A 72,089-nucleotide genomic window follows, 5' to 3' on the forward strand; every position below is an offset into this window, starting at 1 on the left:
TTGTGTGCTGTGAGTACAACCATATGTACATCCATCGAACCTTTGATGCCGCCTTAAAAAGATGCTCAAAGGGACAACAATTTCTGTTAACTATATGATTTTTTTTTCCCCTAAAGAATCACAAAAAGGCCAAATTTAAAGTATTACTGAGGACATATAAAGATTAGAATATGTAACAACTGAGAGTGCCTGGAAAAATAAAAGTATTTAAAAAATATGTATAAAATAAAATATAAATGACACTATGTCTTGAAAAGTTGTTTTATTGAATGAGGAATGATGATCTGTCTTGATCCATTCCACTGATATCATAATGTGATATAATTATGTTTTTGAGGAGTAGTTTTACTCTTAAAATAACAAAATCATAATGGTGGGTGAAATTGTATGTGTTGTATTTTCTATTTATACATTTTACTCTCTGAGTCTTTTTATTCTCTTCTTACATGTTTCATCTCTTCAGGTTCTCCAGTCATCTTTCTGTTCATCCGTACTTTTGTTCTGTTGGTGTAGGACCATAGAGAATGTCCAAAACAGTCCAGAACAGAAACAATCTTGTTCAAATGCAGATGCAGATGAACTTAGTGGTGACAATCATCCGGGTTTAAATCGCATTCAAATTGACTTGATTTTGATGCAATATTTACACTGACCTTACCAATCACAGCACATTCCTTATTGCAGAAGGCGGGCCTTCATTTGATACAGGGGCTATATGAGCCATTTATGCCAGACTGGGGAGAGAGGTGTTATAATAATGTAAAACATGCAAAATAATGTGTTTTTCGAACAACCTAGTATGAGAGCCTGTTCTAGTACATGCCCAAAACAAAACTGAGACTTTATAAAAGTGCATAATAGGACCGCTTTAAAACAGTCATCATGGGGTCTGCAATACTTGCCTATATACTGTAGAATGTGAAAACAGTAGCATGAACAAATTCACATTATTCATAAAACAGTATATGAGAAGCAGCCAGATGATCTACTACTTTTGGCTAGATGTTGAAATGTCCATCCAAAGGACACCTATCCCATGATGCCTTTTGGGCAGTGAAGTGACACTATTGATGCTTTGCCTGGATCACATTCATACTAAACACATGCATATTATAAGAACATACTTTTTAACAGTTGCAAGGTAATTATTATTATTTTTTTTCAAAAGAAGTACCTGCTAAGAGGGTCTGCGATTTCAGATGCAGCCATTGTTTTTGGTGCCACTTGTGGATATGAAATTACACACTGTAGCTTTAAAGGATATTTCACTTGAAAACCATTTACTTACTCTCATGTCATTCCAAACCACTGATGATTTTTTTATCTGGAACATAAAGGAAGATATTTGAAAATCTATTTATTTTTTGTCTCTGAAGTGGAACTGAAACTGTTTGGTTGGCAACATTTTCAGATTATTTTCTTTTATGTTCCACAGAAAGAAGAGCATCAAACATTTTTGGAATGACACGACATTGAATAAAAGATTACATAATTATCAGTTTTGGGTGAACTATGCCTTTAAGAGAGCTCTATGTATTACTCAATCAGGAAAATGCACATACGCTCCTGTCGCCTCCATCATGCACCAAAATATATGGCATGTTTGAGTCTTTATCACATGCATATTTTATGAAAATTCTTGCTGCACTATGAGGCACTGTGTAAACGGTTCCTGATCCACATAAACTCTTCTCCAACACCGTCAAAAATTAAAGCTCCAAGGACTACTGGCATAAAAGTCTGATAGATCCCATCCTGTGTGAAGATCTTCATATTTTGAAGAAAAGGAATACTGAACATTCACAAACCGAGAAGCTCAAGTGAACTGAAAGCCACAGAGACATAGGACGTGCCGTGGAGAGATGAGACTTATGGAAATGTGTTTAGTCACACTTCAGTCAGCTTTAGACAGAGAGATGATGGAAGCTACACAATAGCAAATGCAAATGTGTGTGTGGGTGTGTGTTGTAGACAGAAGTAGAGACAGTTGTAACAAACAGCGCATACATACTGCAAAGACAATGACAAACGCATTTAAAAATTGGAGAGAATCACATTAAATTATCATTCTGTGTGTGTACAGAACACAGGAGTCTCAATGGTTGATAGTGATATTGCAATGTTTTGATCTCTCATGATCTAAATCTGTGACAGATGGGTTTGGTTCAACTATAAAACTCATAAATCAAAATATGAGGCTGAGATTGCAACAGCAGTTTATAATGTATCAGTATGAATAATTGATCTTATTTGAACTGAACTAAAGCTGAATTAGCTGTATTTAAGGTGCCATTGTTATGCAAACCTAAAACTTTGTGTACTTGGAAAAGAGACCTTACATTCTGGATTTTTTTTTTTTTTTTTTTTTTTTTTAAGATATTATTTTATTTATGATTTAATTTTCAAACAATAAACTTTGAAGCCATTTGTGTTAGTTCACATTTTTGTGTAGTTACTGCATACACACTATGAAAGTGTAGTTGACACTACATCATTTCTTGGAGTCAATTTGGTTGTTGTCACCAAATATCCAAACTCAGTGGGTCTCATTCATGAAACATTCGTAAATATACGAGTAAATTTGCGCGTAAAGAGAACTTCCCGAAAACTCTTCTCCTGATTCACAAAAACTTCGTAAACGTCAGATGTGATAGTGAACTGTGTGTGTGTGTTAATGAATTCCAATCAGTCGTAAATGGGACGCGCGTGCACGCTCATTCTAAATTACCATAAATCCCGCCCATTAAATCCGACTGACAACTATATGAGCATCATATTATGACACCAAACGAAGGATTTCAACATGTCTTCTCAAAAGTGACTGAAAAAGAAACATTTCTCAGCTGCAGAAATTGAAGTTTTATTATCAGAAGTTCATTCAAAACGCCACATTTTATTTTCAAGCGTACTAGTGGCTTATCAGGTCCTAAAAAAGGAAGTTTGGCAGCATATTACAGATCCTATTACTGGCTCTCATAATACAAGTTAAAAGAAAAACCCTATGTAATTCATATATATAATATTTTTTCAAAATGTTGTGTAAATATGTACCCGATTAAGGTGAATTAAAATGCAGCCATATTAATTCAATTCAAGTTTATTCAATTCAGGTTTATTTGTATAGCGCTTTTTACAAAATAAATCGTTACAAAGCAACTTCTACAATATTTAGTAGTAGCTAGTAGTTTGTGCACATTTGACAGGATTTTAGAAAAAATAATAATAATAATAATACAAGACGTAGTCAGCTAGACGATGAACTATCAATATTATTAATTAAGTTATTATATGATTAAGTCACACATTTAGGAATAATTGTTAGTTCTGTTTGTTCATTCAGGGTTAGCATCATCTGGGGTCCTCTGAGGGTCAGCATCATCTCTTCTCAGGTTTTCTGGATCCAGACTGGAGCTTGTTTAAATCCTAGTTACCACGGGATGTAAATCCCGTGGCGAAACATAGAAACAAAATACAGACATCATTAGCATAGCTGCTGATCCAACAAAGTAAAATTAGTTTAACCCAAGCTAATGAATAAAAATGCAACTTTGAACAGATGCAACTACACTCACAATTAAAAAGATACATTATTTGAATGCTTGGCGAAAGAGATGTGTTTTTAATCTAGATTTAAACAGAGAGAGTGTGTCTGAACCCCGAACATTATCAGGAAGGCTATTCCAGAGTTTGGGAGCCAAATGTGAGAAAGCTCTACCTCCTTTAGTGGACTTTGCTATCCTAGGAACGACCAAAAGTCCAGCGTTTTGTGACCTTAGGGAGCGTGATGGGTTGTAACGTGGTAGAAGGCTAGTTAGGTACGCTGGTGCTAAACCATTTAGGGCCTTATAGGTAAGTAATGATAATTTGTAACTGATACGGAACTTAATAGGTAGCCAGTGCAGAGACTGTAAAATTGGGGTAATATGATCATATTTTCTTGACCTCATAAGGACTCTAGCTGCTGCATTTTGGACTACCTGTTGCTTGTTTATTGAAGAAGCAGGACAACCACCTAGAAGTGTGTTACAATAGTCCAGTCTAGAGGACATGAATGCATGAACTAGCTTTCCTGCATCAGAAACAGATAACATGTTTCGTAGCTTGGCAATGTTTCTAAGATGGAAGAATGCAGTTTTTGTAACATTGGAAATATGATTTTCAAAAGACAAATTGCTGTCTAATATAACACCCAGATTTTTGACTGTAGAGGAAGTAACAGTACATCCGTCTAGTTGCAGATTGTAATCTACAAGATTCTGTGTAGTGTTTTTTGGTCCAATAATTAGTATCTCTGTCTTATCCGAATTTAATTGGAGAAAATTGTGTGTCATCCAATCTTTTACATTTTTAACACACTCTGTTAGCTTAGATAATTGGGAAGTTTCATCTGGTCTCGTTGAGATATATAGCTGAGTATCATCAGCATAACAGTGGAAGCTAATTCCGTATTTTCTAATAATATTACCAAGGGGCAACATATATATTGAAAATAGAAGGGGACCTAGGACGGATCCTTGTGGCACTCCATATTTTACTGATGATAAATGAGATGACTCCCCATTTTTATTAATGAACAAAACGTTCAGACGTTAAACGTACTATTTACGCGTGGCTGGGAGCAGGTGTAGATTTCTTTTGTACCAACTAACATTTGGAAAATACACTCAAAAAATGTACTTTCACCTTTGCTAATTTTACTTAATCCGTTCATGTTATGATTACTTTAAAAAATGTATTTAACACTGTGAACTTGATTTAATCTAGTTCATTCAACAAAAAAGTGTGTATTGTCAGCTTTACTTAAAAATTATTTGTTCAGCCAACATAACATTTTTGCATAAAGGTAACATATTAGTGAAACCAACACAGACTTGCATCTCATTGGCTGAGGATTTCTGCAGTGTATTATGGGTAATTGTTATTCTGTCACCCTCTTGGAGAAGTGTAGCACCATTAGATAGGTAGATGAGTAATACAATTTATAGCAATTAAGTTGTTCTAATAAGTTTTAGAACAAAACAAACAAAGAAACAAACAGTTTGAAATGTTGCTTTGCAATTTAAATATGTTTGTGATATGCTTGATAAGCTGTACTTATAGAAAGGTTTGAATTGAAAGTAATTTTAATCAGCTGCTCATGATCCTAATGCAAGGGGGTGGCATTCCTAAAATGGCATTATTCAAATTTTATATCATCATTATTTAACATCTTCAGGTACAATTAACTCATTTGTTGTTTGTTGACTCTATTAAGGGTTGTTAAGTTTACTTAAACTTATTTTGTAAAATGAACTTAATTATTAAATACATTGGGTCTCATTCATGAAACACGAGCAGAACTAATTTTTGTGTAAATCGCGTGTAAAGTGGTTTTGGCGTAAATTTTCGGATTTATTAAAACGTTCGTATTTTCCAAATGTTAGTTGGTACGAAAGAAATCTACACCTGCTCCCAGCCACGCGTAAATAGTGCATTTAACGTCTGAACGTTTTGCTCATTAATACGGCTGCATTTTAATTCACCTTAATCGGGTACATATTTACACAGCATTTTGAAAAAAATATTATATATATTAATTACATACGGTTTTTCTTTTAACTTTTATTATGAGAGCCAGTAATAGGATCTGTAATATGCTGTCAAACTTCCTTTTTTAGGACCTGATACGCCACTAGTACGCTTGAAAATAAAATGTGGCGTTTTGAATGAACTTCTGATAATAAAACTTCAATTTCTGCAGCTGAGAAATAATTCTTTTTCAGTCGCTTTTGAGAAGACATGTTGAAATCCTTCGTTTGCCGTCATAATATGATGCTCATATATAGTTGTCAGTCGGATTTAATAGGCGGGATTTATGGTAATTGAGAGTGAGCGTGCACGCGCGTCCCATTTACGACTGATTGGAATTCATTAACACACACACACAGTTCACTATCACATCTGACGTTTATGAAGTTTTTGTGAATCAGGAGAAGAGTTTTCGGGAAGTTCTCTTTACGCGCAAATCACTCAGATATTTACTCGTATATTTACGAATGTTTCATGAATTAGACCCATTGTCCAAAACATTGCAAATTAGTTGGGCTGACACTATTAAATTAAGCTTTGCCCAACCATAGTAAATAAGTTGAATCAACCTTAATAAATTAAGTTGACCCAATGTAAGTACATTAAATTGGAGTAACAGAACTGCATAATGCTGAAATAAAGCAAATAAATCATGTGGAAATCCTTTCCATGATTTTTTTATGTTCGTTCAAAGAGTTATTTTTTTGAGCGTTTTAATGAATCCGAAAATTTACGCCAAAACCACTTTACACGCGATTTACACAACAATTTGTTCTGCTCGTGTTTCATGAATGAGACCCAGTGTGTATTAAGAATAAACACTCAGAACATGAGTGAAAACTACATGTATCTGCAGTCTGTGTATATGTGGCCAATGAGAATTTTGTAGTGCTGTTACTTTAACAATCTCAGCAGTTCCATACATTTACACACAAACACACAAATCTTCCATTTTCAGATATTTTTAACACTATAACTGCACATAAGCCATATATCATACTTGGTCTTTTTCTGAGATCAGAGGTCATATAAACAAAAAACTAAAAATTAAAAATAAATGTGGAGATGGTTATTATGCTAACCACAAGTCTTTGTATATGTTATATGTGCATTATGTATCAGCATAGCATTATATGTGTCTGTGTTTCTATAGGGAATATAATCCACCTGGCCTCTCCAACACACCTAAACTCTCATGTTTATAGTCACTCAAAATAAACACATTTAATAGAGCTGTCAGTCAAAATGAACTTTTAAAGTTTTAAGCCCTATTTAAACATAAAGCGATAACAAACACATTTTGTGTAAAAGTCAAGAACATATCAAGAACATCACCAAAACCCAACGAATGATGATACATAATCATTCACACATCTCTGTTGGACTCCATTTTACCCCCAAAAAATGCAAGTATTTAGGACTGATGTACAATCATAACTGAGTCAAGGCAGGTGAAAATGAACAGGCTTGCTTGGGTTTACACTTCTAAATAATCCCTACCAATATTTCTAGTGATTACACAAAGTATTGAATATAATGTAAATAGTGTATGTTTATCTATAATTATTTACCTCAATCGCAAAATTAAAGTATTTTCATTTTCTATCTGAATGAACATTTATTAGAATCTTGCACATGACTGTGCGCCAGTGGACTTCTTTATGTTTGATGGATTCACTTTGACGTTAACCTCTGAAGACAGCATGCAGCCTCAGAGGATGTTGCTCTCCACGTCTGTAATGCAGTGGTTTTCAAACAGAGTGTAAATAAGCGAATAGTACAAAGGGTGAAAACTGTGGTGCATAACATGAAAAATAACAAAAAAAAAATGTCATATTTGGATGGATGGATCATCTTTGTTGATCCTGGAACAACATTCTAATCAACCAATCAGAATAGAGATATAACTTTTCAGGAAATATCTGCTTTATGCTTACAATCCGTGTTAGATGCTTCAACACCCTTGTTAATCAGTTATCATTTCCCACTGATTTTAGGAATAAATTATTGCTAGAGTTAGGTTTAGTTGTAGGAATTAAGTTAATTCTATATTTTTGGACATTAATGTTGATCCAGGATCATCAGAAGACGTTGATCCAGGAACATGTCTTACTTGATAAAATCACGGCAACCAGATAGATAGATAGATAGATAGATTTTTAGGGTATTTTTAGATACCCTACACCCTTCTGTGATTGTATCAGATGAGAGCTCAATCAGTTTTTTTTTTTTTTTTTTTACCACAGTAAAGCAGAGCGTAGGACTGTAAACAGCTTTAGTGAGTGTTTTCTCACAGACAGCGTAATGTGACACTGGCCCTCTACCTGAAGGGTTTGGGGTGAAAGTGTGTGTTTGGGGTTTTGAGTGATGGTGCATTTGTGCAAGAGTGTGTGTGTGTGTGTGCTACTGAACACAAAAGTTAGGTGTAACGTTACACCGCTCTTCCGATTATTGTGACAGGTTCCCACACACTCCCACCAGTTTGATGAGTCTCTCACACACAAGTATCCCCCACCAACGTACACACACAGACACACTACAAATATGTTGCTTAAACTGAGGTTTGACTGTGTATGTGTGAAGTGTCCTAGTTCAACATCATTCTTACATTACAGGAGTGTTCTGGGTCAGACAGCAGATATGTTGCCCTATCTTACAGCTACAGGCTGTTTAACTCCACACACACATTCAGCATTGTCCTGTTGTTATCATATACCTGCATGTGTGTGTGAGTGAGCGAAAGAGGGGAAGTCAGAGAAGAGAAAAAAATGTTTTCATCAACTTGAGTGCTGCTAGAATAAACCATGCCATGAGGCACACAAACACACACACACACAGACACCACGCACACACATCACTATTTCACCTATAAAAGCCTGTAGCCCATCCATACGAAAAACACAATGGAGACTTGTTCTCTTTGTTATGAGAGGAGATTGCTATCTCCAATTCAAACACAACCACTGATGAATGTATATTAGGATGAGATCAGCCACCTGTATGAAACAGACAAGTGTGCTGTAGGGCTGCTGCCAAACAGAGACGGACAAAGAAAGAGAGAGAGAGAGAGAGAGTCAGCATACTATTATACTAGTATATTTTATCTGCCATATTACACTGAATGAATGTAGATAGATAGCTTAACACGAGGGGGACTATTTTGCGATACAAGTAAAATTAATAGAGTGGCTGTAGATTAAAAGAGTGAGAGTTTTCTGTAAAGCTCTCCATGCAGAGAACTGACAGCCTGGCAGCACAATAGAGTTTAAAACAATTGCTGACCCTTTTTTGTTGTTGTTATTATTTGTTTTTCCCCCACTTTATTGTTTTCTTGTTTCCTTTTTTTATTTTCAAGCACAGAGCCAATGTCACATATCAGCTGCTATGAAACCCCCTTAAACTGAAAATGTTTTAACGCTGCTTTACAACAGTCTCTCTAGTTGAGTTTGCATAATTTATTCTGCTATTCTTATTCATTGGTAAGTGACATCATAGATCTCTTTTGGTAAAATGTTGTTGATGTACAAATGGGAGTTTAATTACAGAAATGATATGTGAATGAGAGGAATATTCACAAGTTGAGTACGTTTAAATTGGCCCAGTCGATGGGATGAAAGTTGGAAGGATGAAGACCTCCCAGTAGACCAGATTAGTTTAAAAGTGCCTGTCGGCAGTTGGTCTCAAATTAATGCAACATAACAAGGCCTCAGTGATCGATCATTAGCAGTCAGAGATATTGCATGGTGCTCTATTGATTTACAAACGCCACAGCATATGCATGTGTATGGGACAGACTGAGAGACAGACATCATTTATATGTTCATTAATGCTGTTATACAGTCTCCTTACCAGAAATGATTAAGTGACAAACAATAACAGCTCTCTTTCATGTTGCTTGGTTTTTATGTCTGCAGTTTTAAAGTAGGTAGCTCCGCCCACAGAAAAATCTCAGCGGACCAACAGCAAATCAGCATGATTTCTGAAGGATCATGTGACACTGAAGACGGGAATAATTTTAGCCAAAAATTCAGCTTTGGAATGATTTCATTTTTAAATATTTATTGCTACATTGTATTTTTGAGCAAATAAATGCATAAGATACTTTTATAAGCATAAAACAATTACTATGACAAGACTCTCTCTTTCTCTCTATTAAAATGTGTTAATATTTATTTGTTTGGATCATATATCACAAGGGTCAACGTTTCAGTGACATCTTCAAAATATATTCTGTATTCATCTGTCAATGTTGAATGAGCTGTTCTTTAGAAATGTGTTGTTTTTATAGAATCCTCCAGTGAATAAGGCTGGTGTCGTGACATCAGCTTTTTCACTCTCATACTGTAAATGAAGAGCCAGGACTTGAGATTTTCTACACAGAGACAGAGCGAGGGGCAGATGCTTCTACGAACACATAAATTACTGTGCAAAGCATTCAGACATGGATGATCCTAATTCCTGACCACAAAGCGTTCTCTATCTCATACACATAGGGTGAAATAAAAAGCTCATTATGTTCATGTACCTCAAGGTATAGCTGTATTCTCTCATCTCATCTCAAGGCTGTGAATATTAAAGGATTTCCCTATTTTATTTCTCGCTCTCTCTCTTTTACCCCACAGGCTCTGAAGTGGAAATAAATTGCAATTACACACATCCAGTTTCTTCTCTCTTTCCTTATTATTTCATTTTCATGACAGCAGTTTTTATCCTCGTGTTAAGTCTAATGCTCACAAGCGGCATGCACAATATTCATCTGTGTGTGTGTGTGTGTGTGTGTGTAGGTGTGTAGGTGTGTGTGTGTGTGTGTGTGTGTGTGTATGATGAATTGTAGAAGTTCAGAAAGGTGGGGGTGAGATATTGATCTTAACTTGAGAATGACACTCTTCTGATCTCTGTTGGGTTCTGGGCACACACACACACACACACACACTCACATACACACTCCTGGGTTGGATTCCACAGTCCTCATTGTACCCATGACAACAAGAGATGTGTACGACCCACCGCTGAAACATAGCCGAGTCTAAACATGAAAGAGCGCACTGTGAACATGGTGTGATATGTGCGTTTGTGTTGTAAATCATAAAAATTAATTCTGAAGCAATCCACTGACCTTATGAGAAACTTTGAGCCATCTTCTAAATTGTGTATGTGTGTGTGTGTGTGCATGGTTGCATGTCAGAACACCATGCATCAGTAACAGTGTCTCATTAAGGCCAATTTAAAAGCAGCTGCTTCAGTTTTACCGCTCAGGTCTCTTGATATAGCTAAAAACCCGTTTTAGCTATTAAGTGGCATTTCTCCAACTGAATTTATAATGCTGGCGAGATGGAAAAGAAAGGAAAATGTATATGACCCTATAGATTGAACTCAGCACTTTTGAGATGCTATCTAAGCACTGAAATGCAAGCTAAAGCTGGGAGGCATTACGGCTCTTTACTGTAAAGTTATTCATAATTTCCCCCCTTTTTTCTCCATCTGTATCCATTCACTCCTGTCTGCATATATTAGTGTGTGTGTGTGTGTTTGTATCTTAACAATGCTCCCCATTGTGAAACTGGCATCTAGAGCCCACAGCACACATACAAACACTGAACTGATAATCTCTTCCTCTTTTATAGTTATCACAGAATAATCATGATTGAACATTAGAAGGTATCTTGTTTCAGCTGTGGAAAGATGCATCAATACACATAATTTTTCAATTTCAAGTCCACCGACATTAATCTACTTAATCTAATGGATTAACTTCAGACAAAATGGCAGACTGGCCATTTTGATTGGTCAGATCACCTGTCAATTGAGCTCTCAGCAAGGGGCCAATTAAGCACCAGTCACACTATTAATAATTTGTTAATAATTTATTAACATTTGAAATGTTGTAAAATGTAACTACATTTATATAATGTTACATAGCATTCATAATGTAAATAAGTGTAACTTTTTCTTAAATTTATACATTTATACACAAATACATTTTGATGTGGATGTGAATTAATATGACTTTGATGTGAGGTAAAAAAACTTAATTTTGAAATTTAAAAACCTTTCTACATTATCGATTTTTACTTCTAGAATAATTTAATTAGATGTAGTATAATATAACATTTTAATTTAATACTATGCCCTTGAATTCCCACATTCAGATTCGATCGTCCACAGGTGTCCTTTCGTTCCATTAGAGTGTAATCTAGTATCATCCTCTTCAGAATTCTCTCTCTCTCAGTCGGTCTTTTTCTGGCTAATGTCCTGTTATGATTCTTTACCCAACAGCCCTCACATTGTTCTGCTCTCCTCCTCTCACACTCATCTTTCACTGCGTTCCCTCGCTCCGTTCCCCTCTCTGTCTCTGACTGTCTTCGGATGACCTGCCAGGAGAAGACAGACTGACAGAAGTGTGACAGGAGTAGGATAGTGACGTCTATGTCAACAAGAATATGAGAAAATGTAAGTTAATGGTTCAAAGTACCAGCTTCAGACATAACAATGTTCGTTAGAGAGTAAAATAAGACGTAAACTAAAAATGTAGACTAAATGGAAACTTGATGAAAGATCTGAAAGCCAAGCTTATGTTTCAATAATAAAATGACATAAAATAAAATAAGACAAAAAATTTAATTAATCACTTTAAGTGTGTTATTTATTTGGCAATGTCATGTGTCTGCACACTGCTATTCTCCTTTTATTCAAAAAAGTAAATAAATAGCTATGTTTTGGTCAAAGACCTTCGTCAGGAAAACATGTTGGCAAAATATATAAATAGGGCTTTGACCGAAACGTTGCTATTTTATTTTTTTATTTTTTGAATAAAGGGAGAATAACAGTGTGCAGATCTTTTTTCTGTTATTTGATGTACCTTTTGATCTTGCACCTGGCCAATACTTTTTTTTTGGATGTGCGTACTTTGACCCTTTCTTTCCGTCATGACCAATGCAACATTTTGAAGGTGTCTGAACATGACTTAACTCTTAAAGTCAGGAGAAAACATAGTTAGAAACACACTGCTGGGACTGGGAGAGACAGAAGGTTTCAGATTAACTCAATTTAAGATGACCGTGAACAAGCCACGTTTCATTCTTTCTGTAAGAAATACAAATGAATCAGCAGAGAACTTTCTCACACTCACTCTATAAAGGCAGAAGATGCAGTCATTGACAGACAATAGTAACAGGGTTGATAAAAGCACAGCTGATAACAGGTGCTTCTTCCTGCATGGCAGTGCATCATTAATATCTAAGATGCATGACACTATTTAGAAACATTAGACTTCATGAAACAAGCTGAAACATGACTTCTTTGTGTATTTTGCATAAAACTCCAAATCCAACTAACAACAAAAAAGCATGAGTTGTATATATTACAACATGTCTTCTCATTTGTTCTGACCTTCTTTGAATACTGTGACTAAACTGCAATTTCTCGTTGAGCTGCCTGGTGCAACTACATTATAAATTTAGACCTTTCGCCAAGTTCGGGGGAAAGTACCAGATGGTAGTTCAAATACTGCTGGAATCCCATCCGACATAAAAAGAAAATTAAATCGGTAAGGAGAATCTGATCAGTGACACTGCTCAGAAAGGCCCGCATGATCTTAATGAATACCATACATTATTATATACATAATGGTATAAGTATATCACATACATAAGTTGTTCATTTAGATGACCTTTACGTGACCTTCCATGACTCTCACATCAAGAGAGACACTCCCATCTTAGTAAAAACCAGAGATCCCAGTCCCATCTGAATCAGTGCATGAAATCACAGATGTCCTCTTTTCATATGGTTACTCAGACATTATTTGGTAGTCTAATCCCATGTGAATAGTGATTATGTTAAGCTTTATTGTATCGTTGATTAGTGAATCATTAGTCTCATGTTCAGACTTGCTGATGTCACACAGGCATCAAACACAAACACATAATGTGTCACATCATGGTGTCATAGTTTTCAAGATTCACAGCTCTCTGTGGAAAAACACGTCAAACATATCTCACAGACTGTTTTCTGAAACTGTATTTAGATGAATCGATACAGTTTTGTTAATTAATTATGTGCTTTAAATTAGGAGCGGACCAAAAAGTATCGAAGCTATATATAAAAAAAATACTCTTTCATATGATAAGTAGTCTATAGTACTGTGTGACGAGTTCATACATCCACAAATAGACTGTGAGAGTACAACAGGTCACTATTTTAACATAGAGTCCACATGATCAAAGTCTTTAATACTGTTTAATCACAGAGGCAAGGAGCTAATTCATCAATTTATATTTATATATGCAAAGATCCACCGCCGTTATTCCAACAATGCAAATGAGTGGAGAATCAGCGTGTTAATTCAGATCTTTTACACTCAAACCCCAGTGCGGCCTTGAATCCCGACCTCAGCTTTAGTCACACATGAGGGAATTCTAGAAATAATAATGATTTTAATAAATGCATAATTCTGGCTGTATATGTGCGCACCGGGGGACAGACAGGGACAGGCAGAGCGTGTCCTATGCGCTATTCAAGCAGTAGGATGGTCTCACTGGGTTTTTAGAATCCATTTTTTTAATGATTATTGTTGTGTGTGTGTGTGTGTGTTCATGCATTAGCTAAAGTTCCGTCACATCAAGCTGAAATGGTGTGATTACTATGACAATGCTTTTGATGGACAGCTCAAAGCTTCTTCAGTGACAGGTGGAAGTGACAGAGGGTGGGGTATCTATTGTGACACGCCTCCTGAGAGCTGTCAATCACACTGATTGGTAGGCCTCAGTAAGCTGAAGCTCTCTAGATGTTTGGCCGTTTGACAGTCCATGACTGTGGAAGTGGAGCCACTGTAGGAATGAGGACAACAACCAGTGTTGCTTATTTACTAATAAGCCCAGACGGAATCTGTGGAGCTTCTCCCATTTTCAATGCTGGCTTTGGGGGAAATCTGATCTAAAATGATCTATTCTGCAACATTTTTTACAGACATAAATCACATAGAGCCATTCAAGTATTAGCATTTTTAATGTTTTAAATATATATTAGTAACATGTTCTAAATGTTTTTGAAATAATGCTCCCAATGGCTGCATTTATTTGATTAAAAACTAAAATTATACTAAAAAACACTATTATAGAGAAATGCAATTACAATTAAAAATTAACGTTTTCTATTGTAATACATTTTAAAATCTTTATTCAATGATGGTAAACCTGAATTGTCAGCATCATTATTCCAATCTTCAGTTTCAGATGATCCTTCAGAAATCATTCTAATATGTTGATTTGCTGCTCAAGAAACATTTATTATTATCATTGTTGACAACAGTAGTGCTACTTCATTTTTTTGTGGGGAGATCTGGGATACATTTTGTTTTCCAGGATTCTTCATGAAAGTTCATCAAATTTTGATGTTCAAAAGTAAATCATTTATTAGCAATAGCTATTAATCATTTATTAGCAATCCTTTGCAACATTATATTGTCATACTATGTCTTTACTATCACTTTTGATCAATTTAGTTCATCCTTGTTGAATGAAAGGATTAATTTTCCAATCCCTGGCCCCAAATTTGAACGGCTGCAAAAAAAAAATATTTGAAAAGAAATATTTGAAAATATGAAATTATGTATAATATGTATAATCTGAATCTGGTGCTTTATTATTATCCTTACACATATAATATAAAAACAAAATAAATAAAAATGTACACGTAGAGTAATGGAAAAGCAAAGATAATTTATGTTTTAAAAAGAAAATGCTGTTTCTTTTTTTCTATTAAAATTTCACATTCATTCTTTGTTTAATTTGCTGTTCCAATTAAATATCCAATACTTTCAATTTAAAATTCTGAATGTTTTTTTTTTTTCTTTTTTTTTCATTGTTATACAATAACTCATTGGCATTGGCATTAGAATTCACCAGTACTGTTTTTTTAAGGGCACGGTATAATTGCTCAAAGTTACAAATTTGACAAACAATGGGCTGTTCCTCTGATCCTATGGGATTGATTTTGGTTTTGTACTTGTTTAGTCATATTTGCAGACATTCATTTGTCAGCATATTTTAGTGACAGATAATCATTTTCACATTGGCCAACCTGAAACTGCACTTACTGAAATACAAAAAAAATACTGATCCACACACACCCAAACACACCCATTGCACCTCTCACACAGGCCGTGTTTTTAACACACTCTGCATTTGTCTCTCCTCGAAGAGGGCGTATATATGTGTGTGTGTGTGTGTGTTTGTGTGTTGTCATGTCCAGGCGCACAATAGCAGTTAAGCAGGCTCAGGATTCAGAGTGAGGTGAATGGTTATAAATGAATACAGCCACGTTCCAAGCTCCATTGATTCTTCTCTCTGTTATTGATTATTCATGCGATGATGACTCTTGTCAAGTGGGGAATTTTGCCATTGCCTAAATGTGTTTAGAGTAAACACTGGCAAATTGTTTTGTCTTGAACCATATGTGTATGTAACAATCTTTCTATATGAATCAGCATATTACAAATATTGTGTTTTGGTGTCAGTAATGCTGTCCACGCTGTACTTCTAGACCTTTCTGAGACAATACAGTCACTGTTTCCCATTATTCATTCATTCAAGTCCTGAACTATCAACACATTCTGTGATAAGAGAACTAGGCACTCCTTGAATGACGAATCCCAGTGAGAAGACCTCTGGTATTAATTCAAATACGAAGAAAGAATCAACGTTTTGAAACAAAAACATTATCGTTCTCTCAGTTTGATGTTTGTTCTATGTATTTTTCGCCACCTGAGACCTTTCTGGAACAAAGCATTCAACTGCGAAACGTTGCTCCTCTGAAAGAGAGCCAGTCGCGGTAATCGGCACAGATTCTTTTCGAGTGGATCTCTTGGGACTCCCAGCCACAGCTTCATTTGATTCACTTATCCGTATATAATCAGAGGTATGCTAAATGAATGAAATGTGTAATGTGGTCTAACAGGACCAGTTTCACCCAAGATCAAGATAGTTAAAACACGTTTTGTCTTGTTTGTGACACACAGACGTGATTTCCAGAAGCTTCAACCAGTCATTGATTTGAGGTACTAACTATATATGAACCTTAAACTCATAACCTCTTGAAAATATTCCTTTATTCCTCACAAAAGTAAGAAAAAAAACTTATAAAGGCCTCTTTGATTCTTTATTTTCACTTCAAAAAGGAGAGAAGATATAGAAGAATGTGTAGAGAGACAGAAAAGTGGTAAAGAATCTCTCCTGAGCGCTGAAAGGAAGTGCTCCGGGGAGACCACCGTGTAGATACTCCAGTGCTTCACAACATATAAAAACAAGAAAGAGCACATGACCACAAAACTCAGCGTGCATTCAAAGAAACGAATGTTTGTACAGCCTGAGCGATGATCTTCAGATAAACTTGAGGAGAGAGAAGGAACACACCGAGTATAATTCCTCACTTCCTCTTTTGTTTCCCCTCAAGTGGTAAAGCATGCAGATGGTACACATCAGAGGAACTTTGCCTTAAATATTGACAACAAAAGACATGGAAAAAAAAATTCCATTAGGCGTTGACATTTGACAACTTTCATTAAAAACTACGCAGGGTAAGAATATAGATTTTTATTTGAATGATTTTGATTCTTGTTTCTGTACTGTTTTGAATGTTGGCACAACCTACAACTTCTAAATCTTCAACTTCATGGCATAAAATATATTTTTAAATATGAGTTGAAAGTCTAAACTCAATGTGATAATCAAAAAATTTCAGGTACTCTGCTCATTAATCACAGCTTGACTATTGTGGTCTCAATCACCATCAAATGACTTTTTTTATCAGTTATTTTAAGAGAATTAAAAACATACAGCACAACTTATGTGGACCCACTTTATATTAAGTGGCCTTAACTACTATGTACTTACATTTTAATTAATAATTTAGTACAATGTACTTATTGTGTACATATGTTTTTTTTTTTTTACATTGTACTTATATTAAAAAAAAAAAAAAAACTACATGTAATTACATCTGTATTTAATTTCTGTAATTACATTTATAATTACACTGTTGACCCATACTTTACACCTTAACCCACCCTTAAACTTACCCATACCTCCAACCCTCTCCCTAACCTTACCCCATCCCACCTCAATAGCAGCAAAAGTGTTTTACAATACAATATGAACACAATAAGTACATTGTACTTATTTTTTTTTATGTAAGTACATATTAGTTAAGGCCACCTAATATAAAGTGGGACCACTTATGTCATCCAGTTAATGAAAACATGACTCATGAGTTTTCCTTTTCAGGGATTGTAAAATATAAAGCTTAACTAGTGTGTAGGGTGATCGTATGAGCCATTTTCCCAGGACGCGTCCTTGCCAGGATTTCAATATTGCCTAAAACATCTAAAGTAGTTTGACCAATAACATGAAAGTATGGTACATAATCAACTAATCGTGGCATGTGAGAAGGTGAGATCTACAGAGAACGATCAAAGCAATGCAAATACACGTACATGTTAGGTGTTTGTTCGTTCATTCTACTTGAAGCGTCGCTGCGCACCAATCATTTTATGACACCAAAGTACCAAGAGAGTGATTTAAATGCATAAGGAGCCATCTGCTTTGCTCTCTATAGCTCTTATAAATGTCATACAATGATCGATCTGCACAGCACAAACAGCCAAAATCTGGATATTTTAGTCAATATAAAAATCCTGGCAAGGACACGTCCTGGGAAAATGGCTTATATGGTCACCCTACCAGTGTGGTCTAATTCACAAACACTTTTGAACTGGTTCTTTTAGTGAATCAAAAACCTACTTTGCAGCCAGTGTAGTCAGATTTATGAAGACTTGTATTAGAGCCCATTCTTTTTAGTGAATTCAGTGAAGTGATTCATAAACTCTTTTTAGGGAATCAAAAATATTATTGCCTTTTATGAACAGTTGACTTTTACGAGACAGTTCTTTTAATGATCATTCAAAAACACTTTTTATAGACATTTTACTTATTCTGGTGTTCTTTTTGGAGTTTATAACTTTTTATAAACTTTTAGTTTATGGATTCATGATTTTATAATAAATCGACACATTTACAGAGCTAAAATGAATCGATAACCTTTTTAAACAGATCCTTTTTTTCTTTAGGAGATTATGAAGCCCTCTGAACTTCTTGAACCTTTTGCTTACTTAAATATGTTTGTGGTTAAGTAAAATGATCAGAAGTTGCACCACAACATTGTTAACAGCTTATGAACCAACCACAAATGTGTCTGGGCAGGTTTTCATTCATGAATATCAGCGAGAATTTCAGGAAAGATGGTGAAAAATTAAGTCTAATTGTAAACGGATGAACTCCACCTGACATAACGTGCCAAGCCACATCGAATAAATATAAAAGAGAACTGAAAGTTCCATAGGAAAAACATTTTATTGAAAAACATCTTCAGTTTGTAACAGACTGGTGGAATGTGTGCCATTTCATTTCTAGGACTTGATAAGGTTGCACGTCCTGACCAGATCTTACTGCGAGAGAAGGATGGGCGCATGGGCCAATGGGAAACGATAGAAACAGAAAGATAACAGGAAATGGAGAAGTTAGGGAAAAACTCAAGTGATAATACTGAGGTTGTGTACAAACTGGGTAGAAAAATCCAATAGAAAAAAAACAAAGAACTAATTAAATAAATATCTATGGTACACACGTATGGCACAAATATGCAGCAAGCAGTCAGTTTGGCAATTCTCTATCTCTTTTTCGTTTTTAAACCAGATCACCATGGGAACAGTGCAAAAGGGTTGAGTGGGAGGGGTCTGACGAGTGCTAGCTAAAATACATAGCAAAAAATTCCACTTCTATACAAAACATCTTACTTAAGAGTTTATAAAAAACAATTTATTGGGTTTGTCGTCAATATTTACACAAGATATTTACCAAAAAAATTAGTATGCTCTCTTTTAACTGAAGTGAATCATGTTTTTTTTTTTTTCATAACTTTTTTATTTGCTAGAAATGTGAGAATAAGGCTATTGTAACAACCGGGGATCCATATACAATACAAACAATAACGTATATACAGCCTCTCACCTACAGATGTACGGTGCAAAAACTAGAGTCTGGTGAACTCAGGGTGACCATACAAGCAAGGCATTTTACAGTGGCCCGAAGACACTTCTCCCAGCGTTTCGCAAACCTTCCATCCACATCGGTGCAACATCTTACGCTACTAGTTAAGTCCTACGCTCCTAAAATGCAATGGGAACGTTTGCAACCTGCTTGCCAGGACAGTGTCTTCGGATTCAAAGAAACTAAGGAGATTGTCATATTTAGCCCATGTGGGACAGCAACCGAACAGCAATATGTTTGTAGTTCTTGTGGCATGTGTGTCTTCTAAAGTTTCAAACAACTGCTGAGTCTTCAATATGCATTTGTGTGTGTTCATGTTTCACAGTTTACCTCCAGCCTACAGCACAAAGTAAAAAATAAAATAATAATAATAACACACCGGGTTGTAGCGTTTTCGTATGCTGTATTATTTCATTTAATTTTCAGTGGTTAAGAACACTTTTCCATAGGTGAACGTATATCATCTTCTTTTCTCAATTGTTATAAAAATAAATAAAAATTGCATATTTGCAGATTTTGTGGCCTCTTACAGAGGCACAAAGCTCCGATCACACAAGGCTTGGCTTCTCGGTGAGATTCAAGAACCTCCATGAACAAGTGAAAACAAAATGGATGAACAGTTGATGTGCGACTATGGCAAACCAGTCAGTTTGTGGACACGTTCAACTCTCAAAGTCCACCTTTGGTGAACGGTTTTGATTTCAATGTAAGAAACAAATGAAGATAACTGTCTGCAGGCTGGCATTGCTCACGAAGGGTTTCGCACGAATGACGACACACACGTAAGGGGTTACAAAATCCTCTGGGAGCTGCGGGTTGTGGGATACTCTGGCCTCTGCTTGGCGACTTCCTCTCTAAAACGCACGCTAAGTCCACTTGTGACCTCCATCAATCATAATGTGTTTTTCCCCCACCGGAGACCTCCCACAATTGGAGCCTGAAAGATCCCATTTCATGCAATTTACTACATTTAGCCTGCGCTCGTTCTCATCTGGTATGCTCACTAACCCACGTCTACTGCTTTCCTTCCAGATTAAGGGGCCTAATTTCGACCCAGAGCACATCTGAGCTTCATCAACAGAGACAGGCAGCCTGGAGAAGTTGGTTTAGTCAGGACTCTGTTAGACGTGCCTTTCCTTTGGTCCGTTCTTGCCCTTCCCTCTCATTCCTTTTGGCTATTTTAAAACCCAACATGCTGTTTTCCCTGAGGGCTCCTTCCAAAGCCGCCCCTTCCCTGGCCATGAGCGCGTGTGCTTTTTGTGAGGGTATGTGTGTGTGTGTTTGTCGTCAAAAGGCAGCTATTCGTGTCGGGATCGATGGAAAAAGCTAACAGCGAGATGGAGAACTATCTGTCAACGAATAGGAAAATTTGAAGCTTGCATAATGTGCAGATTCGCCATCAATTATTCATATTCTTGCTGTTTCACACCAACCTGTCTGTATGGTATCATAGATAAAGTCTACATGGAGTCTTTCCGACCGTTTTCATCTACAGCTAAACAAATCCATGAAGAAATGCTAATTAAATCTTTTGTATAATTTAAAACTAAACAATTATATCTTGATGTCCCTGTGCTTTTGAACAAAAACGTAGAGCACCAATTCCTCTTTTCCACAATCTGCACAGGCCACTGCTGAATGAGAATGTGCGTGTGTGTGTGTGATGGCAGAAATACTAGAATGACAGTAACTTTTGCAGCGACATGCCTGGGGAAGGTAGCCACTTCATGTCAAAAATGACAGATTTTGCTATTACATCTTGAGTAATTTGCTCCCTGCGATCTCTGTCTTAATGTGTTTTCTTGAGTTTGTACTCCACGTGGGAAAGGTGGTGAGGCTTTAAAAGTGCTGCTAAAGTGTTCATGTGGGTCTTCCACCTTCCCAGCAGGCAACAGGACAACAACTGTACCAAATATCGACGTTCTTTCCTTCCTTCCTTCCTTCCTTCTTTCTCTTTTTGTCTAATTTCTCCAGCCCTGGCAGCAGACGTATATGAAATGAAATGTGTGTTTGTGTCTTCCACACTACTGAACGGCACATAAACCAGCACAAAATGATCTCTATGTCTTCTACCAAATGAATCTGCAAGTGGACCGCACTGGGAATGACAAAAAGAAATGCATGTGAGACGCATAACCGTACAAAAAGACTTCAAGTAAACATTGTGAGTCATTTTGTAGAGGTGAACAAATGAGGAGAGCTAATGTAAATGAAAACAGTACGAGTGAACGTGCAAAAACAGATGATGTCCATTCAATTGTCCAACAGTAGGCTCCAGAGAGCTTCCTGCTTCCTCAATAAATCCACTTCCTGTAGCTCTGGCCAATAGGCTGTATTCACTTCCTGTTCTGAGACGGATCAGCCAATCATAGTTCATAGTTCTTGCTGTGTGGTACAGTCACGTCACTTCTCTTCTCCATCTCCGTGTGTTGTGTCTTTAATGGAGATGATGTAGTGGAAAAAAGAGGAAAGATCCATTGTCTTGACCTCTCTTCTCACAGGCACCCCCTCAAGCCCCCTCTCCCCCGCTCGTCTGATTCACACACACTCCCTCGTACACATGCTATAGTATCCGTTGTAGTGCACGTCAATCACCCCGGAGGGTTTCTGTTTTCTTTTTTGTCATTTTCTATTTGTGTGTTTCGTTTTTGCAGGTGCAAGAGCAGCGAATCAGGAGAGTCTCTCCACCATCAGCAACATCTATACTGAGAGTAATAATCAGCAATATTGTAAAATAAAGAACAACAACAAAAAAAATAAGAGCGGGCAGAACGAGGGTGAGCCCAGGCGTCGATTCCGCCCACGGGGGGGTTCTTCGAGGGGCATGTGGGGGGTTAGAGTTAAAATGTCCAAAAGAAGCGTGTCCAGTTTCACACTTTATAGTAGATGTTTGCTGGGCTTTGCGGTGGCATTTCTTGTACGATGTAAACGGGGTGTCCATAATCGCCACTTACTTTCTCGTAATGTGGGCAGAAGACGCTGTCAGCAGTCCGAAGCGGGATGATGATGTCACTCGGCTCCGAGCCGTTGTTGTTGCCTCCGCTGCCACCCCTCTTGGGCGTGGCTAATGTACTGAGTGACAGCGTGGTGGCATGCTGAGGCGAGTGTTTGCGATGGCGTCGTCGATACTTCAGCAGGAGGAATACTAGCACGATGATGATGATGATGACAATTATGCTGGCTGAAGCGATGCAGGCGAACAGGGCAACCTCTGAGCCAATGACTGAGGATGATTTATTTCCATCTCCCTTCTCTTCTCCTTGTTGCGATGCATCTAAGAGGGAAGAAACAACATGAACTTAGAAAAAAACAATGAGCAACAAGTATTAAGGACTATTCACACCAGTGGTGATAAATATAACAGTAATGATAACTACAATATAGTTTAACAATTGTCCACTGGTCTGGATGCTAATATTGTTATAGTTATCTTTTTTAGTCATCGTTCTTGATGTGAATGGGCTTACAGACTAGAAAGAAAGTGGCACAATCATAAGCAATTAAAAAGATGCCTTAACACCAAAATGAAACGTCTTTTATGTATGATGAAATAAATTTACATGTATTTATTTAGCAGACACTTTTACCCAAAGCAACTTCCAAAGAAGAGAAGACAAAAGTGATTGATCATAAAAGAGTCGACTATATTAGAAGTGCAGTGAAAACAAATTTCAAGAAGAAACCAGAGTACAAAGCTTGAGTAGTAGCATACGTGCTGTAGAGAGAGAAAAAAAATGTTTTTAATAAGAACTGCCTTTATCTTAATGGTTTAAATTAATTAGTTATGTGCGTGTGAAAGTCGTCAGTTTTTGAAAGACATTTTGAATTCAAAAATATGTATTAGGATAGATAATGTCTAAGAAACACTCTGTGTTCAAGGAAAGCTGAGGACAAAGTGATCTCGCACGGCTTTGGACTCCAGTGAGTTTTTCTGGAGTGGCCCAGATGAGGCTGGCGGAACAGATGAGCTGCTAACACTCACACTCAAGCTGTTTTACAAGTGGATTATTGTACCTAAGACACTCCATTTAAATGACTTTGATGTGCATATGCTTCAACGTAGAAGGAAAGAAGCTGAATTCTACAATTAATGCATTCCAGCAAGTCCATCTTGCTCTGTCACATTAACGATTTACTTGCCAGAAGGATTTTATGAGAACAAATCAGTTTCTATATCCTTGTAACAGAGGACTGGTACTTGCTCAGCAAAAAAAGGGATTAAAAACCAGAGAGAATGATGAATCAGTGAGTGTCCCTTTACAGCTGTGTGAGGTGATAAAGTGTGCGACGTACCAGGCTTTTCAAGTACTTCATTCGATTTGGTCTCCTTGCCCCCTTCGTCGGGGTGTTTGGGAGTGTAACTTGTGGGGTATTCTTTGGGGGAAATGGGATCGGAGGGGTCTGCAAAACATAGATAAGAAACACATTCGTCACTCTGATATATGTATAGATTTTCATGTGGAGAGCTATTACTTTCATGCTGCTCAGCGGAAATAAAAGTGTGCACATGTGACTGATAGCGACCATGAGAGTGTATGTGTTTGTGTGTTCATCATTAAAACACAAGCAGCCATGATTAATCTAGTGACCTTCAGCTTGTGTCTGCATGTTTGTGTGAGAGCGGAAATTCAGTCGCTTGTGTTGGTGGGTGTGGCCTACAGTAATTACTACAGATTTCACTGGTGAGGTGATTTATGAATAACCGTCATTAATTACACAGTGTAGGGTCTGCAGCGGGCTTTTGCTATTGTTCTACACCCTGGTACCCACAGTACAACAGCTATTAGACACCCACATAAGCCCCTTTCACACTGCAATTCCGGCAAATACAGGGGTAAAGTGTTCTGGCAAATTGTTCCCGGGTCGCTAGATTTTGCACTTTCACACTGCCAGTGATGACTCAGGATATGTGCGTGCTTTCACACACAACCCTTGAGGATCCCGTAACGACACGTGACATCAGCGCGTGATGTGTAATGTACGAGTCGAAAACGTTAGGCACGTTATACTTTCACTGAAGCAAGCAAATGATCTCAGCGTCAGCGTGGAAAGTGAGGAACTAACTGATCTCTGCTTCATTACAGTTTGCACATAATGTTATTGTTGCAAACGTTGATCTTCCTTCAAAACAGCCGGTAAAAGAGTCGCGCGATAACGCGCATCATCACTTCAACATGGCATTAGATCTGGCTTTTGTTCACACAGTACTCGTCCCAGGTTGAACCCGGCAATGTTACTAGGTCCCCAATCAATCCCGGGACGTGTTTGCTTTCACACAGAAGGCGACCCGGCAATGTTCCGGCAATATGCCGGGTCCAACGTGCAGTGTGAAAGGGGCTATAGACACATGACAGCGAAACGATTACTCACTTTGTCCAACCTTCATGAGGATTTTCATCGACTTGGTTTTACACACCCCTCCTTCCTTATTATCCAGCCCTTCCATCGTTCCATTAGATGTAGCTGAAACACAATGACAAAAACAATCAACATTTTCGAAAATCAACATGTGTTGCTATTATATATGCAAATACATAACTGAGATTGATCAAAGAAGGTACAAACTATTTAGATGATGTTACTGCAACATTAACACAACTACTGAATATTCATGCAGTCAAATCTCTGTGCAGAAACCTCATAAATCATGTAACCAAACTTTTAGTAGTCCTAGCTGTGTCCTTTGTTTTTATTATAATTCTATTTGTTCGTTTTTTTTGTACAGGCCAAAATTGTGTTTGTGTTGAAAGATGAAATGGTCAGAAAGTGTGCATTTGCTCTTTAACAATTCAATAGGAAATAAGAAGGATTAAAGGAATAATAAAAAGCTGATTTTGTTTTACAAGTGAGGCGAGGGCCTCTAGCACCAGGAGGGGTTGTTAATAATTCAGCGAATAAGGCACAGAGAGAGAGTGCTATTAATGAATGTGAAGTTTGGAGCGTGCTTAAGATTGTGTAACGCTTTAGCCACGGCAGATGTTTGCCAATAAACAAGTGAGCGAGTACAAAATAGACTAAATAATTAAAGAATATTTCTTTTTGAGCAGATGTTGGGCTTGCTTAAAAAATGAAGTGAGGAAAACTTCTTAAAATTAAGACTAACTAAATTAAGACATTTGACATCGTTATCTGTTGCTAAACAAACTATCAGCACTATTCTGGCCACTCCCACATGTCCTATGTGGTCTTTTAACCGAACAATGTAGCTATGCCATGTGTGTGTGTGTGTGTGTGTGTCCACGCCCGGCAGGCTTGCGGTCTATTGGGTCAGTAACACAAAGCTAACGAGCTGCCAAGGGCTTAACGTCTGGTCAGCGTCCAGAACAATGTGGCCTGCATTCAGAGAGCGAGAGAGGGAAAGAGACAGGGGAGAGATGCTGGAGTCTATAAGGCGCCTGTTCCCCAGACATCACTTTGTTTTCCAATGCTGCCACTTTGATGAAGTGGATGGAGTGTGAGTGAGTTATGTATGCGCCATGTGATGGATCTTTCTGATTCTGTTTCTTCTTCATTTGTTTGTAAGGACTGCAGAATGACACCATCTAACTCTCTCTGTTGCTTCTTTGACTTGTGGCTTTTTAGTGTTGAGAAGAACACAAGCTCATTACATGTAAAGCTCCTTAATGGCTTGCGATCCTTTCAGTGTGTTCATTTCATAAATCTGGCAAATGAGCCTAAAAATGCCCACATTAAAGCAAACACATTGCTTAAACAATAATCACATGATGATCACATTCCAGGTCAACAGTATACCATCACATGACACACACAGTTTACTTAATTTAAGCTGACAAGTGACAAGTTGATTTAAGTTTAAGTTAAATTAGAGTGTTTGACTTTGAACTGAAAGACCAGCTGGCAAAGAGAATGTGTGTGTGGGACAAGTTTGGCCTACATTGTGAAGGCCACATTTCCCCAAATGGATAGTAAAAACCTGAAACCTACATTGTGGAGGGCAACAAGAGGGCTCAAAAAAAAAAAAAAAAAAAAAAAGGTTTAATAAATAAGCGGAATACTTTAATTGAAAAAAGACTTAAAATGATGTGTATTGATAAAAGAATAATAATAAATAAATAAATAAATCATTAGAGCAGTACAAAAACAATAAATGCCAAAGGAAAGTGCCCACAATAATAGAAAACACACAGAAGTTTAGTAGTAGTACTGCTGCACTATGTATTGTATATAGATATGTGTCATTTATAAAAACAACAGTAGACTAGGTTATGCTCCCAGCTAAATAAATATTTCAATGCACAGCATGTGGACACAAAAACCCAATACTGACACCAATACCTGTTTGGTGACACCCTATCAAGCTCAAACAGACTGTGAGATATGTCAAGTCCTTCCATGACAATAGCTTGGAAATTTTTGCTTAGTATTTGATTTAAACATAAAATTATTTTTAAAATAATAACAACAATTATTATCATTAATCTAATTATTATTATATTTAAAAAATAATATATTTTGTCTGTTAATACCTCGACTAATGCTTTAGCAGTACAGGTATGTGAATGACAGTTGTGATGATGAGCTGTAGCTGTTGTTGTGGAGTTTGACCTGATCAACATGGCGTCAGGGTCATAGAGTGGTGAACAGTTCTCAGGCCAATAATTAGAGCTGACACACAACAATACACACACATACAAACATTGTACATCGACTCTAATGAGATATGGCACGCACCTCGAAATGCCCTCATTGGCTTTGAACAAAGGCTATCAACATTTCTCTCTCTTTATGTCTCTCTCTCAAAGTCAACAAAGCTTCACTGGCATTAGGGATTCACCAAGTGTTTGGCAACCAAAAATTTGGGGCCGAAAATAGCAAATAAAGCTCTTTAGGTGTTTGGTGAATAAGCAAAAAGACTGAATAAATTATACACAGGTGCGCACTAATGCAACAAACAAGACGGCAGTATGGAAGCATTTAAAATTTTCCAAGAAAAACACAAAAATCAACACAAGCACGGAAAACGAGAGACTGTTTAGCACTATATCTCATGTCTTCAATGAGAAGTGGAAGGGAGGTTGTTGCTGGTTACTGTATGATGACTGAAATCGTGTATTGTCCTAAAACAATTAGTAAATAATCTGCAGAAAGTTGTGTTTTCTAATGAACAAACAAACTGCATGCATTCAAGCAGCGCTGCATGAGCTCGCAGCGCCATGGTTCAAAGTCCAAAACGCAAGGAATATCTGCGCTGAAATAGTGTTATTCGCCAGTTGCTTATTAACATTTGTATGAATTTTTACAAGGCATTTGTCAATGCGATACATGCAACAAACATCTGAGAATCATTTATAAACCTGCTGTTGTCAAACCAAAAGTGGCACCGAGGTCTTCCTGTGGGTTTCTTCCAAAATAAAAGCTCAGAAAAAGCAAGAACTCCAACAACATTAAAAAATGTTATTATTTAATTTTTACAGTTGTTCTGTAACATAAAATAGACAATAATAAGAATAATAAAAATTACAACAGCTCTGTTAATACACTTATAATAGCATTCACACATATTGTTCAGACTGGGATCTTTTATATTTTCTTATCTTTTAAAAGAAGTCTCTTCTGCTCAGCGAGGTTGCATTTGTTTGTACAGTAAAACATGCATTCAAGAAGGGGGTCTCAAAAAAAAAGTGTTCAGTGTTAAATGCATTTTTTTAAAAGCACATTTTGGCTATTTAATGGCAATTTTTTTTTTTTTTTTTTGCAAAATGGGGGAAAAATGTGAAAAAACTTTGTCAGCTTTCGGTATTTAGCTTTCGGCCCAGTGTTTCATTTTGTTCAGTTTTAGCTTCTGCCAAGAATTTTCATTTCGCTGCATCCCTAATTAGCATGATTGTTAACTTTTATAATATTGTCAAATCATATAAAAATAAAAAATAAAAAAAACAGAAGAAAAATAGAAAAGACACAATATATGATTTAATGTTATAAATCACTTATCACTTAACAGTAATAAATGCCCATCATCACTGGCTTCTACTGACATGCTCACCCTCAGGAAATGGCATGCTGTTACATAACTAATTGCTAAGGGGCATCGTTTGAATTTTCCATCATCTGTCAGTATGAGGAAGTCTGAAAACTAACTCAAAGAATGTGAAATTGTCTCTCCCTGAACTTTCAACTTCAGATACCTGCTAAATGTTTCTGCCAATCCCAGGACACACGACTTTTGTTCTGTTGTATTAGATTAGGACAATAGACTGACTCGAAGAATAACCAGTTACAGACACCATCCTAATAAAAACTGATGTAGTGTAAACCTGTTACATTCAGCTTTTAAAGCACTACTTGCTTTTTTTTGTTACTAATGGACTATTATTTTATTCTTAAAGGACTAAATTACTGAACACACCTTAAAGATTTAAATGAACATAGTTTGTCTGTGCTTTATTCGATTATCACATCTTTCTGCAGATTGTATTCTTTTTTATGAAACATTCCTGCTCTCTCTAATTCGCTCTCTTGCCATATTTAGATCATGTTTCTCTCTTCTGGCTCCGGGCTCGAGGGCAGTCTGTCAGAGCAGATCTCATCAAACTCATACACACACACACACACACACAATCATATGAGAGTCAGCAGCATCAGGCTGCATGTGAACAATAGAAGAGCCATTTGAAAGTTTGGCCAGCGCACACCAACACACACCAGGGCTCGAAAATAAAGCAACAAAGACGGACGATGACCCAGGATCAGTGTGAGAGAGCTTCAGGCCAGCTGACCAACTGCATGCTTTTATCATGTACATATTTTGAACCAGCAATAGTGTGTTTAAACACATACATCTGTCACGATGTATGAAACGTTTAATTTTAATGAGAGCGTGTAATTTTTTTATTTTTTGAAGTCTCTTATGCTTATGAATGCTGTGTTGTGTGTTAAATAATGAATTGTGAAATATTGTTACAATTTAACTTAAACATTTTCAACTTTAATGGAATGTACTCCTATAATGAAAAATGAATTTTCACATGATCCTTCAGAAATGATTCTAATATGTCATTCGTTGCTCAAGAAACATTATTTTTCATGTTAAAAACAGCTGTAATGGATATTATTTATAATACCTTGTTTTTTATATATATATATATATATATATATATATATATATATATATATATATATATATATATACAGCTTTTGAAACAGAAAATAAATAGTTTTAAATAAATTGTTGTTTTTGTAACAGTGTGGTCTTTTCTGTCACTTTTGATCAGTTTAATGTGTCCTTCTTGCATAAAAGTAAAAAAAAAAATAAACGAAAAAAAAAAAAAAATTTAAGCTCAACCTTTTGAACCGTATTATAAATACAGTGACCAATAAACAATATATGTATGTCATTTTTTAACACATATTAAAATATGTTGCTCAAAAATAGCCGTTTATCATATTTATGCGAAAAAGCTGTAAAACCAAGTAAATATCTATACTACTGACCAAAAGAAAAAAATCCTGCACACACACATTTGGCTTGCTGAACACATTTATAAGGGATTGAAATCATCTGATTGGTTTCTGAGCAGATCCAATTGATAAAGACAGTGATTAAACTGAGCTATTAGGATTCAACTTTTTAATTAATGACTTATCGAATAAACCCCCTACCACACACAGCAGTCATATGTCTCTGCGCTTCACAAGTCACACACACACACACACACACACACAACTCCAGCTGTACACCAGGGCAATTATCATCTACAATGCAGCAAAATGAACTAATTTCTCTTTCTCCACCTCCTTTTCCTCTCTTTCATTGTTCTTTTCACAAATTAGAGTTGCTTAAGAGAATCTGAGAGAGAGCAAAATAAAGGAGGAGAGAATTTTCCCAGAACGGCAAAATGTGATTTTCTCCTTATGCTGGAAGTGAGCTCTCATTGTGAGGGAGAGCGAGAGAACGGCTCAGGTCTGGGCGATGAGATTGACTCTGTGTATCAAAGCAGTCTCTGTTTGTGTGTGTGCGTTTTATTCCATTTACTAGATCCCTGCATTTCTCCTCCACATCACCCGCTGTTTAAACAGCTTGCTTTGAGCCTGAAGTGTGTGTGTTGAGGCCAGGTGAGCAGTTATTGTTCTCGCAAATGTAAAAAATTCAGCTCACATGCAAAATGATACAGCGTGAATACAAGAAGACTTTTGTGTTTGTGCTCATACGCGTTCATGGTCAAATGCCACTCACAAACAGAAACCTTCCATCTCTGTACCTCTAACTATTCCTGCCAACATAAACAGACACTAGCAAATGCGATATAAACGTGTCATTATTTGCACCATGACTCACTAAAACATTGCTAATTTAGTTTACGCCTTAACGTCAACCTTTCCCGATACTCAAAACCACATAAACAATCCCAAGCTAACGTAATTGACTAGAACGGTGTGGCAAGGGTGGTTTACAGATGTCCGCTGACATACTCACATATAATGTAGTAGTCTTTCCCCCTGAAGAACTCCAGGCCCCACAGGTTTGGGCTGAACTCCTGGAATTTGAGGGTGAATTTGACGTCCTGGTCCGGTTTGACACAGTTGAGTAGAGGCGTGTCTACCTTTGTGACCTGACAGGACTTTAGTTGTTCCAGAGGAACCATATAGATTTTATAATACTCCACTCCTTCCATAGAGCCGCCCTCCACGCGTGGGCAAACTATGTCCATCTTATCCCCGATCTGTGGGTAGAGCACCAGACCCTGTCCTGGCACGAACCTTTGAGAGAAAGAGAGTGAGTGAGACACATCATAGAGGATAAATAACATTCATATTCACTCAGGATCAAAAACATGCTGGATTGTGAATAGGGATGTCAAATTTCGATTATTTCCATGATCGATCGTCGTTTAAATTAACGATCAATTAATCGATTAATCGTTAACCATAATACTGCAAAATGCGTCTATTGCAGGCACGCAGTCAGCGGTATGACAGGATGTGCAAAAGCCACACACACACACAAAACGCTTTCTCACTTGAATTAAAGAGGTTTTAGTCTGAATAAAATGCTAGTAGCAGGATTATAAAATGAATAGATGCGATTATGATCATTTGATAAAATGAAGAGAGTGCGCCATACTTTTGAGGTCATTTTACTTTGTTGACAGTTTCCAATCCCGCACGGAGAACGCTGAACGCGCCTCTTTAAATGGTTTTGTGGTGCTCGTTGTTGTATTTTAAAGCACAATTGCAATGTTTTCAACTGACATTATTGTATAAAATTATCCGAAATGTGGAGCGCGTGTGACTGCGCTGCACATTAAGTGAACTACATCGGCGCTGCTGCACCAAAACACAGTTGCTCACATTAATTTGATCCTGCTGGATTCTGTCCTAGAAAATGTCAGATTTTTAAAAATCCGGCATACAGCGCATTAGATCGTGACAGTGCATGCGTGCAGACGAGGATGAGCGAGCGGGGCTTTGGCTAGATTTATTTGGAGGTTATTGCTCATGTCTCATTCGGCACAAATCGAAATGTTTCCATATACTAGGCTTGTACTTAACACGCATTCGCATATAGACGGAAAAGATGATCCTCTTCATATGAGCAAAAACGTCCTTGGCATAACAGCAGAGTGGACCGGTATACTACGGTCTATTTAAACTGACCAGTGTAACCTTTTAATGTTTAGTTGACATTTTATTTTGATAATGAACAGACTGCGATGTAAGTTTGAATCGCTAGAATATACGTGTGCAGCAGGCTCCGGGGCGATCGAAACAGCTGAGACATTAAAAAAATATATATATATTTTCCGCAAAAGTGTTTACTTTCATTTGTGCACACTCACAATAAAAACAGAAGATTTGTGCTCTTGTAAAATAAAGCAAACAAACAGAATGCGTTGTCATCCTTTTTTTTTTTTGTGAACTTATGGAGCGCCCACACTTCTGTTTTAAATCCGTTAATCTTAATTAGCCTATTTAAGTCGGATATATTTCGCATAGCCTATTTAAAAAAAAAAAAAAACACATGAAAACAAATTGTTATTTTTATGTTGGGCCTATTACTTAGTAGGCTATAAATTTTCCTTAAAGCATCCCATTTTGTCCCAGGGCTTAGAACCTGTGCCCTAGTCAGGGCCATGCAGAAACTTGTGAACGATGCTCGGCGTCACCGTTTAGTGACAGCAGTGAATGCTCCAGGAATGTGTCGGTCACAGCGCCTATTAATCGCTGTTTTGAATCCAGCAATTATTTATTTAGAAATGATAAGATCTGATTATGACAAGTGTGGTATAAAAGCTTTGTTTATTAGAGGAATAATAGGTTAACTGGAAAATGTTAGATCGCGACCATGCTTTTGGACCCCATAGTCTTCATTTACGCGGCTTTGTTCTGGTTTGCCGGTTGGTCACGAATTTCCACAAATTCAGTATATTTAGCCATCGTTTCTTTTCCTAAATCTTCATAGTCTAACCCTCTAATTTCCCAGGTTTATTTTATTATCTTTCTCTTTTAATAACTGTTTTCGCATCTCTTACTGTGGTAAACATGGGAAGGGAAATTAAAGATTTCATGAAGAATTCGTTCGATTTATTAATTTGTTCCCTTATTTCACTTAAATCATGGGTTATTTAGGGAACAAAATTAATGAAACCTGGACAATTGCCACATTAATAATTCGTAGGAATGAATTAACAAGTTGTAGGAATGAATAGACTACCTGTCCTGTCACTGTGTCCCGCAGCCCTGCAAAGCGCACGATATAAAACAGTTATCTGATGAAATGATTAGTAACTACATTTCTATTGCATTTAATGTTGAATAACTTTTATGTTGTTTCTATTTTAATGTACTTTAAAGTTTAAATCACATTAAAAGCTTAATTTGTACATTGTGAATGAATGATGATGCTTTTATATATCGTCACCGTCACTCACAGCCGCTCGCACGTGTTGAGTGCGCATGAGCCGCACGCAGCCCAACATTGAATTGGTTAACCGACCATCGATAGCCTTAATCGATTGCATCTCTTATCGACAATTAATCGATCATCGATTAATCGTTGACATCCCTAATTGTGAAGCATAGTGTTGATCAGTAATTAAAAAAAGAGGATGATCAATTACGTAGCAGTGATTATAAATTATAAAACAGGTTCTAAAGAGCTAGCTGGATCATAAAATCGTAGGAGAGTAACTGAAACGATCCTAAACTGTATGCGTGAGTGTTTTTAAGTTCCTTTATGAGAAACCAGAAAAGAAAATGGAGCAGCTAGAATAAGACAAAGGTGTTGACTCACGGATCATACTTAAAAATAAAGGCAAATAGTCTCTCAGATGCCAAGTGCTTAAACAGCAGCGCTGTGAAGAGAAAATGATGTCATGAGAAATAAGAAGGAAAAGTGCAGCAGCTCGCATCAGGCGACACTCTCAGCCATCTGCCTCGAGGGACTAAAACAGGAGTAGCTGGGAAAACTGCTCTGCTGTGTGTGTGTGTGTGTTTGACGTGCAGCACGGTAGCTGTCAGGACTATCTGCATGACAGATCTAGCCACGCAAATCCTCTCTAGACAAACACTGGATTGCTATCTCGCTCATGTCTTATCGCTACGCGAGCTCATTTGAAAACCCTAGAACAGTTTGCTTGCATGTGTGTGAAGTGTTCAAATATTTGCCGTGGGATTGTTCAAAGGAAGAGGGTGAGACTAGACTAGTAAATTCAAAGAGTAAAACATGTTCACACCTTAAAAGCACACACACACACACACCAAATAGAAAAAAAATTGCATTTGCAACAGAATCTCTTTACTCTCTTCAAAATACAGGTTTCAAAAGGGGGGTTGTACAGCAATCCCAATGAAGAACAATTCTTGGTCCAAATGTAGCATGCTAGTTGCTATACACATTGTTGCAGCCCAGTGAGTCATTATCCTAAACCACAAGGTATACAGGTCACCCCACAGCCCATACGCACACACTCTGCTATTAAAAGAGTGTTTTACATGTCTGTATTTTACAGGAGCCACTGTTAAAACAGTCTAAATTTAGTTTTGAGTTGGGAGCGGGACATAAAAGTATTTGAACAAATAAAGCCAGAGGTCACACTCATGTTTGTAAACAGCTTTAATCCTTGTCTAAAAGACACACTTTAACCCCCAACCTTAGCCTTGGTGATTCTCCCAGTGGTCATAAATATTCTGGGACATGTGGATGTGAAAAACAAAAGGATGACAGAATAAGGGTTTGCACACGTTTAACACAGACCGCTCATTCTGTTAACAAGACTGCAGCTGCACACAGAGAAGTCATTAAGTGGGAATTAAGTGGGTGTGTGTAAGAGTAACGGTGGAGTGGAAAAGAGACATGGCCATGCCTCTTAAAAACGTTTCTCCATAATTTCATTTGTGATCCACATTTTCCCGTTATATGTTCTTTATACTCATAAGGCATCTGTTTTCTCTGTCTTCTTCCCACTGACTCGTTCACTTGAGCTCAGACTGAAATATACATTTTTGGCTGCCCTTCTAAAAGCACTTCAAAAGTACATAATTTAAAAAAACTTATATACATTAAAGCAAAAGAAAAGAGAAAGTTGTTGATAAGTATAATACTTTCAGGACTCTCTCTGGCAACTTTGGTACCATATAAACATTTTTATTTTATACATTTCACTTTCTTCAAATGGTGCTTTTGCATATGGATCTTTGTCCATCAGCTTTTTCATCTCTTTCTTTCTTTTCCTGTGTTAATCTCTAGTTGTGTGGGCCAAGCCATGACACAGTGACAGCAGTAGCCTAATCCTGCCCCAATAGGAACACAGCGCTTTAACCCGAAGATCTGAAGGAACACTGGGCGAGGGACACATTTGGACAGAGGGAACTTAAGCTGTTTGACTTTCAATCATCAGACCAATATGGAGGTTCATTGGCAATAGAAAGACATGGATAGAAAGCAGGGGACAAAAGAAATCAACAGACATCTCATGGTTTAATCGCTCCATCATGCTTTGCAACCAAGACCCGCATTGGGTGAGAGGGCAAATCGACCAGACAGGCGTCTTATCCCTTTGTCAGCCAATATCCCTTCATTCTTTCCTGTTTTCATCATCTATTCAATCTATAATCCCGAAAGACTCCATCTGCTCTCCCCTAAAATTTTTAAAGCAACATAAATGCCATTTAAAAGTGAACTTTTATTCTCATTTCATCACCCCTTTCTTGTCCTCCCTCTATCCCAGCGGCAAAACAACACCTCCCATCTGTTAATATGATGACGACATATTTGGAAAATGATTAACTTATTATAAGCATCTAAATCATAACAGCCTTTTGCTAGCAGTCTATCATGAAGTTTCTGCCCCTAAACACAGAAAGGGGGAAGGGATAGTTATTATTCATGGCCCACTCGCCTCTGGTTCATTCATGCTGTATCTGCATGTGTATGAAGCCATGGTATGTGCCCCCATCAGGACCCTGCTAAGCGATGTAATCTCCTAATGAAGAGAAGGGGGAACCTCCTTTGACTGAAAATGTGTAGAGCAGGCTGCTTTTGTTTCTCCACCTCTGACAAAATGGATTACCAGAAGGAACAAGAAAGAGGGAGAGAGAAGTGAGAGAGGAATAAGGAGTCAGATGGATCAGAGGTAAAGCAGTGAAGGGGTAAAAAGGTCTGCACACTAGATTGACACACATTTTTGCGATGGGAGGGAAAAAAACCACAGCTATCACACACACTCGCTCAGTGATTGTGTATTGTGGGAGTTGGTGACAGTGACGGTTGTCTCATGTACAGAAGGCCATGAGGAGTAGAGTACGGATATTAAGCACAATTCTCCCATTATGCAGCACTGATACTTTAGATAAAGGCATGTCTCATAACGCTGCTTGGTACTCACCAGCATTATACATATAGGATTTCTCTCTAATCTTCAGATAGTAAGTTGTACTTTGTGTTTATTGGGTATTTGTGTTTCTAAAACCAAACTGGAGTCGAAACAAGATGGGAGTCAGGGTCTCCTCAGTTCATCTATTATTGAAAAATGAATTCATGAATCATATCATGAAATCATTTAATGCCAAAGGAAAGAAAACAAGCCAAAAAGCAAAAAGTCAAGTAGGAAAGAAAGAAAGAAAGAAAGAAATAAAGAAAGAAAGAAAGAAAGAAAGAAAGAAAGAAAGAAAGAAAGAAAGAAAGAAAGAAAATATACTTGAATGTAACCAGATTCCTGCCATGTCGTAACATTTTGCTATGTTTATCTTGTCACATGGTTAAAATGCAGCCAACGCTAACAATGCTATCAGTGCCATCACCATTCAGTCCTGTGCCATAAAGAACCATACACTGAACTGCCCCAACAGAACAGCAGGAATGTGTGCAGTGAATAACTCCATGGAACGCCGGCTTGGAGAATGAGGCCTGCATATTTACAGTGACACGCACAATAGAGAGACACGCCACACCGCTGGAGGTCACTTCATGGTCGCTCTGGGTCTCCATCAATGAAGATGTCACAATAGTTATCGACATGGTGGTGACACTTCACATTCAGTATAGGTTATATATACAAATTTAATGAACTAAAATAAATTGTAATTACAATTACAAACTACTCAACAAAAACAAAACTAGCCTACATTAGATTTGTAATCACCCAGAAACATAATTAAAATATAATATATAATATATACATATAATTAAAAGAATTTTAATCAAGAGGACTGCATTCAGTATTTGGGGAAATATAAATATTTAATTGAAGTTTGTAAATTCAAAATTTTTTATTCACTATAAGAGACGGCCACAACTTTTCAATGACTTTTCATCACTTCATGTCATCCTCCTCAATGTATATATATATATATATATATATATATATATATATATATATATATATAGACACACACACACACACACACACACACACACACACCCACATACATATCTGTCCACTCACGGCAGAATTTCCTACAAATAAAGCGACAGACAGTCGCCTATTTTTTTCATCATGCATCCGTAATAATCTTTTTTCTCTCTCAAGACAATTTAGACTCAGCTAAATTCGGATTTATTATTATTATTATTATTATTATTATTATTAATTAATTAATTAATTAATTAATTAACTTCGCTTCGGTAACAGACAAATAATCAAACAAATGAATAAAGCTCAATAGTACAATATCGAAGATCCTATAAACAACTCAATCCCAGCAAAATCCTATTCAGCGCAAATCCTTTTAGATCAATTACACTCTTGTTCATTAACGTACTTAACCGCTCTTTTACCTGTGTGTAGGCTACTAAAGACCGTAATTATCAACACGGGACACCTGTTCTGCGGTCTACCCATGCTGTCTCTTGCCCTACACATGCAGGCCAGGGGTAAAAGAGGGAAGTCTTTCTCTATACAGACGGGCCGAGAGCGAAGGGTGAATTACTGAACAAGTGTGGAGTTCATCTACGAAGCGCTCGAGACCCCTTCCTTTCAGCCTTACTGGATGTTTCGATGTTATAATGCAAGATTAAGCGCTACGCGTGCCCTCATCTTCACTAAGAGAGAGAGAGAGAGAACCATTTTTACCTTATAGGAGAAACCCGTCCTTCAAGAGAAGATTTTTAGAGATTTATACACTTGATTGCTCTAAAAATGCTAAATTGCATCTAAAATTAGATGAAAATAAATAAATAATCGTAAAAAATATAAATAAGCCTATATCACGACCAAAACAAACCAATTAAACGGATAATTTGCTGAAAACGGGTTGAATGTCTGATTTTCTGTCTGATGATTGGTAGCCACACATTTTCTGAGGTAGCGTAACTTAGCCAACGTTAAAGGACTTGAGGCCTACGCAGTTCAATAAAACATTACGCCTCAGCTGGAAATAAGCAACATTTGTAAAATCAACGAGAATATTTGATATAAACATGAAAGTACTCTCCTGTGGTTTCCCTTAATTGTTTTGTCAAAATAATTTTGTGTCATGAAACAACTCCGATCACTGGGGGCAAAAATCCTCTGAAGAGTTATGAACTGAAGTCCTGTGGGGCCATTCAAAACTATGATTATTTCTAATTTTCTACCTCAAATTAACAAGTTAGCACGGTGAATTTTTAAGTGGGCCTACTGTGAAATGCGACTCGTTTTTTTTTTTTTTTTTATCAATGCTCTAAACCCCTAAATGGAAACAACGCATCACTCGCCTCAGCTCGACAATCCACATCACCTGCTATTAATTTTCATTTACAGTACAGAATGAACGTTTTAACGCCGTACAAAGCCATTTAATCTGCTTTACTGAACGTGATTTGACCAGCATCATCCACTTTCAGGGTCTGAACGTTGTTGCTCTGAGGGAGTGAGAGTGAGTAAGATGTGATGGAGCTTTGCCAGCACTTACTTGGTATTCGTCGTGTTCCAGTATATGGAGTCCAGGATGAGCGCGCGGGACAGGTTCACCTTGCACGCGATGACTAAAAATCCAAAGTAATATCTCCACAGAGAGTCGCCCATGGTCCGTTACGACCGTTACGGTCAAAATCCGTTTCGCGGGAATTTATAATTCGAAAAATATAGAAAAGCGTCTTGTGGGAGTGCTGCTTGTGAAAATCCAAACTCAGTATCCAGGGGAAAAAAAAGTAAAATAAAAAAAAAAGCTAAATAGGAGCCCGGTTAGAAGTGAAACATCCCGATGGGAAGAGCTACTCCACTATTAGTCCTGCTCGAGATGAGGGAAAGCAGCACCGCGGACAGCAGGCAGTTTCTCATTCGGTAAAATATACGACTGAGTGGAGGGGAGCACGTACATTCCTCACCGGAAGGCGACCCGTGTAGTCGCCGCCGAAGTGCTGGATGTCCGTGGAGACATGGAAGTTAAATCCCCTCGGTGTGGATAAAAAAGGCAAGCAGGTAAAGTTACCAACTCCAAATGCGAGGTATTCCGTTCAGGCAGGCAAATTATGGGAGTTCCCAAAAAACGAATGAGGCAGTTTGGAAAAGATGAGTAAAAATGAATTAATTGCAGCCTATTAGATGAAACAAAACAATAAGAATGACTAGTGAATGAAAATAAAAATAAAATGAAACGATGGAGTCAAATGAAAGTTCTCATGGGTCGCCGTGGAACCCGCACAAGAGCAGAGAACAGCTGCGGCTCGAGCCCTGCGGGTCCGGATTGAAATGCTGTGCGCGTGAATTGCGGGATGCTCGGTTCTCTCCGCGAGTCTGTACTGCAAGTAGCTGCAAGCGTCTACAACGCGGTATATTTGTCAGAGCGAGTATTCCGCCGACTCCTCCCACCTGCTCTCTCATTGGACCGGTAGCAGTGGAGAGAAACCTGTCAATCAAACGGTCGCCGGGCGACTGGTCGAGCTATGAGAGAATATATCGGACTTCAGGTCGCCAACCCAGATTTCAGTTCGTAAGGATTAATGACATTTCTGTATTTCAAAAAGAACTTGTGGTACACTGTGTAGAATCGTTGATGTTACAATAACTACACAGAAAAACAGCAAACTGTATTAATAAATACATAATGTAGAACCTACTGTTCATGCATACTAATCATTAGGCTAGTACTACTATTTTCTTTATTATATTTTATGATATCATTGTTTATTTAAATAATTATTTGTAGTGTTATTATCGTGTTCCAAGGCATGCACAAAGGTCGATTTAAATTGCCATATGACCAATGATCTTAAAATAAAGGCATTTATTTAGGTTGAGGTCAACAGAGCCTGCTGAATGCGTGAGGGATTCATTCAGCAGTCAACAGCGCCCACTAGCGGCCAACTTAACTCAACCAACTCAATGCGTTAGAAACTACATTTGACTCATGTTAAATGTGTGTATGGATTAAATAACAGGTCCATTACAACAATTAACACTATTTTTGTATTTTAAACCGAAAAAATATACAATTTTTAATTCAATTAAGGGTATATGATAATATAGCCTACATTACTATTAGGCCTATATAACCCAGTAAAAGTTCATGTAGCCTAGTTCAGCTTTACTTGCAGTGCACCACAGACGCACCAATTTAAATAAAATAGGCCTAATTGAAATATTAAATAATTGAAGTTAAATAAACAGACTAAACTATTATAAGTATAAACAGTCATAAAATAAGTAATACAAAAACGTCATACAAATATTTAATAGGCCTATATGTTTTACTACATTATATTATTGCATTATATACAGACTGTTTATCTACTACTAAGTTCTGGAGAAATAAAAAAATGAATGAAGTGTTTATTTCGCCATGTCCAGTCTTAAGGAAGCAGCCTAAAAACTAAATTAGGACGCAAGTGTGAAAAAAAAAGAAGAAAAAAAAAAGAACACGGTGTGAAAACAAAAGCATCGACACTTCCCTGTGAAGACTAATCAAATCAGCCTAAATGCCTATTTACTGTTATTGCTGTGTGTTGCTCTGCTGGTTTAAGAGACTATCAAACGCACAGATTCCACATCGAAGCGAAAATGAACACACTACATCTGCTGAATACACAGACTGAATGATTGCTGTACATTAATGGAGCAGTTTATTAACGTCTTACATCAAAGGCCAATTACCTGATTATGACGTCTATAGTTGTCTGTCTAATAGGGTAGATTACACATTTGCTATTGTGCTACATAAACTCATCTTTTGTCTATATAAACCCTAAATTGCGAGTGCATTATTAAAGAGGCAATCTTATAATTGTTTTTCAAGCACTAGCTACTTAGCCTGCAAGAGCTCCACGGTAATAAATTATTCACTGAATGCAACAGTAGTCTGTTTCTGAAAATGCTCCCACACTACCAAACAAAAGCAAACAATAGGACGAGCTAACACAATTCAAGAAGAAGTCATCCCAACGGGAAAACAAGGAAACGGCGATTTCCTGAACTATCTTAAAAATAACCAAAGCAGATGAGATGTTGAGATATCAAAGTGCCTTGGTAAAGAAGTAAACGTGCGCTTTCTTGACTTTCCCATTAGAACATTTCTATTAGAACCAACACCGTTAGTTAATTTTAATTAATTAATTAAATTAATAACATTAAACCAAGTGCAAGGGAATAAATAGTAGCCTATATTCAATGGAAACATATTAAACTGTTTCCTCTAGATTATTTAGGCTATTTATAACGAATCGTTTTTTTTTTCCTCCCCTTTTTTTTTCTGATTGACATTTACATTGAGATCTCTTTAGATATAAATGGCCCTATATCAGTTGAAACATCTCAGCCTAAATAAATAATTTAGCTAAATGTCCCAAATTCTCATGACGCTCCGTGAATGAAAAACAAACAATACTTCACACATTCAAGATAAACTCTGAGCAACTTCTCAGGTCTTTGAAATCACAGGGTCAGGACGATGTTTATTCAGTTTCACGTGAATAACCTCACTGTCCGCGCGGTCCCTCGGAGCGTGATTAAACACAGCAGGGTAGGCTACACTTACGAGAAAACACTCCTGCTGGCCTCTACACGCACAAACAACAACTAAGTATGGGCACCTCTCGCCAAACTCTACGCATCGCTTCTCAGCAGATCATAATAGCCGTTATAACTTATGACTGTCTCTCACTCTGTCTTCGAATCACTGAAAGAATTGTGGGATCGAACGCGCGCAGGGCTCGAGCAGCCGAGCCCAGTTTCGGCGTTACACCAGTCGTTCATCAGTGCGGCATTGTTAACTCTGACAGTGACTAATACATACAAGTCTGCTTCATGCGGGCTCGTCAAAAAATCACACGTCTGTGTCACAAGAGTTTGCCAACATTTCCATTAGCTTCTCACACAGGCCACATGAGAACCCGAGGAAACGGCTAGAAGTAACCTCGAGCTGAATCTACCAGAATCAGAAACAAAACTGAAAGGGAGATTAGGTTATAGGCCTTTAACCTTTAAGATAAAGGGTTAAATTCATAACATAGAATTAAATAAATTACGGGGCCATTCCCGAAATGGGTTGGAAAAATGTGGTCTTAAAAGTAAAATCTTTAGGATTTTAAATACTCAAGTGTTAGCCTTTTAAAGAACATTGTGCCATTAAACTAAATGTAAACTTTGATTATTTGTTGGAATATAATTAACATTAAAAATAATAATAATAATTATAATAAAAGCAGAAGACTATGGTGTTCATTAGAAAAATAACGTGATATTTCTAGAAATTGCGTTCTGTACTAAATAATGGAAACATAATAAATACTGTCCATTTTTGACTATAAAGTATGATAAATTGTTTAAAAAATACACACTTGAAAAACTCAACTTGAAATAATGTTTCTTCATCTTAACTTAAAGGATTTAATGGTAATGGTTTACACATCTGTTTTTGAGAAACACTTTTTCATGGAATGACCTCACTAACCTTTTAGTGAGGGCAGTTTCATGGGATTATGTTTAGTCTAACACTGATTCTGCACTTCAGATGTAAGACAGGTCAAATATTAATTCAATTTTACCTCAACTAGCTCTAAAACTGCAAACACAGTATTTTTTTTATTTTTTAAGAGTTTAGATTTGATCGTAATTATCATATAAAACAACAAATAGCTGGTGTGTTGCAAAATATATGCAGAATTAAAATAATTGGTCAAATTAAGCAAGTGAGCAGTTATTCCCAGAAGAGACACCGAGGCTCTAAACATACTCTTTTGTGGTTTGCATTCAAGAAACATGATTCAGGCAATGTTGTGTTGATGGAATTTATTGGTCATTACACTAAATGTCCCAGTTCACAAGGAAAGGGCTAATTTCCAGCAAGACAAGAACACCCTCTAGCACACACACACACACACACACACACACACACACACACACACACACACACACACACACACACACAAACTCGCTCGCATACACACCCTAACTAGTCTTACCTGTGATTCCCGATTTCCTTAAGGTTCCAACTGAACACTAGACACATTACAAGACTTTGCAACATTGTAACCTTTTTTTTTTTTCCAACAAAATGTTTGTATTGTGAATGCCAATTAAGTTCTGGTCTCACATATGTTCGACATTTAAAAAATGAGCGATTTAAGTAAGGTGTATCAAAAAGGGCAAATGTTCTCTAGGTTACAATGCTATAAATGCAACTCATATCAGGTGATTATGGGAACAATGTGTTAAGCAGCAGTTTTGAGATGTTTAGTCTGGAATCTGAAAAAGAAAAATCTAAATGCTCTCACACATACAATCACTAATAAGCACAAAACAAATTTTGCCAATTTACATTTTTCAAACCATTTTTGTGTACACCCGCTCCCCCAATGCTTTGAATGTAAGAACCGCAGTTAAACTGAGCTTGTACCAACAGAGCTCCCAAACCACTGATATATATTGACCAACCAGCCAAGCACACTCATATAAACAAATATTTACACTTATTCATTCTTATTAGCTTGCCATTAAAAATTAAAAATAATAAATGGCCCGTGTTTCTGAAGGTGCATCCAGCATAACAGTGTCAAATATCAATACAACACACTGAAAATAAGCAGATGGCAGCTGATCTGCAAGTCTGTGGTGGTGCCTGCAAGTCCGGTTTTGAAGCGTGAGTTTTTCCTGGGTTTACAAAGAGTAATTTATGTGCGCAGACCTCTGTTTGAGACTTCGATTCACTTCAACATGAAGCACACATTCAGAGAGGAGAGGAGAGGAGAGAAATCACTCTGTAGCTTTGAGAGTGAAGGAGAGGCGAGGTCGGGACTTGCCCTTCCCCAATATCATCCTCTGTTCCTCCTTCTGTTGTTTCTGCCTCTCCTGCTCTAGCTTCATGCGTTCCTCGTGGATCTTCCTCTGTTCTTCCACAATACGTAGCTGATCCTCAGCCTGAAACAAACAAACACAGGAGCAAGTGTGACTTTTTCAATCAGCCAAGACAAACAGGTACACTTAAGATCTTTTGATACACTAATACATAAAAATTTTACCTTAATTAACAGAATGGTATGTACTAATGAAACCATATACATAAAATGGGGGCATTGCCAAGCATCCATTTTGAAAGTTCAGACTAAACATTTCAGAAAGGGCAGGTTCGACTATAGCGCTACGCAAGCGGAAAAAACACTTGAGCATTCACAATGAATTTACACAAAGACCATCGAAACGCTTCATATCAAAACCGTGAGGGTAAACATTTTTTGTCCATTTTGAGGAAGAGCGACTTTATGGTAATACAAAAGGGCACAATTCTAGTGACCTTGAAACGTATAAACGCGAAAACCAAAGTATCTTCACAAATTTGTTATCAAAACTAACATTAGAGCTTTTGATTCTTATTGTACTTAGGATTGAATATTAATCCACTGGTTTGATCTCTGCATGGGACAGTGTATATCAGGGTTCCCTCCTCCAAGACTATTCCAGATTATTAAATATTTAAAAGAATATTATTATATTGTTAGTTACTATAGAACTTTCTAAAACTTTTTAGATTTTGCCAGTTCCTAGGAGTTTTCAGGCCTGTATACCATCATTTCCTGAGAGAAACCATGATATTTAAAAAAAAAAAAATGAAATATTGATATCATGTTAATACTACATATGCAACAACATCGTAAATAATTCAACAGCAAATGATATGGTTGGCACTCCAATATATCATAGCAATACTGTACCTTAATTTTATTTGCTACCATTTATAAAACATTGTTTTCCAAAATGTATATAAATAGCACAATAACATCATTATTGTTCATTCTTTTAACCACAATAATAGTAGACTTCAAATCTTATAGTGACCCTCATTTCTGGTTTTCTATAATTATGGCAACACTGTCATGCATAATGGAAAAATAAAAAAATAAAAAATATATAAAAGACTTTTCATTCAGACAAATCTAAATACCCCCAACTTAGAGAGCATGGTGTAGAAGCATACTCATTAACTATTACATTTAAAAAAAAAAATTGTGTGCATATATTTCTCATTAGTTTTTTTGTACATTTATATTTTATGTTCTGTTTTTGTTTCTTATTTGGTTGACATAATAAAATATGTACCAGCTTAGCCTGTGCATCAGCAATCTTTCGGTTGTTTTCTTCCAAAATTCTCTCCAGCTCCTCTCGTTTGGATTTTTCTTCCTCCTAAAGGAGTGAAACAGTGACATGTTAGCATGGAGAGACAAATCCACTGAAATAAGTCCCCCACTTGCACAGTCAAACACGTCTACACTCGCACAAACAGGTACCAGCCAGCGACACACTCACTCGCTTTCACACGCTCACCACATTTCACATTCCGATCCGCAGCATCAGATGTCTGAAGCTAACCTCTATGTATGCAACAATGAGCAAAAAAACCCACCCATGGATGTATTCAGTCACACCTTTAATCCCCACCACGTTATATGTAAATACACATCCAAAAATCCATTTAGGCATTCATTGACATCCATACAGAACAGGTATGTAAATACAACACATCGACAACTAACGAAGAATCTCATTCGTTTGCAGATGAGAAAAAAAAAAAAAAAATCATTCAGCTAGTTCTCTCTCTCTCTATTATTATTATTATTATTTTATTTTTCAGCATCCATAAGCAAAAATCTTCAAAAGAAAATGAGAGAGAAAAAGAAAGATCAACTTAAACAAAGGAGAGAGTGAATAGTAGTGGCTCACCAATGCTCGTATACCTACGCCTTTCTCCTTTGACTGTGTACTGTACCTACACAACTGCTGATTAAAGGGGTGAGTATTTACTGCCTGGTCCCGTATGTCCCGTCCTGGACAGCGCAGCACCTCCCCTTTAAACATTTCTGAGCTGCTAGCACGAGCTAGTGCTCTTACATGGCAACACCACATGCAGTATATAGCACAGTCCAGGAAAATGAATTATGTTAATCATTCAACATTACCGTGAGGGGACGTCAGGCTATTAACGTTAAACGATGTTAAAGACTGCAAAAAAAAAAAGGTGGGATCATTCATTAGATGTGTTTGCTTGAAAACAAGAACAGTGATGTGTAGGCGTCTAAGCTCAGTGGTACAGCAGCATTGAGTGTGGATGTTGTAGTGTGTGTCTGCATGTTTTTGCATGTGTGTGTGTGTGTGTGTGAACCCAATACGGCAGCACACCTGATAGAAAGAAAATTGTGAGGACACAAAAGTACATTTGAATCGATGCACTTTAATGGCGTCAAAACAGAAGAGTCGAAGAAAAAAAGAAATAGCAATTAATAAATATAAAGCACATATGACAGAAATGGATGAGCAATAAAGGGAAGGGTAGAGCGTTTTTTTATCGATGGTGTAAATAAAGACAAAATCATCCTATGTGCAATTTCTGAACTACAGCAATACCAATTCATTTAATGGTTCAGTACCAGGGCTACAGATGATGGGCACAAATCTAAAATGTACAGAAGGAGGGCACATATCTGACCCTATTAGTGCTGAGCCGCTGAATTTTGTGTGTGCTTGTGGAATGGAATTAGTTTCTCATTCAGAACTCATTTTCTCTTTACAATTAGAGCACAGTAATCCTGCTTTATGGTATGGGTGGAATTACAAAATATGGATTTAGCAAATTAACTAGTCAAAGTGCAGTCTACAAAAGCTCTTATGTGTTTGTAGCATCCAAAACAACATTACATTTTGACCTATCAAAGTGTATAATTGTGGATGTTCATACTGAAAGCTCAAGAACAAAACCAGGCATGGTTTGAATGCCGAGTGTCCTTTTTAAGAAAAGCATTTTAATGAAGACAAACAGTTTCATACATTGTTGACAGTTAAATGATAAAAGATACGAGTGAAGAGAGCAGGGTAGGGGTGGAATATAAAAGGGGAGAGAAAAGATGGGAAACATAATATTGGTCCATCACAGCCGTGGCAAAACGTTCACTTGAAACCCCCAAGAGTGCAGTAAAGGTGTGTGTGATTCAATCAAATCACGTTGATGTATTACAGAAAAAGTGCAGAGCTTGTCTGTCAACAGAGTGAATGAGGAATCCATCATGCGATGTCATTAAATATTAGTGTTCCCTAGACAGCAGTTCAACTGAAGTGCTTCAAGCATTATATCACACCTTGATGAATAAGTTGCATTTTGTAATTCATTGTATTCCACACCCAATAAATCGTGCTACCCTGCATCTACTGCTATACCTGGGGGGGAACCCATTGTTAAGTTGTGCCACAGCTGCGCGTGTACTGTTTGTGGCTGAGCTCCGCTGTGTTCCGAACGACCGAGCGTTACCTCTCTGGCTTTCTGGGAGTTCAGTTCGGCCTGCCTCTGCCTCTCTAGCTCCTGCAAAAGCTGTGCCTCCATGATGCGCTTCGCCTCTTCCACCCGCCGCAAGACCTCATGTTCGATCTCATCACGCCGCTTCTCAAGCTCCTCCTCTACACGCCGTGCCACAAGCTCCTCAACGCGCCTCGCCGTTTCCTCCTCAATCAGACGCTCCTCGATCTCCAGCTGACGGCTGTGGAGGACACAAGAGAGAAAGGATCAAACATTGCAATTTCAACAGCAAACCCTTACATTATACACATTGATAAAAAAAAAAAAATAAATAAATTACAACATCATGATCAGGGCTAACAGTAAAGAATTAATGTGGTTGCAAAATCAGGCCAGTAGTTCCCTGCCTTAACAACATTTTTAATTTTAACATGAAAACAAACGAAACATGGATTTCTGTGGAATTTTTTCAGTTGTCACAGAAAGCCAAATGTTAAATTGTGTATTGCACAAAGATGCTTTGCTGATTCCTGAAGAAGAGGCAGATGATACTGACAGGCTCCACCTGTGATCTGCACAGATCTAAAACAAAACACATTGTGCATGGCACGCTCTGACATCATAGACCCACATGATTACAAAAGTATGTTTCAACATTATTTACACTTTAAGCATGACTAAACCATTAGAGGAGAGCAAGCTGTCACACCTGGCCTTAAGAAGGAACACAAAAACGTAGACACAACACTGAACCAAGTGACCATAACAATGCCCAGAGCCAAAACAAAAATGTAAGAACAGCAACCATCTTTTGATTTGATTTCAGTGTCACGAAACTAAAGCCTCTCTTTGAGTTTTAAAACACCCTGAATGTGGTTACAACGCACTCGGGGTGTAGCTCAAGCCTGGGGCTGCAGCTCTTCTCTTCCTGTTCTTTCACTAGAAACCCCCTTTCCTTCTCTTCCCCGAACCTCTAAACATTATACCGGTGGTCTTCAATCACAAAAGAAAGATGTCAACAATCTGTGATAGATACAAAGACGTATCATCTAACATGGCCAGCAGATCTCAGTGTTGAGATGTCCTGATGTGTGACAGCCTCAAGAGTTCACTGATTGGTAACATGTCGATTTTTGCACACTAGCTCAGTATATTATGTTCTTATCAATATTAAACAACAATTTGATCTTGAAGTATGTAAGTGACAAGTATGTCGAGACATAAGTGAGTAAAGCTCCCTCTCCATGAATATATTATGACATAAAGATAGCTTACATCTTCATTTGTCTCTCTATCTCTGCTCTCCTCTCCTCCTCTTCTCTCTTCTGTTTCTCTTCGGCGTTTCTCTTGCTCAGTGTCCGGCCGAACACGTCCGTTCGGCTGGGGGGTGAGCCACCTCTGTCCCTCTTGCTGCCTGACCTCGAGCGGGACCTTCTGCTCCTCTTCGGTTCCTTTGACCTGCTCCTTTTCTTGCTGGATTTGGATTTGGATCTGGAGCGGCTCCGTTTGCGGCTGTGTTTAGAGTGTTTGGATCGGGACGAGCTGCGGCTCCGAGAGCGACCCATATTTTGCACGAATAAATCAGACTGACACCGCTATTCGGGGTCTTATGAATGCAGCAAGATCTGCAACGACCGGATGCGAAATTATATTACGGTCACCTGTATAACTGTTCAATATTAGCCTGTTTACATGAGAGTGTTTGTTGTTTTCTGCTCCAGTGAATCTGCGGAATCAAACAATATGGCGAAAGCCTCCAGTCTTCCTTTTCCCGGAATGCAACGGGCTCGTTTCTTTTCGGATATTTCCGGACTAATGCCGAGTGACGTAGCCTACACGAGGTCACTGGAGTCAGCTGAAGCGTGAAGGCACTAAAGCTCACTGAAAGCTACTCTGAGGTATCTTCACACAAAGAGCCAGGCACGTGCACAGGTAGGGCTCAACCTGTGCAGAGCACATGCCCTTTTTGCCCTTACACTCCGAAGTGCCCTTTTTTTGGTGTTTTTTTTTTTTTTTTTTTTTTTTTTTAATGCTATTGGTCACCATTTACGTCTGTATGTTTGTTTTACAAATATTTAGCAAATGAAAGTTCTTAAAACGAGCTTGTGTAAATCTAATTCGATCCTCAAGCTGTCAGTAAGCTGATAACTCCGCCCCCTCTATATTCATTGAATCAACTGAAGTTCCACAGCAGCCGCACAGTAGACAACAGCTGAGCTGAACAGTTTTGCGAAGGGTAAATAAATATCTTGTTTTTTGAATAAGTACTACTAAACACTATGTCTATAAAGGCTCATATTTTATTTATTGGATGTCTGTCTGACTGACTGAGACATGTGGGACGTCGCCTGAGAGAGAGGGCTAGCATTTGCCATCTAGTCATAGCCAATACATAGCCAACACTTAAATAGCCTGGGCATATAGTAGCATTTCATCTTTTATAAAATGCGATTTTGGCCAAATGCATTTTACCACAGGAAAAACTGAGCGCTCCGTCTATATAGCTAAAAAAACTAGTTTGTAACCTGTAGATGAAAATGTAATGTGATGCCGACAGCGGCAGGCGCCGTCGCCGTTTTAATGACGGACAAAAAAAATAAATAACATTTACACGCATTCGCTGGTCAAAAACGATATATTGATAACAACAAAATATACTTTGTTTTTACCATCGGAAAATCATAACAGGTGCGCCCCCGCGCTGTTTCGAACTGGAACTTACACAAAGCGACGAGTGATCCTCGTCACCTAGATAACTATATTTCTAAGAAATTTCTTCTTTGATTTATGATTGCTGATACACTTAATTTTTTAACATTTAGGATAATCATGTTATGGTATACTCTCCGTATACTCTCTGTATAAAAAGTAGTAAAACATGGTTTTACTACAGTAATGTAGTAGTAACAAATTTTTTTTTACAGAAGATCACTGTGAAATCTTTATATTTTATCATGCAGAATGTAATTCATGATTCATTCCAAGGCTTCGTTTATTTGATCCAAAATACAGCAAAAACAGTAATATAGTGTAATATTTTTACAATTTTAAATAACTGTTTTCTATTTGAATATATTTTAAAATGTAATTTATTTTTGTGATCAAAGGTGAATTTTCAGCATCATTACTGCAGTTAGTACTCTTCAGTGTCACGTGATCCTTCAGAAATGCTTTTCACTGCAACTGTACTTTTCACACTATTTTTATTTATTTTTTCATTGCTGGCTTATTTTAGGGAAAGTGTAGTGAATAGGAGACCTTCAAGAAACCAACATCCATGGTCCACCACAGTATCAAATTTTTGCCAGGTAGGCGGAAACATGTTGGATAGCTATGTTATAGTAACGGTATGGCTATAGTTTCTTATAATCTGGAATTGAGTTGTACCGTAGTGTTGGACATAATTACTTAAATTATATTTCAAAAAAGTTAGTCCAAAATACTTGACTCATTGCTCACCTTCCCCTCTTCTCAATGTCATTCATAAAAATGTTAACCAAATAATACAAATTAGCTTATGAAACCAAACAGAATAGCTAAAAAAGAGAATATATATAATTGATATAAAAAAAGGGAGGGGGTGCCCTTTTTCAGTTTCAGCACATGCCCCTCAAAAGGTCTGTGCACGGCCCTGCAAAGAGCTGTCGATGACTGCAAAGCAACAGCCATTTCAAACAACTGCAAACCTCACACTATTTTAGTTCTGCACAATGCATTATACACGGTATACTGTTGTGGTTGTGGAAACAAATCCTAAGGTCATCCAGGCGGTCATGCACAAAAAATGGTCACTGTCCAGTCTCCACATAATGTATGCAACAGAAATAGTATGAATATTATTTCTTTAAGCCAATCAGTGGAGTATTGCTCTTTATTGAAAACTTTTTTTTTAAGTAGTAGCCTAAGTGAAACAGTATTCCACACTAAACAGTATGCATTTTTTTTCTTCTTCATATGATCTCATCACATTGTGTAATAGGGGTTATGTGCAAACGGGTCTTGTTGCTTTCGGTTCTAGTGCTTGGCATATGCTTCGTTAAATATGAAGCCATTTACTCAAGATGCCTTCAAAGTACATAGTTATTCTTTTCATTAACATTTTCACTAAAATTTAAAAAAACGTCAACTATACAAACAGCTATTATTTCTGAATATATATATATATATATATATTCTGAAATATCTAAAAATATAAATATAATGTATATTATAAAATACTACTATAACAAGGTAATGTTTATTTTATTCTTATACTCTATATTTTTTATATTTTATTGACACCTCACACATCACTGATGTGTCATCACTGCATTTTCTTTAATGTATTTCTATAATAAAATAAATATGTGATATTTCTTATTATATAATCAGCATCAAACAAAAAATATAGTTCTTATTAGTGATTAAAAGAGTAAAAATATATATTAAAAAAATAAAAATATGATTGCACAACCATCAATTAGGTGGCAATGCATATTACTAAGTATATAAATTACCACTGAACAAAGAAGAAGAAGAAAGAAGCAGCATGGCGTGCTTTTTCTTAGTGTTTCATAGCGTCTCTTAGAGTTCCATGGTGACTTGTTGATTGGTCGCTCTGTTTAGAATGTCTTGCTGTGTTAACTGTGAGCATACTCTTGAGTTGACTGAACTTACTCCCGGACGCGTTTTTGGAACCAGCATACCTCAAGTAAGCAAGGTTTGGGTTAATCAACCGAGAGTTCAGGGTTTATTGTATGTGACGGTATGTTAAAGGGGTCATATGATTAATTTTTTTTATTGGTGTTAAAAGCTCTTGGTGCATAAAGAAGATCTGTCAAGTTGCAAAGAATAAAGTCTCAAATAAACTCTCCTAAAATGGCTCGTTTAAACACGCCCCCACATGTCTACATCACTGTGTGAGAAGATTTGCATAAGACCGCCAAAATGTTCACATAAAGAAAGAAGGCATAACTTTTATTCTCGCTGTAAAACTGTTGTTGCAGCCGCAGCCATGTTGTGTAGATACTGTGTGATTTGTTGTAAAAGCGAAACTACTTTGTTTGGACTTCCAAAAGAGGAGGATATCTGCTTCATCATGCCTAGAGCTGATCCGTGCTGGTTGCTGAGGAAATACATCAACATTGCGCCGTGGATCGCCAGATTGGGTTTCACCGTGGACGAAGCGGAGTCCAGCCCTGGGTCATCACATGTGGTTGCCGCAAGCCCAATGTCCACTACTTCATCGAATCCACTGGCCGTCATACACTAATACTGATACTCACTCAAGCCAGTATCAGATACCACTCCCTCATCTTGCTGGCAATAATGGCTCAAATATGTGATTTATGACCTGGAGCCAGTTGCATAAACATAGCCACTATGTTAAGAATCTGTCTTAAGAACTACACTGAAAAACTAGTAGTTAACCAAGCAGTAATGAGTCTCACTTTTCAAATTAGACCATCTACCTTTTCATGTAACTGACTTTACAATGTTTTGACCAGTCTTGAAATTAATTGATTACAACTTTTAATACAATTTATGCAATGGGGACCTGGAAACCGAGTTTTAACCATAAAATCACTTTACCTTAGTGCAGTGGCGGCTCCAGACAATTTTGATTGGGGGGGCAATGGGGGGGTCCTGGTCTTTTCAAGGGGGGTCTCATGAAAACCAACAAAAAATACAGTGGACACGGCTAATAACTGCATATTTCTGCTACTAAACAACAAAAACACCTTTGCAATGTAAACAAATGACAGGCTACATTTGTTATTCATATCCTTCACACTGCACTTTCATGTCAGGTATATTATGCATTTTTATTGACATTGATATTTTTACATTTATTTCCAGAGATATATTATTGAGTTTACAGGCTAAAGTGGTCTTGCTGTTGTAAACACTGTTGCTATTGTAGAAAAAATATTTGCATCACATTTAAAATCTGAATTGTTTTTATTTTTATAATGATAATTCAGAGAATGAGAAAATCTGAATAAGCCTTACCAGTGTTGTGATAATTATTTTTACGTGTTAAAAATAAATAAGTACTGTAATATAATAAAAGTTTATTCAAATAACATAAAAAAGACCAGACCCCTCGATGCCTGTGAAACTTTTCTCCCTCAAACAGCACGCTAGTGTTACTTCTACACTACAGGCTACACACAGCAATATAAACAACGTATCTGCATGTTCTCACATCACATCGTTCTTGTAAAATAATAATAAGTAAATAAACATCAAAATCACTTCGCTGAGAATGAAACACCACTTACCAGCTGCCACGATGTTGAAAATATCCTCTAGCAATTAAAAAATGCGCGTGCAGCATGAGGAATCCTCCCGGTTGGATGAGGTCGTAGTCAGGTGAACTGTCATCATGTTGGTCATTTTATTTACGGCTTAATTATTATTAATAAATTGTACTAATATTATGATTGGGCGTGGGCAGGCATTCACAAAAGTGTATGTTATTACAAAAAAAATTGAGGAAATTTTGCTTTGACAAAAGGGCACTTAAGGGGCAAAGGAGCAGGTGCTCAAGTGAACCGGTTCTTTCGGACAATTCGATCAAATAAACCAGCTGAAGAAAAAAAATGGTTCACCGGTTCTTTTGCGCTCGATGTAATGCCGTCATTGGCGATGATTGCCCTTCATTCAAGCCTTTGGTTTACCCGCGCTTATAACATTATCACAGAATCAGTTCAGAATCAATCACCAAAAGAATCAGTTCGGTTCAGATGCGCTCTGTGTCAGTCTGCTTCACGCTGAATCACGCATGCGCAGTTATCATCAGCTCATCTGTTCTCGAATCGGACGCGTCCGACAGAAACGGTTCTCGGTTCAGTGTATGAATAAATGTCGAAATAATTATTATTTATTATTGTTCTGCGTCGTTTGAAGAGAAACATTTTTGGATCTTTATCCCGAATATATATATTTTTTAATCAGGAAGAGGCTGGGGGGTCAAATGGGGGGTCAAGGCATTTTTTGGCAGGGTCTTGAGACCCCCCAAGACCCCCCCTGGCGCCGCCGGTGCCTTAGTGGTTAGTGCCTAAATGTTTAAGGGATGGTTAACACAAACCTGCATGACTTCCTTTCTTCTGAGAAACAGGGAAGATAGGGCCACAATATACATTAAACTGTGGTGACAATATAAAGCAACAATTGATGGAGATTTTGCAATGTAATTTATTGTGGTACGGAAATATAAGGGGAAATTAAAGAAACACAACCAAAGTCCATGAACGGAAATGTGACTGTGACAGTACTCCCCCATTCGGCCAGGCAGACTTAGGAGGAGGACATAGGAGTGGAGCATGGATGGCGACAGGGGACAGTAAAGGGCTGGCAGGATGGTAGGATGGCCGGCGGATGACCAGGGCAGCGATGACAGAAGAAGGAGCCAAAAAGGTACCATCTGAACCATGGCAGATCAGATGGTGGGACGACCCAGGCTGGAGACAGGAGGAACTTGGAGCAGGAGGAGCCAGGCGGGACTCAGACCACAGAACCCACTCCACAAAGGCAGCAAAACTCTCCTAAGGACCATCTTCGGATGGCTGTGCTCTGCAAGCGGTGTTGACACTCACGTTGTAGAATGCGCAGAGGCAATTGTCCAGATAGCTGGTGTAATGGGCTACTTCCAGGAAGAGTCTTGTATGGTCCCATATAAAATATATTAGAAATGTAACACCCCTTTCCATAATCGCGAGCTTCATCTTTAAAAATTAATGTAAAGACAGTTAATAATGTCCTCAGTTTTACAATCATGTCAAGCCCAAAAGAGGAACAGAGTGGCGTGACAGACAGTGATGCAGCGCAAAACTCTGCATTTGAACAGTCCATAGCAAATAAAACTGATAACAAAACATACAGTATCTAAATCAGAAGTGCCAGATTCTTATAGCAAAGTCAGAATTAACTCCTCTCCTAGGTTCACAAAATGGTCATCCATAAAATGCATTGGTGTTCTGTTGTAAGTAATCTTAAAGATTCCCAAATGCATGTACTTTCTGAAGGCCAAATAAAGTGCTTTTGGATTTGCCTAGATACACAGAGCATCTCCCTGACATGGCTGCTTCAACACTAACTGTGGTTACTGAAACCACGCCTTATTTCTTTGCATGAACATTTGAGCGGCATTACACAAATATTTCCACATAGTGACATGGAGGCATATTTGAATGAGCTGTTTTAGGGGGTGTACATAATTATTTTGCAAAAATCCTTTAGCAATTAGCCATTGGTTAAAAAGGCTTTAGTTTTCCATAGAAGTAAGTCATATGGGACGACATTACACAGAAATAGCATACCGAGACCTACACAGAACTGTTCTATTTGTGTGAAATTTCAGCGATAACCATTTAAATGCAGAAAATTTGAATGATCCAGCATTCCAAATTATTATTTTCTTGACATGTCAAAATAAAAGAGAAAGTCCTCACTCCTGCTCTTATCTAGACCAGTTCTTAAAACAGATACACTATGGCTTTGCTCATGTGTGTTTTAAAATAGCCCTGGCTGAATATATTTAGCCAGTAATTTTTCAGAATAAGCAACTGCCTGTCACAATGCTCCTCTGGAGTTCCAGTGGGCTTGGACCTAATCTTAGAATGACCCTTCTGTCAGCAAATGGGCCTTACAAAAATAGAGTAAGTTATGAACTGGTCTTCATTTGGAGCTAAGATAAGCATATCTCTCGAGGAAACCAACAAAATGTGCTAAAACAGGACCAGCAGAATGGAGCAAGAAATATTTTATTGAAAACAAGAGGCTGAGAAACTGATTATTATTTTCTGGAATTAATGGTAGACTGTTACCAAACCAGTATGTTGCAACTAAGCTCTTAGGTATATGTTCTCAGTTGCACAGACTGCACAATTCAATTCTTATATTCCAGTAAATCACCCATTAGCTGGTCCAAACAGAATCTGTACCTAAAGAACTCCACTAAAAGCTCTGCATTTCCTGTAATTCACAAATTTCAACACGTTGCATTCAACTTGCATGTTTGTCCGTTCTAAATAATTTTATTTTAGCTACCAATAATAGAGTGAAACCCTATTAGCTCGATTTGACACATTTTATAGTGTTTACCTACTCATAACCCCCCCCCCCCCCCCAATCAATGTAGACAATGCAAAAAGGTCTGCAAATTATCCAACCAAAAACAACCTTTAACACCTGAAAAGTTGCATACTGCCTTGAGGGTAACATACTGTCATACTCTTACCACATTTGCCAAAATGTGTAGTATACTACATAGGTTACTGTGTGGAATACTGTATCTAATATTGCAATGTTCTTGGTTAAACCTATAATCTCAAGGTTCAAAAAATTATGATTGTTGCTCCTCTATGTCCCACCTTTCTGAAACGGGTTGATTTTTACAAAGCTCATCACTCTGAAAAGCGAAGTGTACGCTGATTGGCCAGCTATCCAGTGCATTGTGATTGGGTGAATACCTCAAGCGTGTGTTGGAAATGTTATACCCCTTAACATACTGTGATGCAGTGTGTCCCGGTGTGACAATACAAAAACAATAAAACCCATTACAAACAAGGCATTTGTTGCATCCATTGGGAACGTAATTACTGATTATGACTTATACAATGCTTTTACGTGTTGCGTATCGTTCTGTGTAAACATAAAACCATGTCTGCATTTGTGATCCGAGAAACGACAAATAAGGAGCGCTATACTCCACACTGCTGAAAACTCGTGTTTGAATCAACAATGGCAAATTCTTTAAATATGAAAAATTCACTTTCAGGCTGTGAGTCAGAAGTGCCACACTGTCCTTGCAAAGTTGGAACTGCCCCACTATAGAACAACCTTTGAGCACAAACCCATTGTAGGCTTATCTGTGGTTTTAGGAAACGGTCATCTATAAAATACATAACACAGCATCATACACTGATTCTTAAGACAGATTCTTAACATAGTGGCTATGTTTATGCAACTGGCTCCAAGTCATAAATCTCATATTATTATCTCATATTATTGCCAGCAAGATGAGGCAGTGGTATCTGTTATATTTAAAAAACTTGTACACTCCAGTGTTATCAACATCACCTCAGCAAACTCTTCTTGAGTCTCTTCATCATTTAGTAAGGTGCGTTGTTGTAGTTGAAGAGAATTTGTTTAGTGAGAATGAGAGAAAGTTTTCCTGAGCTAGTTTGGTGCTCATGGTCATATATCAAAAATGAATAATCCAGGAAGAGTGGGAGAATGCTGTCAGCACTATTAAGAAGGAACTGCATATTTTTGGGAGGAGTTAATGTTGAAGTGAAAGTTTCAGGCAAATGAGCAAAGCTGTTAGAAAGACAAAATGTTAGCAATTTATGTTAGCATGATGTTAGCAATTTATTTTCATCTGAGAAAGGATATTTTAGTTTTTTTTTTTTTTTTTTCTGTGAACACCAATAAACTTGTCTCGTTGTTTCAAGAAGTCAACAGTAATATATGGATCTGACCTGATCAATGACTTACTTCCCAGCTACTACAATAAGAACAACTGCATTTCCTTTCAGTGGAGTAATGACACAAAAGACAGACGTCACCACTACCTTTGGTCAGATCACTTGCTTTCAATCCAGCCATTTTACAATTCTCAAACATATTAACCTTGTCTTTATATTATTAGATTAACAGAATAATACCTCAGCTTTTTCCCGCTCTTCTGACAAGAACGGCCTTCATGCTACTCAAGTTAATGAAAAGTCACTGCACTCTTTATGTCCCCCTTTTCATTGTTTGATCAAAGATGGCCTCTCCTCTCTGGCTAACCTCCCCTCTCAGTTGGCCGTAGTCTCTGTCTCTTGAGGATGAGGGCACTTTACAAACGCAGGATCCCACCACTGGGGCACATTGTCATGTTGATGTCCCAGGGGCCCCTACACAAAGGGCCATTGAGGAGAGGAAAGGAGAGAAAGACCTGAGATGGAGAGAAAGGGAGAACAAGGCTCTCAGGAAGAGTTTCTTTAACCCGTCCTGTAGCGTGTGTGTGTGTTTTCGGGGGAGGGTCACATACTGGCTATAGTTCCAGTGTTGTTGGTCACTGGACTGATCCTGGTCAACGACTTCTTAAAGTCTCCTGGGGTCACCTTACTGTGTGTGTGAGGTTTCATGGAAATTCAAGAAGCTTTTCATTCCCGATATGCTTCAGTTGCTTGTTAACTCTGTATATCTTTCCTTTAGGTGCCATTTAAAATGGTGAACCTGACACAGATTGCATTAAGCTTTTCATCGCTTTAACTATTCCCCAAACTTCTCACCCTATAAATTAAACCATCATCAAATAACACATCCATATCTAAGTGACAGAATGATCATTCTTGTCCCAAATGGTACATTTAATGTGTACCTTTGGTCTTGCGGAGGTTGTTTAATGTGGAATCTGACCCTATTTAACATTTTGGGTTGAAGGGTGGCTTTGGGAAGGGCTGAAATCTAGAAATGTATAGAATCCCACAAAAAATTTATAACGGTTTCCACAAAAATATTTAGAAGCGTGGCATTGATAATAATACAAAATGTTTCTTGAGCACCAAGTCAGCATATATGATTGAAGATTCATGTAACACTGAAGACTGTAATGGGCGCTGAAAATTCAGCTTTACCATCAAATAAATAAATTATATATAAATATAGAAAAGATTATTTTAAATTATAGTAATATAAAAAAAATGAATGCAGCCTTGGTTAAGCATATTAGACTTCTTTCAAAAACATAAGAAATCTTATCAGCCCCAAACATTTGAATGGTAGTACATATATATATATATATATATATATATATATATATATATATATATATATATATATATATATATATATATATATATATATTATATTTTCAGAGCATTTTGTTAAAATATTTCAGGACAGAGACAGAGATCATGGGATAGTAACTTTACAGAACACCCTTACGGCCATATAGCAAAACAAACAAATCACATAGCAGCTGCATTAAGTTTTGCATGGAAGAGCAGTATATTTTCTTAAGAAATCTATAAAGTTCTTCTCAACCATTTACAGCAGGCACAAACAAATATCCAATAATCTGTATCTTACATCCTTCGTTGTCTGGGTTGTCCCTCCCCATCATTGGTGCAGCCAAAGTTGTTATGTCTCAAACAAACAGATTTCAATTGTGTTTGGTGCAGCTAGTAACACACTTCACTTTTCATAAGTGTTACAAGTTTAAATGCAGATCCAATCCATTAGATGTGGAACCAAAGCCTCTGTCACTGTAGAAAGAAGTAGTTAGTGAGCTCTCTGTCAAAGAGCATTGAGCTCTGAGACTCTCTTTCATAATAAACAGCAGAGGTGAAAGGTCATTTCTGCAGTATTGGATTGACCTGAAATCTGATCAGACACAGATGAAATGTATAGGTCTGTCTCATTCATTCTTTCTTTTGGTGAGAAACATTTCGGTGTGCTTTTATATACATAAAAAAATATCTTCTTCTTAACTGTTAATCTCTACTAAGAGATCTTTGAGGAAAAAAAAGGAGTCAGAGAGACGTTGGCAGCACAGGAAAAAGAGCCTGAGAAAGTCCCTGCAGGAAAAGAGCCACATCCATCACGGCTCCAGACCTCCTCTCCTCACCTCACTCTCTGTTCCATTCTCTCTCTACCTGATCTAGAAACAATGGTCATTTCCTGATTCTGAGTCTTGAGACTGGAAGCTGGAATGACAGAGTGAATAATCATGTGAGAGAGAGAGCGTGAGAGACTATTCTGCAAGGAAAGAAGCAAGAGTCCCTAAAGTTGACGTCACCTTTGTGTGTGAGTGTGCACACATGTGCGTACATGCATTACTTACATCTGTTTTGATGGTCATAATAATTTATTAACAGAACTGTACAAACATCCTCACAATCACAATCCTCACAAACATTTTTTTGAGTCGTTGTTTGAATGAATCTATTGAACTGATGAACTCTGTTTGGATGATTCTTAATTTGGGTACATTTGAATTACAGTGATTTATACATGTCCTCAGTAATAACAAATGTATGGAGACCATAAATTGCAGAAAATTACCTGTGTTACCATGGGGAGAAAATATACATAAATAAACCAGATAACTGTAACACATGCAATATTTGTCAACATTTTTATAAAAAAAAAAAAAAAAAAAACATTTTCTGGAAATGTAATTTTAGAGACTTTTTTTATTTTTATTTTTTTTTGCAGCCATTCAAATGAAAATAGTCATATTTACCCTTGTTAATCCCAATTGTTAATCAGGTTCCACAAGAAAACTCTGTGTTTCACAGTATTCAAACATCAGATTATACTTATAATAAAGGTAATAGTTTAGTGATAGTGTTAGTAGGTGATTTTGAAAACTTTAGAAAACTGGATATGGACAAGAATACCATTACACAATACTAAACTCTTTTTAAATGCCTGTAAGCCTCATTCCCTGCATCCCTAAAGACCCCTTAGGACCCTGCCACCCTCTTTATACAACAAACACACATGCACAATGAAAGTCCCTCATGTTTGACTGTTGTCCTGTTGCACAGTCAGATTTGATTGATCCGTTATATCCATCACACCAGCTGTCCGGAGCACAGTTTGTTGTTACCCTCTTGGTTTCCCCTCCCATTTTCATGCGGCGTGTGCATGTCACTATCACTTACAGCCCTTTTGTTTCTCACCTCGTCCATCTCACTGACGCTCAATGAATCAAGCTTTTAAAGTGAACTGGGGTTTGGATTTGCAAATACATATCTGCCCGTGTCAAACACTCATATGAATATCTTTATGATCTGAGAAGCTGTTTAAAGTGGTGTATATGTAGGTGTATGTTCTTGGTTAACACTGTTGCTTTCTGTGTTGATGGTCATCACAACCTTTCTTATGGAGGTTAAGGTAGGAACAGGGCACTTAAAAACACTTTTTCCTCTCTCAATATAAGAGTTTTTCCTAATTTGCTCAGGGAGGAGAATACTAGGATGAAAAGAATGAAAGATTTGGGGATAATCATATTGATTAGATTTGCGAAACATTATCGGAACATTTAAACTGATAAAACCGATTTAAACTAGTTTTTATCATATACACAATATTTTTTCTATCATTTTTAGATTTCAGGTTAAGCTTTGATGAAGATACACAAATAATATGTCTATTCATATCTCATTGAAAATCAGGCATCTATCTATGCGTGTCGTTTCTGGGAAAGTTTATATTCTAAAAACTGATGGGAAAATATTTGGCTCTTTTAGATATCACTGAATTCAGGGAAAATGTACTTAGATACATAGAATTTTATTTAAGTTATTACATATAACAACATGTGTTAAGTGTTTATGGTGTCTGAAGTAACACGCAATGTACAAAAAAAATAGAACCACATTGCTACATAAAAGTATGAGTAAATGAAATGATGGTAAGAATTTCTTTTAAAAATGTTTTAGAAGAGCTGATTTAAACTATTTATTGTTTTTGAAAGAAGTATCTTATGCTCGCCAAGGCTGCATTTGTTTAATCAAAAATAGGGTAAAACAGTATTGTGAAATATTATAAATTACAATTTGAATATTTTAATATGTTGAAATGTAATTTATTGCTCTGATGCACAGCTGAATTTTCAGCATCTATTACTCCAGTTTTCAGTGTCACATGATCCTTTAGAAATCATTCTAATGATTTGGTATTCAGAGAACATTTTTTTTATGATTATCAGTGTTGAAAACAGTTGTGCTGAAACAATAACAAGAACAAGAGTATATAATAATAATAACAATAATAAAACATTTGTATGGGTAATTTAGTATATTTAGACTGAAGTTTACTTTTTGGAAAAAAAAAAGTTATTAATCTTTCTAATCTTTTTTACTTGATTAAACTAAAAGAACTTATGAAACTAAACTCTCATGGCTTTTTGTCTGCATGCAATCTCAACTGGTCCCTGAGTGAGCCATTCATGCTGTGGTCTAGTTATTGACCGCTGAGGTCAGGTGTGATGGACAGCTCTATTAAGACTGAAAGTCCATGTGACAGTTATATTTTAAATGGAGAAGTGTGAAGTTTCACCTTCTATCACCTCACAGTGACACAGAGCTGCTTAGTGCTGACACTCACCACAACAGTCTTCTGATCAGTCTAAAGGATGCCCTTTAACCCACAGCTCTATCATCAACTCCATATTATATGTGATCTAAAACAAGAGATAAGCCATTAAGTAATAGATTTATAAAAAGTATCATTAAAGATAGAGGAATCATTCTACATAGTACAACAGCAGACACAATGCTATTCAATAAGGCCACATGAACTGAGAAGCTGATAGATTCGAAAAGCTGAAAAAAAAAAAAAAGGCCAAAGAACTGTGAGCTGAATGGCTCTTTCAAGTCGACTTATTTAGCAATACCAGTGAATTATTTTCACACATTTTGTTCAAACATCAAAGAACACACAGGTCAAAGGACAGTGCCAACTTGATGGATGCAGTATGTCTGGGAATTTATTTATACTACTATACTGCATTACAGAGCTCTGCACATGACATGCAGGGGTGAAAAAAGACCTCAGAAAATCTTGACCTCAAATTAAGAATTTGTCCTTACGACTTAATAATTTATTCTTCCATTTAGTTGAATCAAGGTTACAATTAAACTGAATTCAAACGAGGGAATGAATTAGTACAACATTGTCACGATTTAACATAATTATCATCATATGCATCATCAACGGTCGTCAAAAATACTTTTTTTCAGCTTAGTACATGCACAATTTTGTATGCAAAAACATTGTTTACTTTTCCACTCTTCAAGAAGTCAAAAGAATCAGAAATAAACTTTGCATTGTTTTGATATGCTTGTTATCCAAATGTCAAAGTCAAACTGAAAAGTGGTGAAGGGATTTGGTGAAGACAGCTTGTGTTTACGAGTTAAAGTCTGGTGTATAAGAAGGCATGAGATACTTTGGCTGATATTTTGGGGTATTTTCAGTGTGCGAGTACCTTTGACCTTCCTGATTTTCAGTATGTAGGTGGCGATTCATGGGGTGAGACAGCTGCTGCCTCTGTGTATGTGTGTGTGTGTGTGTGTTTATTTCTTTTTTGTGAACCTACATATACAATTCTAGCATTCCAGCCCCACCACAGATACACACACATAGATGGACAAACACATCCATCTAAACTAGAAATAAGTGGGTGGTAATGGTGACTTGATGTTGACCTGAATGTGACCCTCAGTCACTCTCTCCTCCCTTAACTGGGCTCATTTGAATGGAATGCTCACACCCAACATTCCCACGCATTTGCAGCAGATAACAGTTTTATCTCTTCTAGTGCAGCGCGCACACACACACACACACTACACCTGTTCAATCTAATGTACCATGTTAAAATGAGACACCTCTGACCAACACCAGTGATAGAGCTTAAACAAATTCACACACTAATTGCAGGTAAGAATGAGAGTTTGTTTGTGTGTGTGTGTGTGTGTGTGTGTGTGTTTATCAGGATCTCCTCTTGCCTTTAGTATCTTACCATCCTCAAAAAGCATTTGTGTTAATACATTTGAAAGATAAGTATGGTTTATCATTAATGGATGACATGCCTGTAGTTTGTAGCTCAGTCAGTTGCTCACGTTCCCCATCTGGCCGTCACACACACTCATCACAGGTGATCTCTGCCATCTGTTTCCACCAGTTAAAGTTGCTAAGATATAGGAAGTACAGAAATGGCAACACACTGACACTCATTCACACACATTCAGCAAGAGTGCCTTGAGAATGGGATAAAAAAAAAATAAAAATTAAATTGTACAATAGCTACGATGTAGCATGTTGGTTGATTAAAATAGGACAAAACAAGATATTTGATTGCTGTGTTCTTCTGCAAATTTAGGTGCACTCAACAAACATCTTAAAAAAAAAAAAAACGAGCACAACGTTTTACGGTATAAAGGCTGCTATAAATGGGAAAATGTAAGAAAGAAAAATCTGTTTGTATTTGAGAAAGAAAAGAGTTTCAATAAAGAAGAGCAAACACATTTTGGGATACAAATATCAAACTGACATCATTGCTTTTTTCTATTCCACTGAGCTAGTTTTTCTATGTAAACAAGCTCTAGATGGGCATGCTTGACTGTTGTATTGCTTCTTTTGCATGATAAAGCATTCTAAAATGTTGAAAAAGCAATCTAAAACTTTTAAAAACATTTCTACACCTTGTGTTTATTTTCATTTCATTCCATTCTTGTGTTTTTACAATGTAAGCATGGCAATGTGGGATTTAAAAATTTTCATCTTAAATCTAAGGAAGCTTGGTTTAAAAGTATGGAATTTATATATATATATATATATATATATATAGAGAGAGAGAGAGAGAGAGAGAGAGAGAGAGAGAGAGAGAGAGAGAGAATAGAATAATAGAGAGCACTCCTAAGGCTGAATGCATTAATTCCATTCAGATTATGACAAAGATTATTTTAAAAGGAATAACCATTAGAAGAATTGCAAGCACTGTGGCAAATTATTTGTTTTGTGAGCTTTATTTCAGAAATAACTGTAGTCATGAATTGCACCATCTGCTTTATTTTCAGTCGACGTCTGATTTGATTTGTGTTAGCAATGTGAGGCCGAAAAGGCTGAAGACTGAAAGTTGTGCTGATCTTTACTGACCTGAGGAAACTGTCCAGTCTAAAATAGTTGTGTCAGTACTATCTAGTGAGTTACAGTAAGCACTTAAACAGTCATGAGTGGTTATGTTGTGGCAGCAAATCCGGTGTTTCCGCTTGGTTATCACAAGGAAAACCCCTGCACAAAGGTGGCTAACACACACAGGCAAATACACACATGTGGTCATTATAGAGTGTGCATTAGGTGCACAAGTTAAAATTTCGCAAAACATAATTTGATGCCTCTAATCAGAACTTCATAAGATAGACCTACCAAGGAACTTTAAAGGTTCCTCCAGCGTTAAACTGAAGAACATTTATGAGTGCTTCAGTAGATAGAAGCTATCTTCACACACAAACACACATGCACACACACACACACCCACACAGACCCACACACACACACATACACTTGCTCTCATCTATTGTTTTCTATTTGATATTGTTTTCAGCTGCTTTGTGTCCTATGGTGGGAATCTCTTGTATGTAGAATAGAGAGCGGGGAAAAAAAAGACAGGAAGGGAAAGGGACTTCTGTCATTCTGTGTGACCGTCATACAGCCCATGTGCTTATTTAATTACTGGACACAAGCCAAAAAGACAAATGGAGAAAGACCGTTTGAGAGAAAGGCAGAGGTGTGTTGTGACGTGATGATAATGAACGTGCACACAGTATTAGACTCATTAAAATGCATGCATGCAAAAAATCTGAGTCAGCAACAAGGGAGCACACTTTTACATCACATGAGACGGCGACACACTCACTCTCTGACACGCATACACACACTAAGAACAATAGATCTCAAATTTAGAAGGCTGTGGGAAAAAGAATACAAATGCACTGTCCATCCAGCACACACACACACACACACGACACATATCCTCCCCACCCCTCACACAACACCAACCGTCACTCCAGACCCACTCTCCTGCTTTCTACAGACACCGTTTATGACAAAGCCATGAACTACAGGTGCTGGTTTGCATAATCACAGAGACACAGCCGATGAGTACAACAGTCAGCTCGAAAATTTTATCACAATTTGCATATTTTTAGGGTCATTTGTTTGCTGCATAGCCTGCATCACACATCAGTTAATTTACATTTGCATTCATGCATTTGGCAGATACTTTATTCCAAAATGACTTATATCACATTCAAGGTACACGTTTTATCAGTTCTTGCTCTCCCTCGTAATTGAACCAATGACCTTGGCATTGCTAGCGCTGTGCTCTATTGAAGCTTATGCAGATTCATTAAATTATCTGAATTATAATTGACATTAGGAACTGGTCTCATGTCCATCTAATGTGTGTGTGTGTGCATGTGGGAGTGATTGTGTTTGGAAAAGTGTTATGATAATGAAAACTGGACAGAATTCCCAGAAGTGTTTGCGTCAGCCTGTGATGGGAGGGACAAGCAGTGATTCAGGAAGGTGTGTGCCAAAATAGTCTGGCCTTTGTGGTTTAAAGGAAGTCATACAAAAGGAGGGACCTGAGAACTGACAGTGAAGTCAGAACAGACAATGACGCACACGGCACACGCAATATTGAACAGAACATGTACATTCAGAATGGAAGTGTGGCATGATAACAGATGCAGTTTGCTAGGTTCTGTGTGTTCAAGTATGCATAACACAGTTTGGAATTTAATTTTGAATATGGTTTGATTTAAGTCAAAAGGTTTGTCTGAAAGTTGCATGTAAATGCACACAACAGTTCAAAAGTGTTTATCTTATTCTCAGCAAGCATTGGGTTTATTTGATTTGAAATACAGAACAATTTAAGATTTAAAAAATGACACGTTATAGTAAAAATACATTTAATACATTTTCAAATGTATTTTATTCCTGTGATGCAAAGCTGAATTTTCCGCAGCTATTACCCCAGTGCCACTTGATCCTTCATAAATCATTCTAATCTGAGGATTTGGTCCTCAAGACATATTTCTTCTTATTATCAATGTTGAATAAATAAATAAATATATAAAATCCAATTTTACTGACCCCAAACTTTTGAACAATAGTGAATGGTAGTTATTTGACCATTAATATACATTTAGAGAATGTAGAAATGCTGTCCATGAAGTATAGGGAAAGTTGTTTTATTCATGAATTATTGCAGATTTTCATAATGACATCCAGTCTGGCTTGACACCTCCATCTCAAACTAGTTTTATTAACCAGTATTAGTCAACATACAAATATAGAAACAGAATCAAATGTGAACATGGCTCCCGAAGCACCCTCTTATTCATTTCTCCTTCATTGCAAGGCTTCTGTCATTCACACCCCCACTGTGATGTCACCATCTGTAGCCCTAGACCTGTCTGCCACCAGTGTGTGTGTGTGTGTGTGTGTGAGTGAATACACCATCTGCCCTCAATGGGCCTCCCCTTGATGCTGTTATATGCCCTGCTTGTGAGTATATTACTAGCACATCTTGCACACATGCATCTCACACCATTAACACTCTCCATTTCATTCATGTACTCAAGGCATGAAACCCTTGGGGCAGTATTACATTTCTCTAATCATGTACATTTGACCCATTAGTTTGAGCGCTCATGTTCCTATTGATTCCTTTGAGCATATGTCCATGCAATGTTTCATTCAGTCTTCGCAAAATGTCAGTTTGACTTCACTTTGTGTGTAACCATGATTAATTGTGTCTCTTGCTGTAGTGTAGCTCTATTCCAAATCCCAGTGAGCTGCCTACCTAGAGAGCATTTTAATTAAAAAAATAACAAATAATAATATTTAATGGAAATGTCTCCCTCAAGCCATCGAAGATGTAGATGAGTTTGTTTCTTCATAAGAACATATTTGGAGAAATTTAGCTTTGTCACTTGTTCACCAATAGATCTATAGTCCAAACAGCTAATAAAAAAACATCACAGTAATCCACAAGTAATCCAAACAGCACTCCATCAATTGACGTTGTATGAAAAGATGAGTGTTTGTAAGAAAAATCCATCATTACAGTGTTTTGACTTTTGAACTCTTGCTTCTGGTCAAAATATGAGTCCATTATCTGTAAAAATGTTTCCTCCAGTGAAAAAGTCCATCCCATGCTGTCTTCTCATGTCAAATACTTGTTTACAATGGTTATAGATTGTTTTCACTTGTAAACTTGATCGGTGCTTCTCTCCTTATTCAGACGAGACAACTTTTCCACTAGAGAAAGCTAAATTATGAATACGGACTTATATTTTAGCCAAAAGCAATGTTTTAAACGTAAAATGTCTTAATGATGGATTTGTTTATTACAAAAACACAGCTTTTCACTTCACAAGAAGTTAACTGGGATGGATAAATTTTTTACCATTTCGTCAAAAAAAAAAAAAAAAAAAAAAAAAAAACTTAAATTTTTCATTTTTCTAATCATGTTTTGTCAACATGCTAAATCAAACTATTGATTCTTCTGTCAATTACTGATTTTTGTGAAGTTTTGTTTCACTTTTTTGAAGGAAGGTAGGGTTTTAAACAGATCAGATTTGCTATTTTGAATGTTTCATCAAAGGTAGCAGGACTTTTATTACACACAGACTCACGGGCTGTGACCTCCTAATTAGTTTCCCACACCCTAGTGTACATCAATCACCTCTGCAAGGCTTAAGTGTGAAAACAGACACTGTAATATTTAAAAACTGACATCTGAAAACAGCTCAACAACAACTGGCCGACTGAAGAGCCGTAAGTTGATTAAGAAATGTGTATTTGGAGCGTTAGAGTGTTACAGTGCTTTTTGCCTGTACTCTTACAGGTCGCACGGCACTGTTCCGTTTTCTCTTCCTGTATCTGTAAAGTTAATTTCCTATATAAAAGACAATACTAAAACACTTGCCTTAAGTTAATAACCCTTAGTAACGTGTCTGTGAATGCCACATCAATCTGTGCAGTGAATGATATTCTACTCCCACAGAACGCGTGTTTCTAACCTTGTCCCTTTATGTTTGTTCATTTAGCAGATGCTGTATTTAAAGATTTATTTTGGTGTACTTTGAGGACAAAATTTCTATCTGGAGGTTGCTATATCAGAAAGAAGAGTTTTGGGAACATCTCAAAGAATAAAAAATGTCTTTATTCAATCATAACTATGTCAAAATCAGCTATAGAAGTCACTGGTGTGTCTCCATATAGATGTGTGAGTGTGGGAAGTGAACTGTGAGTTTTTCCGAGGTGTTTTCTCAGCTCCAATTATTACCACTGCGGAAATGCTAATGGCTGTTTGAATAAGAGCAGGTTCGTGGGGGCACAGGGGATCAAGGCTTTGTTTGACTTGCTGATCCTGTCTGCCTGGCAGCTCTCAGACGCTGTTGTTTTTAAATTACGTGGGGGATATTGCTGGCCAGGCAAAGATATACAAGTGGAAGCCCAGCGCTTTTAAAAACTACGGGAAAAATGCTGAACGTTACAAATTATAAACCCTTGTCTTCAGCTCGCCTCTTGCCACAAATGATTTATGTTTAAAACAATATTGCTCCAAATCACATCTGTGAGGCCTCCGATGAGCCAGGCTTGGGAGTAATGACGGATTAGACAAAGTCTGGGGTCCCGTTAAACACTTCAGTGAGAAGTTACATTTTCTTTATAGGTAGTCTTGTATATATGATACAAAGATATTCATAATGCCTTTAATAAACATCGATAACCCACAATTTAAGAAATTGTAATCACTTGTATAAAACCTATAAAAGCTATAATGCAAGTTAATACACATGATGAGACTGTAACATTTGTTGTTGGTGATGTGCTTTAATACTATATTCTTTAATGCTGTAAATATGAATAGATCCCTATGATGATCATGATCATAAAATGGCATTGTGAATGAAAGTGCTATTTAGGGCGAATCTTTGAACTTGCCCTCCTGCTTTCTCACAGATTATTATGATCATAAACGTTAATATCTTGTGAAAGGGCACAGAGGATTTCATTAGAGTGGAATGTCCAGCTACTTAACGGAAGAGCGCTCTCACTAACATGATAAAGGACTTGTTTTGGACAAAGCGACTCAGCCGGGAAGAACCAAATGCATCCCTAATTTTCTCTCGCCGCACCATTACTTCAAGGAGTCTAAACAATAGAGGTGAAATATGCATCATCAGATGGCATTAGAAAGATGAGCATATTTGTAGGTGCTCTCGGAAAATGAACAAGTGACCTGAATAGCCTTTATACATACATACATACATACATATATATATATATATATATATATATATATATATATATATATATATATATATATATATATATATATATATATATATATATATATATATATATATAATAGCTACCACTTATCAGCTGGATTGAAATTTCATTCAAATAATGATGCACTTAAGTTGAATAAATCTAAATTATGCAAAACAATAGCTACTGAAGATGAAAATTACACTTATAATTCAGATAGAAAGTAGTCAGAATATGCTGAGTTAAATTACAGTGCAATTTGTTAGATAAGTGAAAACTGTTTAGACTAACAAACTGAGGGTGGGAAGAAGCGATATTCAACCCTCTCTGTTTAATAATAATAATAATAATAATAATAATAAACATTTCATTACCATCTATAAGTCACAAAAACACTCTAACACAGCATTGCAAAGAGCTTTGACAGGGATGCAAAGTGTGTGTTCACCTCATAATCCACACACAAGTGCAAATGGACACTCACAATTTTCCTGCACAGATTTATTTCCTCCTACTTCATTCTCTTTCTCTGGGTGGGTTGGGAAACAAACACACACGTGCACTAATTAGAGTGAGTGAAGATGACATTGCCGGTGCTGTTTTGAGCTCTTGTTGTGGATTTCACTTTCATAAAATCATCAAAATAGGACAAGCATGCCACCAGCAGATGCCCTAGACCACAAGGGATTCACAGAGTGCTGGGTTCAGAGTTAAATGCGTGTCATTTTTCTTAAGTTCACATACATTATTGTACTATAGAACTCTTGAATAAACACCAAGCAGCATATCCAGCATATATCTATATATCTTTATTTTATTTTTGATACAATAGTGAAAGTGCAGTACATGAATTGCATTTATTTGCACACACTGTCTGCATTGTTTTACTGCATGATTCACTAAAGGTATTATGCATATTAGGAATTACATTGCATTTATTTGCAAGCTTGCAGAATCCGTTTTCATGCAAAGTTGGCTTAGTTTTTGCACTAAAATACAGTGCGTCACATTTGCACAACTGTTAGGTGTCTTTGTTTTTTATATCATTTTGTTGCTGTTGTTGTTGTTGTTGGGGGGGGGGGGGGGTGCTTTTATGGCTTTTTTGATTAGATAGGACAGTTGAGATTAGACAGGAAAGTACTGGGTGGAGAGAGGGGGGCGGGATCGGCAAAGGACCTGGAGACGGGAGTTGAACTTCGGTCGCCGTGAGCACAGTTGTGCTATATGTCAGAACTAACCACTAGGTTATCGGCGCCGACACATGGCTTTGTTTGTCAGTTTGTGACATCATAACTCCAGAGAATTGGAAGTTTTTGTCTACACTCTCACTCATATGTATATCTGTTCCTCCTCCTCATTTCTCCACCAGTCATGTTGACTCCATAAGTAAAATGGATGGTCATGGTTATTCACAGACAGATATCAGATACT

At 37.2% G+C, this 72,089-nt stretch overlaps 2 protein-coding genes across 2 annotated transcripts; both read right to left on the reverse strand.

Annotated features, from left to right (window-relative positions):
• Positions 1 to 18,955: 18,955 nt before the first annotated feature.
• LOC128019826 (ephrin-B2a) lies at positions 18,956 to 39,860 on the reverse strand. Its single transcript, XM_052606091.1, has 5 exons — positions 39,021 to 39,860; positions 31,105 to 31,388; positions 25,041 to 25,133; positions 23,964 to 24,071; positions 18,956 to 22,944 (listed from the first exon to the last, which is right to left on the reverse strand). Exons 1-5 carry the CDS (start codon positions 39,131 to 39,133, stop codon positions 22,541 to 22,543), a joined length of 1,002 nt encoding a protein of 333 aa, XP_052462051.1. The 5' UTR covers positions 39,134 to 39,860; the 3' UTR covers positions 18,956 to 22,540.
• A 3,458-nt stretch (positions 39,861 to 43,318) lies between these two features.
• On the reverse strand, positions 43,319 to 49,620 carry LOC128019827 (arginine and glutamate-rich protein 1-A-like). The gene is made up of 4 exons (XM_052606093.1): positions 49,098 to 49,620; positions 47,838 to 48,063; positions 45,638 to 45,721; positions 43,319 to 44,461 (listed from the first exon to the last, which is right to left on the reverse strand). The coding sequence occupies exons 1-4, from the start codon at positions 49,385 to 49,387 to the stop codon at positions 44,297 to 44,299; spliced, it is 765 nt and encodes a 254-aa protein (XP_052462053.1). The 5' UTR covers positions 49,388 to 49,620; the 3' UTR covers positions 43,319 to 44,296.
• Between the last annotated feature and the right edge of the window lie 22,469 nt (positions 49,621 to 72,089).

The sequence above is a fragment of the Carassius gibelio genome, chromosome A9 (genome assembly GCF_023724105.1).
Source record: "Carassius gibelio isolate Cgi1373 ecotype wild population from Czech Republic chromosome A9, carGib1.2-hapl.c, whole genome shotgun sequence".
NCBI classification, from domain to species: Eukaryota; Metazoa; Chordata; class Actinopteri; order Cypriniformes; family Cyprinidae; genus Carassius; species Carassius gibelio.

Bases quoted from the DNA above. Each gene is read 5' to 3' on its own strand.
- LOC128019826 (XM_052606091.1), bottom strand. From the start codon at position 39,133: ATGGGCGACTCTCTGTGGAGATATTACTTTGGATTTTTAGTCATCGCG. The intron at 25,134-31,104 runs GTGAGTATGTCA...ATTGTGTTTCAG, and splicing joins GAAAGACTACTACATTATAT to CTACATCTAATGGAACGATG. The intron at 24,072-25,040 runs GTGAGTAATCGT...TATGTTTTGCAG, and splicing joins CCTCATGAAGGTTGGACAAA to ACCCCTCCGATCCCATTTCC.
- LOC128019827 (XM_052606093.1), bottom strand. From the start codon at position 49,387: ATGGGTCGCTCTCGGAGCCGCAGCTCGTCCCGATCCAAACACTCTAAA. The intron at 48,064-49,097 runs GTAAGCTATCTT...TGTCCTCCACAG, and splicing joins ATAGAGAGACAAATGAAGAT to CCGTCAGCTGGAGATCGAGG. The intron at 44,462-45,637 runs GTACATATTTTA...TGTTTGTTTCAG, and splicing joins CTGATGCACAGGCTAAGCTG to GCTGAGGATCAGCTACGTAT.